The sequence below is a fragment of the Wolffia australiana genome, chromosome 5, assembly GCF_029677425.1.
Source record: "Wolffia australiana isolate 7733 chromosome 5, ASM2967742v1".
NCBI lineage: Eukaryota > Viridiplantae > Streptophyta > Magnoliopsida > Alismatales > Araceae > Wolffia > Wolffia australiana.
Window position 1 is genome coordinate 14,619,320 of NC_135839.1, and position 69,321 is coordinate 14,688,640.

The 69,321-nt window shown below is 41.2% G+C and overlaps 8 protein-coding genes across 20 annotated transcripts; 4 read left to right on the forward strand and 4 right to left on the reverse strand.

Annotated features, from left to right (window-relative positions):
- The first annotated feature begins 13,644 nt into the window (after window positions 1–13,644).
- Window positions 13,645–17,771, forward strand: LOC144703350 (putative inactive receptor kinase At4g23740). 3 transcript variants are annotated; one of them, XM_078575510.1, is made up of 4 exons: window positions 13,645–13,738; window positions 13,914–13,958; window positions 14,196–15,397; window positions 17,101–17,771. In XM_078575510.1, exons 3-4 carry the CDS (start codon window positions 14,218–14,220, stop codon window positions 17,631–17,633), a joined length of 1,713 nt encoding a protein of 570 aa, XP_078431636.1. In that variant the 5' UTR covers window positions 13,645–13,738; window positions 13,914–13,958; window positions 14,196–14,217; the 3' UTR covers window positions 17,634–17,771. The 3 variants fall into 3 exon arrangements, with proteins under 3 accessions (XP_078431636.1, XP_078431635.1, XP_078431637.1); XM_078575509.1 differs by having other exon boundaries at window positions 13,700–13,796; XM_078575511.1 differs by having other exon boundaries at window positions 13,722–13,796; window positions 14,096–15,397.
- LOC144703351 (ubiquitin-conjugating enzyme E2 10-like) lies at window positions 17,701–21,649 on the forward strand. The gene is made up of 4 exons (XM_078575512.1): window positions 17,701–17,921; window positions 20,935–21,062; window positions 21,154–21,258; window positions 21,327–21,649. Exons 1-4 carry the CDS (start codon window positions 17,852–17,854, stop codon window positions 21,468–21,470), a joined length of 447 nt encoding a protein of 148 aa, XP_078431638.1. The 5' UTR covers window positions 17,701–17,851; the 3' UTR covers window positions 21,471–21,649.
- Window positions 21,650–22,006: 357 nt separating this feature from the next.
- On the forward strand, window positions 22,007–23,332 carry LOC144703352 (ethylene-responsive transcription factor CRF2-like). 3 transcript variants are annotated; one of them, XM_078575514.1, is made up of 2 exons: window positions 22,007–22,190; window positions 22,326–23,332. In XM_078575514.1, exon 2 carries the CDS (start codon window positions 22,344–22,346, stop codon window positions 23,163–23,165), a length of 822 nt encoding a protein of 273 aa, XP_078431640.1. In that variant the 5' UTR covers window positions 22,007–22,190; window positions 22,326–22,343; the 3' UTR covers window positions 23,166–23,332. The 3 variants fall into 3 exon arrangements, with proteins under 3 accessions (XP_078431640.1, XP_078431641.1, XP_078431639.1); XM_078575515.1 differs by having other exon boundaries at window positions 22,007–22,170; window positions 22,333–23,332; XM_078575513.1 differs by having other exon boundaries at window positions 22,008–22,170.
- A 2,897-nt stretch (window positions 23,333–26,229) lies between these two features.
- On the reverse strand, window positions 26,230–29,430 carry LOC144703353 (plastid division protein PDV1-like). The gene is made up of 2 exons (XM_078575516.1): window positions 28,995–29,430; window positions 26,230–26,976 (listed from the first exon to the last, which is right to left on the reverse strand). The coding sequence occupies exons 1-2, from the start codon at window positions 29,301–29,303 to the stop codon at window positions 26,590–26,592; spliced, it is 696 nt and encodes a 231-aa protein (XP_078431642.1). The 5' UTR covers window positions 29,304–29,430; the 3' UTR covers window positions 26,230–26,589.
- Window positions 29,431–32,482: 3,052 nt separating this feature from the next.
- On the reverse strand, window positions 32,483–33,787 carry LOC144703170 (uncharacterized). The gene is made up of 2 exons (XM_078575281.1): window positions 33,225–33,787; window positions 32,483–32,986 (listed from the first exon to the last, which is right to left on the reverse strand). The coding sequence occupies exons 1-2, from the start codon at window positions 33,772–33,774 to the stop codon at window positions 32,604–32,606; spliced, it is 933 nt and encodes a 310-aa protein (XP_078431407.1). The 5' UTR covers window positions 33,775–33,787; the 3' UTR covers window positions 32,483–32,603.
- Window positions 33,788–49,348: 15,561 nt separating this feature from the next.
- LOC144703354 (hAT transposon superfamily) lies at window positions 49,349–51,959 on the forward strand. 4 transcript variants are annotated; one of them, XM_078575518.1, is made up of 5 exons: window positions 49,362–49,534; window positions 49,602–49,726; window positions 49,814–50,852; window positions 50,966–51,426; window positions 51,515–51,959. In XM_078575518.1, coding segments are annotated over exons 2-5 (1,887 nt in total). In that variant the 5' UTR covers window positions 49,362–49,534; window positions 49,602–49,725; the 3' UTR covers window positions 51,901–51,959. The 4 variants fall into 4 exon arrangements, with proteins under 4 accessions (XP_078431646.1, XP_078431647.1, XP_078431644.1 ...); XM_078575521.1 differs by having other exon boundaries at window positions 49,361–49,726; window positions 49,814–50,847; window positions 50,937–51,426; XM_078575520.1 differs by lacking the exon at window positions 51,515–51,959 and having other exon boundaries at window positions 49,349–49,726; window positions 50,966–51,471.
- On the reverse strand, window positions 51,924–53,695 carry LOC144703356 (Galactose mutarotase-like superfamily protein). 6 transcript variants are annotated; one of them, XM_078575526.1, is made up of 8 exons: window positions 53,548–53,695; window positions 53,392–53,461; window positions 53,277–53,333; window positions 53,018–53,181; window positions 52,798–52,932; window positions 52,518–52,620; window positions 52,275–52,374; window positions 51,924–52,192 (listed from the first exon to the last, which is right to left on the reverse strand). In XM_078575526.1, exons 1-8 carry the CDS (start codon window positions 53,562–53,564, stop codon window positions 51,969–51,971), a joined length of 870 nt encoding a protein of 289 aa, XP_078431652.1. In that variant the 5' UTR covers window positions 53,565–53,695; the 3' UTR covers window positions 51,924–51,968. The 6 variants fall into 6 exon arrangements, with proteins under 6 accessions (XP_078431652.1, XP_078431653.1, XP_078431654.1 ...); XM_078575527.1 differs by having other exon boundaries at window positions 53,277–53,322; window positions 53,392–53,466; XM_078575528.1 differs by having other exon boundaries at window positions 53,277–53,322; window positions 53,548–53,685.
- A 63-nt stretch (window positions 53,696–53,758) lies between these two features.
- Window positions 53,759–57,320, reverse strand: LOC144703355 (G-box-binding factor 3-like). The gene is made up of 13 exons (XM_078575522.1): window positions 57,164–57,320; window positions 57,008–57,064; window positions 56,085–56,197; window positions 55,941–55,985; window positions 55,773–55,874; window positions 55,572–55,652; window positions 55,267–55,424; window positions 55,144–55,192; window positions 55,030–55,066; window positions 54,733–54,884; window positions 54,583–54,660; window positions 54,368–54,493; window positions 53,759–54,267 (listed from the first exon to the last, which is right to left on the reverse strand). Exons 3-13 carry the CDS (start codon window positions 56,145–56,147, stop codon window positions 54,028–54,030), a joined length of 1,131 nt encoding a protein of 376 aa, XP_078431648.1. The 5' UTR covers window positions 56,148–56,197; window positions 57,008–57,064; window positions 57,164–57,320; the 3' UTR covers window positions 53,759–54,027.
- Window positions 57,321–69,321: the final 12,001 nt, after the last annotated feature.

The following is a 69,321-nucleotide window of genomic DNA, read 5'->3' on the forward strand; positions in this document are numbered from 1 at the left end:
TGTTTGGAACTCAACCTAAGATTAGGTTAAATAGAGCATAAAATTACATTTTATTTTTTCTATATAATTTATCAATTACTAATTAAATTAGTAGGGTGATGAAATTATAAGGGGGCACACAAAAGAATATGGGTACTGACACATGGACAATAATAGATCACACACTGGCTACACGGACAATGCCAACACACTTCAATGTAAGGAATAACCCAATGCCACCACTTGAGCTTGCTTGGGATGGCCTATAAGTAGTGTGGCAAATCCTAAGGATTATATTGGGTCCATTAGGTCTATCAGATCCTATATCTCTAAATATCTAGGTTTTTCCTTTATCGAGTATGGGATATTTCTGTGTCACGTTTGTTTTAGCCCTACTTTGTAACATTATCCAAACTATCATTGTGTTTACACATCTCTCGTGTCTTCTAGGGTTTCCCCATGGCATCTGATCTCTACTTTGTAACATTATTCAAACTATCCATGTTTTTACACATCTCTTGTGTCTTCTAGGGTTTCCCTATGGCATGTGATCTCTACTTTGTAACATTATCCAAACTATCATTGTGTTTACACATCTCTGGTGTCTTCTAGGGTTTCGTCATGGCATGTGATCTCTACTTTGTAACATTATCCAAAATATCATTGTGTTTACACATCTCTTTATGTCTTCTAGGGTTTGAAACTCAACCAATGATTGGGCTCCTCATGCTGCCTTACCTTCATCGATGTTCTTCATCTTTTGTGCTTCTCCATGTTTCTTCGAGCGGTACATGTCGAAGAAAAATAAATACATGCTTCATTGCTCAATACAACAAAAGGTATAGTTTTCCACTATTATTTATGTCCATTTATTATACATTAGACAAACTTTATTATTTCTTTAATATGGGGCTAAAACTCTTGCTTTACACAAATCATAGGTATCAGGAAAATGATAATATTTTTTGGGTTCTAAGGCCTTGAATGAGATGAAACTTAATATGTACCACACAGTGTAAGACAAAAATGAAAATCAAGTCACATGTACATGAAACAAATCTATGATTTATTAGTTCCTTAAGTGAGACAGGTTGGACTATTCGTGTGTCCAACCTCTTGACATATCCACCCAATTCTCAGCATGTTGAACCTCCTCCTTTATCTTGATGAGCCATGTCCTCACTCCTGCATCATCGTTATGCCATTTTAATAGCATTGAGAGCAAAGAGAAGAAAATGGATGAAGGGAGAAGAATGGTAGGGCCCTAAATAATTCTAACATGGGTGAATTTTTTTAAGGGCCTTCCTTGGTTATACCTCCTTGTGTTTTTCACATTATCATATCTTTATCTTCTTGCCGCCATTCCACTTGCATAAATTCTTATGTCTTGTTGTCATTCCACTTTTGACATTACTTGTCTCACACATTATTATAATCTATCTCGTATCATTGTCTCCTATCTACTATAATTTATAATAATCATATTAACTTTATCACCTCCTCGTCTCACATTTTTCTCACCTCTTTATCTAATGTTTCATATTAATATCTCTTTATGATGCAAGACAGCTAGTGAGAAGGGCGACTGAGGGGATGGATACGACAACGGTGGGAAAGGGTGCTAGACGGGTTTGTAAGGAGGGATAAAACAGACCACAGAAATCCACACGGTCGAATTCGGAGTTTAAAACCGATGAAATACTGGTGGTGCAGCTCTGATCCTCGTCGAGGGCGGGAGTATTGTCTTCACCCACCGCAATGATGCCAAGGCACCAAAATCAATACCCGAATTCACGTCACGAAAGAACTCTCGAAGAGAATTATAGGAAAATCCAAGCCAAATCAAATCTGACGGCGGTTGAGACTTCTCATGGAATACTAGACGGAGAACACTTCGATACCAAAGAGTTCAGGCGTACCTCGGCACCGTAGTGCATGAAGAGGCTGCGGGGAATTCTGATTGTGATGAGACTGGACGAATTCGGGCGTTGAATAGCCCACTGGACGAGAAGTCTGGGCGTTCCGGGCGTTGTACGGCCCTGGCGGAGAGTGAGACGGACAAACAAGCACGGACGGAGCAAGCGGGCGCGGGCACCAGTCCTGGGCGGTCTGGGGTGGCGGGCGTGGGCGCCCTTGGGCTGCGGCCCTGGGCGGACTGGGCGGCAGCCTTGGGCGGCCTAGGGCGGACTGCCTTGGGCGGCCTGGGGTATGAAATGTGACGGAATGCGACAGTCCTAGATGTGGTACGCGCAAGTGCCGACCTGCGGGGCGTGTCGTTCCCGGGATTCAATGGGGTCGCCTAGGGAAGGATAGTCCAGGCTTCTCGAACCTCGTCTGAGGGGTCGAGGACGACTATGCAGCAGAACGGGAATGTCCCGCTAAGATGCTCACACGCGACAGGCGAACCTGATTCGTACCAAACAGGTAAGACTCTCGAGTAATTCTTCGTCGTTTTCTCAATCTGTCCCTCTCACCTACGTCTAACCCGAGCGCGGTGGAGGCAATTCAAAAGTGAAAAGTGTACTGAAAAAGGAGCAGGTTGGGGGTACCTCTTGTCGCATCAGGCGACAGCTATTTCGGTAGCACCACTAAGGGCAGGATCAGAGGGCGGCAGCAGCACGTCGGCTTGGGCTGGCGTCGGTGAGGAGAGGATGAACACGGTTGGGTTAGTCGCGGCTGTGTGAGGGCGGTAGCACGGGCTCAGGGTCTTGAGCATGGTAACGCGGGATGCGGTGGCACGGGATGCGGTGGCACGGGATGCGACGACGCGGAGCAGAGCAGCGCGGGGGCGGCATCGGGGGAACGGTGGCGCGGCGGCGCGCGCAGACACACGGTGGGGCGCGCTGTGCGGCGACGAGAGTGCGGGGGCGGCGGCCCATGGGCGGACGACCGGTGCGGGTGCCGCGGACATGGACGGTGGCGGTATCGGGCACCGGCGTGCGGCGGCGGTGCTTGAGACAGCAGGCAGCGGCGGCGGTGCTCGCGACGATGGCAGGCTCGCGACGAGGTGCAGCGGCGGAAGCAGCGCTTGTGACGGTGAGCGGTGGCTGCGGCAGCTCCTTCTCTTTTTCCTCCTTCTTCCTCCTTCCTCTTCCTTTCTCAACGAGGGACTCTTCAACTTCTGAACGTTATAAATTTTTCAACAAAAATTCAAGAGTGAGTTTTGGAGGGCGCCCGCCCATTCCCTTTATAGGAGAGAGGTGGATGGGCCCCCTTTAAGCTACAAGACGAAAATAAGAGAGGGGGCGGGGAGAAGGTTGGACTCGATAACGGGAGGGGAGGGTATCCTCATATGGGAACTTCCCCTTGCTAAAACGCTATTACGAAGAAAAGGGAATACGAAAGGAAATGTAAATGTAGAAAAACAAAACGGTAATCGTGATCGAAGATGGCGCGTCGTCACCCCGGATATTTGAATCCAGGCACGCGCGCCGTCACTTTGGCGTGCCGTGCGGGCTGGACGCAAATCGGCAGTGGCGTCGATGATGATGCCGACTCCTTGAGTGGTGATCCTTCGGTCTCGGATGGTGTCGCGCCATCATATTATACCTAAGTGTCAATGAGGTTGATTCAAAACACATTAGTGTAAGTGGTCCATTGACCTAAGACACCAAGGACATCTTGTGTAATTGATGATCATGTTTTAACTAATATCTATGAATCTGTAACCATGGGTTGCAAACATGACTTAACTTATAAGATACACGAAGGTTATTTGGCAGTCAAGTCAACATCGTTTGTCCTCAGCATGGGATGAGGTCTTCTTGAGGAGGAAGATGCATCAAATTCTTGGCCAAGGTAGTAGGGATATTAGAGAAGATTTTATCCAATGATCTGCATTATGTATCATTACTGACTAAGTGACAGATTGGGGTTTGATGACTAACCATACTTAAAGTCATTTGGGAGTCTCACACAATACTTAATTAATATGTTGATATATTTATTTAATAAGTGTTATAGGGCCTTGAATGTTATTAACTAGATTAATATATGGTCTTAGAGGTTAGCACCAATAATATTAAAGGGCATTAGAACATATACTTTATTAGTAAGGTTTTTTTGTGAAAACATCTAATAACTATAAATGTGCCTCTCTCTCTCTCTACTCATTCCACAAGTGCATCTTGATGGTGAGGAGATCGACAAGGCCCTCAGAAAAGTTGAAGAAGAAGAAATCCAATAGTTTTTTAAACCCTTGTATATTTCTAGAGGTGGGGCAAGTGTGTTGGGTTCTGTCCCTTGGTTCAACCATGCAAAATATGGATTCCATGATGCGGAAGCGTGAATCAATTGTCAATCGATATATAAAATCAATACATCACATGTACCTTATGGGGAACTTGTTCCACCTTTGACCTCTCACTTTGAAATCATTTTGAAGCCGTTCACATGCCCAAACTCTAAACGTATCCATGAGATCATGTTGCACTTGGATCTCCACCTCTTCTTCTTCAACTCTCCTTGAAAATCTTGAAGATCTTCTCACCATAATGACACTCTCCTCGGTTGAGTAGAGAAGATACCAGAGTGGAGAAAGGGGGGCTCTCAATTCTGGCTAACCTAGGTGCTTGAAATGAGTGCCCCTTCCATATTTATATTTTACTTTAAGTTTTTTTCTCAAAAACCCCATAAAGTAAAATATATTCACCAATGCCCTTACGATCTTATGCTTGTGACCCTCTAGGCCCATATATCATTCTAATTAACAACTTTAGTGGCCCAATAACAATTATTCATCAACCTTATTAATTAACTATATGATGTAACACGATGGTCGGAATTGACACTTCGTTTTACATTCGAAAGGTAGATTCTAAATGTAATGATATGACATGAATTATTGTATATGATTTGAGAAAATATTAACGAGAAGTACGAGGATCGTCAAATGACCTAGAGACTTAAACCAGCTATACGACACATGACGGGTTTTATCACGATCATGCTCCCAATGATCTGTGTGAGCAGATCAAAATTTTGACGAGTGGGGAACGACCTTGTCCAAGAGCGTCCTCACCACCAACGTAATCGATAAGATCTGACAAAGTCAATAAGATTGCTAACACAAGTATGGTGGATATTCCTAAAATTCACATTTAAATTCACTCTAAGGCCATAAGCAATCTAGAGATCGGTACTGAAAGAGATAAAATAACATTGTAGATTAAAGGGGAGGGGAGATGAACCTGGATGGCTCAAATGGGTGATGAAGCGTCTCGCACGCCTTCCTAGTAGGGAGTAGAATTGACAAAATCATGTCTGATTGTGCTGAGTAGTCTCCAAACGCTGATAACAATTGATTTAATCTTAGTGAAATTGCTCTCAATGGAAGTTGTCTCAGCCAGTCGATGAGATGTTGAGAGCTTGGAGCTTCCGTACTGAGAGGGTGTCGTCAACGGTCAATCATGACAATTGGGGTTGAAATCCTGCGACAAAGATTATTTCATTCGTTGATGAGAACAGGGATGAGGGTATGGGTGTCGTCTGTCCTCTTTTGTTCTGATCAGGACAACCCAGATGTCTCCTAGATGAAGAATCAACTCCACAGACAGGCTCAAAAATAACCAAGTAAATTAGAGACCTAGAATTTCCAATCCTTCACTGTGGAGACAATTTCGTTGTTGTCAATGATCGAAGGTCGTCATAAAGAATAGAATCACCAGAAAGAAAATCAAGTGAGGATCGTTTGCGGTAGCAAATTGACAGTGTACGCACGACTTGAGATGCCTCTGCGCATGGATGGAATCTGCGGCGGATCTGACCGATAGGATCAAAGGGGGATCACAATCAGGCGAGAAAATCATCCTGACAACAAGATCGATTGAGAAATTAACTGAGACCCAAGGTGTTATGGGCAATCCACAACGGTCGAAATTCGGCCAAATAATATCTTTGGCTAACAGAGAATTGATTCTCGTTACTAGCTGAATGGGGGAATCATCTGAAAGAACAATCACTGACCAGGGGAGCAGGACCATTGTAGGGTGTCGATTCAGCAGTCACTTGAATCTCCAGGATGATTCATTTGCAGCAATCGTAAGGGAATGATGCTGATGCAATGAGAACAAGATCGGATTCACTTGCTACGATGTATTTTCTTCCTCTTTTCAATGTATCTTCTTCCTTCAGAAACAAGCACGATAAAGAAAATAACTGCTACAACTCAAAATCAGATCTGGAGTTCACACAATGATTATTTTTTTTAACTTCCACTTCTCCCTCTTCTTAAAAGGTGTGGGGGGGGGTGGCAATTATGGAAGCCGAATTGGGCCCCCTTTAAGGAGAAGGCCTTTTGGGCCTCCCCTTAAAAGGAATTCTTTAGGGGGAGAAGAAGCCCATTATGGATTTCCTCCCCCTAAAGATGACTATTAAACACTATTAAAATAAACACGAACAACAGGGGAGGCCTGTACTCACGCAGGAGGGGCCGCCAACAATTCAAAAAACGATGAAAAGGAAAAAGAACACGAAGACATCTCGGCACTCTCCAAGACGACGCGACTGTTGCTTCAAGCTTGTAGTGGAAGTGTTGGTTCTTCACGTCGGCTCTGGCTCTGCGTAAGGGCTGGTGACGAGTCTGAGCACGATCAGCTGGTTGGTCTTCCATCATTATATTAATATATATTAATTAATTAAAGATTGATTTCACCCAATTGATAGGTTAAGTTTCCAGCCCGTGAGGTGCCAAGCTACACCTCGTGCTCTAGAAGATACCAAGTAGTTTTTAAACCTTTACAGTCATCGGTTACCATATATGTATAATCCATCATCCGCGTGAGACTCTTAAACAACTTAGGGTATGGTCTATTGTCAAACCCTAATCCATCATTCAATTAGTACTGATGCATAACGGAATCATTAGAGAACTGCTCCAAAATCCTCACTACCCTGGTCAGGGATTTTTCTACATCGTCCTCCTTGAGTCAATCTCCTCTTATACTAATGGCGGATGATCCCATCTGGACCACTCAATCCCTCCATTAACTTCTTACTACATCCAAACTATAACTTGTTTGAATCCTATGATTAGAGGCTCATAAGTCGTAGTCAAAATGTAGTCATCCATCCACGAGATGTCCTTGGTGTCTTAGGTAAATGGATCACTTATGCAACCATAACATGAATCAACCTGATCAATTTTAGGTATAACACCATTCAGGGATTCGTGCGGATCAATTCAGTGAACTCTTTCTCCAAAGAGCACCCACTATTTGTCCTTAGTACAGCCAAACTAATAGCCATAGGATCAGCTATACTTATCATATAAGTAGGATCAACTAGTATATTCTATCTAGATAATTCAATGTCCGTCTCGACTATGAATCGAATATGAATATTTAGAATGCATGTTTAAAGACTAATGATCATTGTATTATGATCTCATCATAATTCACTATGTCATTGCACATATTCATGGACTTCACTATAAACATCACACTGGAATAATAATGAATATAAATATTTTATTTAATGAACTTAAATAAACATGGTGGTGTGATGGGCTTGGATAATACATAATATCCATCAGATATGAGATCTACAATGACTCAAACAAGCATGGGTAGGAGATCTGATCACTGCTTCTAACTTTGGTATGTGTTTGTGCTTGTCTTCCTCCATGCATGCACAGATCTTGATTTCCTAAGGCTCTCTCTATTGATGTGTTGGGCAACGCAGTGAGAGAAGTTCATGCTTCGCCCCATGCTCATCTTGTTACCAAAAGGATCTCCCACCACTACAATGGAACTTTGTTAGAAGATAAGAACATGGGGGTAAATGAGACCTTTTTAAGAACCCATGACAGACCTTTGATGGTAATAAATGGGATGGCCCAGGTATGGGGATCCTCCATAGGCCATTGGATTGTCTCTAGAGGTCCTCTGCAGTTAGAAATTATTGTTTGATAGACAGAGTTGATAGCCAGGGGCAGAGATGGATGAATATGCCCCTATAGTTCAATCTTAACACAAGGTTCAATGATTGTAATTAATTTCCAGTTGTAGATCTTTATTACTTCTTGTGCACCTTAAGCCATGTGAGAAGCCCCATAGTGCCTAGTCATTCCCCCTATTAGCATTCTGTGATTTTATTAACTATTTGTGTGTCCCTATTGTCCTCGTCCACATTCATTGGTAAATGAAAAAATGTAAACAAAGAAACTAAAAGGAAAATATAAGATATGCATCAACTGTGGGATCTTCATTTTGAAAATCAGGCAGTAAAGCTTTAACCATAACTTATGGTTTGGCCCACTATGACGTGGGCCAGCTCAAAACCCGATCGCTGCATGTTGGCCCGCGTTCCTTCTCCTCTATTGTCGACCTGACACATTAATTTGGCAATCCCATATTGGAAAAATCAGAAATAAATTATGCTCTATAAATGCATTCAAATAATGTTATTTGAATTAAGAACACTATCTTCCAGTGCGTGTGAGTGGGCTTTGTCCTCCTGACTTAGGTTATCTTATGTGGACCTTCTGCGGTGGCCTTGCTAATGGTTCACCTTGAATTGGGCCTCAACATGTGTGTGCATGTATGCGCCTATCTAGGCTACTGGCGCCTGCCTAATCCATTTTTTTTCTTTCTTTTTATTTATTTTCATTCATCCCTAAAACTTTTAGGATAACCAATATATAGAATAATTAAACCCACTAAATGTAATAATGTTATAACACATTTTTCATAAAAATAGTTAAATTTTTTAAATATGTAATAATCCTAAAAATGTGTAGTTTTGATATAATGGCCCACTTCATGCATGGATTGTAAATTCACTTGAAAATGAAGATAACATCAATCAGTGATGCAAAATTGCATTAATATTTGTATGTTTGCATGTATAAAAATGGATTCATCAAACAACCCCAAGTAAGCATTCCTACTTAAAAAATAACAAAATTATATTACTTATTGAAATACTAAATATTCTAAAATAAGAAAGTAAAGTTAAAGTCATTTTATCAATAATTTACCTCACATTTGACTCTTACTCATTGTGTGCTCATTGGAAAAATTCAAAATATTGTTGTATAAATCAAAATACTCAAAATACAAATTTCATCCCAGCTTCTATTTCAAAAGACATTGCATTTATTTAATGTCAACAATGGAGACAATGGTTAGTGATAATCACAACTAACATGCTACTTTTTATAGAAATTTCATGTGTTAACACATATTTTTATTAGAATGGTCATAAATATATGTTGTTTGGTCTTAACAATTTTTATTCAAAAATTTAATTAATGTGATATTTTTTCCCCTTCATGTATTTTTACGTAATTTGCTCACTTTGGATTCATAAAGAAAATAATTTTATAATTAGGAAATATGACATTTTAATTTATTTTAGGGTGATTATTTTTTAAAATGATAACATGGTTTTTGCCTATTATCTGGTATTTTCAGATTTTTCATATTCTTAGATTTTTTTCCTAGTTACGATCAATAGAGTGATTTATCATTCAAAATCTCATTTGGGTAACTTCCCGCATTGTGAGAGATTAGGATTGAAGGAGTGATGGTCTGATTAAGACTCATGAAGAGAAAACACCATTTGGGCATTTAGTGGGTTTTATATGAATAAATATATATTAGTTTAATTGAATTTTTTGCTATATTTATAAGAACTATATGATAATTATTAAGAGGAAGTATTCCAAACCACAACAATAATTATTTTGAAAATGTTTGATACACATTTTATTGAAGATTTTTGGTTAATTTTTTTGAGTTATTCTAATAATAGTCTTTGAGTAACATATTCGATAAATCTTTGGAATTTTATTAATACAGTTTTAGAACAATTACTAAATAAGACACACCAATAGATAATATTTTATTTTGAATAAAATTTCAATTGATTGAGTTAATTATTTCTTAGATCTATAGTCATTGTAATGCATAACTTTAATTTTCTGTCAAATGATCAATAAAATCGTACAAGGTATAGGGCCTGACAAAGTGGAAGTAACACTTTCACCATTTGTTAAATATTTTGGGGATAAAGGAACAAAATTATGACTATAATATTTTTTTGTTTTTTTTTATATAATCTGTAGTTGCAAATGACCAAGCATTTTTGGCTTCGGGCCTCAACATATTGGCATGGGATTAGATATGGCTTTAATTTAGGATATGCTCGATACAAAAAATAAAGTGTTAGTCATGATATTTGTAAAAATAATATGCTTTTCATTTATACACATAATTACATAGGATTAGTTCAAAGTAATATGGTAAATAATTATAATTAGTGTAAATTTATAATACACATTTCACTTTCCTATTAGATCAATCTCAAGTATCCCAGTATTCTATCTCATCAATTTTTAGAAGGCGGAAACCTTTGCAAAATATTGAAATAGGCGGTTAAATCTCTAAGATGCATTTTAAACCATTAAACCTTTAAATCATTGTTTAAGTGTCTTGGGAAGTCCTTATAACCAGGGTGCATACTTTTATAAATATTTTCATAATATCTTCATTGCATTCTTCTACTTGGAAATTAACTTGAGAATGATGAGGGATTTTAATGCTGCGAAATATTACATATCATATGAGGACACATATGATACTGGTAGAATAAGAACCTCCACAAATATTTGCTTTAGGCCATCAAAATCTAGAGACCGCGCTCAAATTCAGAGTTGAAGTACCCCTGAATGATTCATTTATTTGTGTAATCTTTTTCTGTAAATTGATGAGAATGTAATCCACTCTTATTAGACGGTATTCATAATGTTGAGAAGACGAAAATCATCTCCTAATATAATTTAAAATATAAAAAATATTATTCAATAATCATATGCAGCATTGTATGACATTTATTTGTCCGCTATGTATGATTTAAGCGCTTCAAACTTTGTTTCACAACTCAAATGCATCTATAAACTGTATAGGATAAGAAATAACTTTAAGTGATTTCATGTAAAAAAATGGCCACCCCAGATATATGAGCGAAATGTAATAACTTTTTTACTGCTTCTTACGTGATGTGTGTCTAAGAATATGATCAACCCTGAAACAAAATAATTGAGGTTATTCCCAAAGTAGCACTTGTTATATTTGAAGATTGATTTATAATTAAACTCTCGGTCCTCTGACCTTGACAAATGAAAAGGTTAATTTACTGTATTTGCATAAAACAATGTTTATCTATCTCTGATGCTATAATAAATCATTCAGGATAAATATATATAATGGATATAGGATACAATGTCATGTTTATAGACATCACCTATAGAGAGTAGTGTTTGTCCAACCGATATCCGTCCGATATTCGGTATCGGACAACCGATATCCGATATCCGAGAAAAAATGGAACGGTGTCTGATATCGGATATTGGACGATTGGACGATATCCGTCCTTTAAAAGTTGATGGATATGAAGACGGATATCGGACGGGTGAGGACGATTGGGATATCAGATACCAGATTTGGATTTCAATATCTGGATATCGGAACCAGTATTCGGATATTGACATTTGGTATACTCGGGAAAAATTGATATCGATCAACATTTTAGATGATCTACGTTTAGGAGACATGTTTTTTATCTATATTCTAAGTTTTTTAATACATACCTTTCAACCTTTTTGTTTTCTTCCATATGGGATATCAGGATGCAGAGTTTATTGAACTCCGAATCCTATTGTCCCATATGGAAGAAAACAAAAAGGTTGAAAGGTATATATAGAACGTGTTAAATAATTTAATAATACCTTATTTAATAATTTAATAATTACTATATTATTAATTTGATAAATTTGATATGTTACTACCTCATTTAATAAAATCACATACCTTATTTAATAAAAACAATTTAATACCTCATTTAATAAAAACAAAAAGGTAGGAAACATATTAAATAATTTAATAATACTTTATAAATAAAATCTACATTGTTACCTTATTTAGGACATAATAAATATATAAATTTGATATGTTACTACCTCGTTCAATAAATACCACTCAAGGTTTCTGTTTTCTTCCATATGGGACAATAGGATTCGGAATTTACACTCCAAATCCTGTTATCCCATATGGAAGGAAATAAAAAGATTGAGAGGTATATATTAAACGGGTTAATTTCTAAATCAAAAAGCCTAATGTTAAACAGCTGGCCCACGTATATCCTCTACATACTGTCGCACTATGGCAATAAAATTATATTTTTAATTTGGATATCGAAATCCGATATCAACGTCCGATATCTGATATCATCATCCTCCCCACGAGACGGAGGTGGATGATGACATTGAGACGGATACCAATATCATATATCGTTACTGTAGCAACCGATAGCCGATATCGATATCCGATATCTGGATACCAGAAAAAATGGATACCAAAAATTTGAATTTCGTTATCCAGTACAGCATCCGTCCCGATACCATAATCCGATACCAGTACCAGCTACAGGATTTCATCTCCAACCCTTATCATTTCTGTTACAATAAAATCTCTACATAAATAATTATTATGGCATAGGTTATACATAATTTTTAATAGTAAACAACCAAATATAAATATGAATAAACTAACTAAAAAATATTAGCAAGATTTTTAATCACATACACTGTTTTTTTAATGACACACATTGTCTCTATTTTTTCACTCGTGGACTAATATATAATTGAGCATGTATTGCCATCAAATAGTAGATGGCCACCAACTTATTTTTATCCTATTTGGCCTTACACTGCTCCTACTGAAGAATAGTGTATTACAAATTAGGTCAAAAGATACTATGAAGAAGGCCCTAAAAATCTTGGACGCCTTGATTTGAATGAAGGCACTCTTGGCCTCTAAACTATTTGCCTGTAATGGAAGGAATGCCTTCCATGCCATCATATGTGTCACCGGTTCATTTATTTAGAGAGGAAAAAGTCCAGATTTGCTTCATATTAGTTCTGGAAATTTTGAAATGATTTTTAGTTTTTACAAGTCTGCCTAGAAGGTTAGAGAAAGGCATCCAATGTGCAGAAACTGGTGAAGAAGATACTGATATCATTTGACTTCTCACTACATCCTTGAGAATTTGTTTTCCACTCATATGTCTCGTAGCTTGATACAGGGGAAATCTAGTTAAATATTGGAGCATCTCCCATGGGTTTCTATTCTGACTCCAGATTTGTAATAAGTGGGAGTAAGGTAGATACTGGATCATTTCCCCTTTTTATCATCACTTCATTTAAAGTGGTCCCACCTGATACTAAATAAAAGATAAATAAGGTGGAAAATCAGAATCGTAAAATATTAAGCCATCAGGTGAGCAATAAAGTTTTACCCAATACTAAAAATCATTTTTTTCCTGCAAACTAACAAAGTAACATCCTTAATTAATTATTTTTTATCCACTTTACTCACACTGATGATAAAAAGATTGGTGATAAGAGATGACTCCTCCTCTGACAGAACTCTCCACCAACGAGCGTATGCCACGTGTCCCACTGATACCGACCTCATTACCTCTCACCATTGGACGACACTGACAAATTCGCTGACGAGGAACGCGCTCACCGTTGTAGCTCAGTAGATGAACAACCAGGCAGCCGACAGACGAATCGAGCAAGGAGAGCCGTCGATGGCCCATCCGACGGTCAAGGACGAAGAGTTTGCCGTATAAATTGGGGAAATGGGTGCGAGGATTGGCCGAGCAACAGTGGCGAGATCGTCGTTTTCGCTGCGCGTCGCTGCCGGGGAAGAAGAGGACGAGATCGCAGTCTCACTGTTGTTTTTTCACGGCAGCGGTGAGAAATTTCTCTAGTTCGAGCGGTAATCAGTCGTCCGCTAGGGTTCTTCCAATTGGTATCTTCTCTCGCCTGGCATATAGCTACGACGCCGACTTGCTTGGACTGTGCTCAATCCGTTATCCTCTTCCGTCGTCTTTTCCGCATCTTCCTCAGATCTGGATTCTTCTCGCAGGTGAGAAATCGCGGTGGTGGCTGTTTCAGCGCAGAAGCTCGCCAGGTATGCTTCCATGAATCCTGCATTATCTTCATTTTTTAGCCGGAACGAACGCACACTCGTTTCACAAAGATCGATTCTATGGTTCATCGTCCCGCCAATCAATCGCATTTGATTTTCGGGGCAAACGATGATCGCAGATCCCGAGGAATCCTCTGATCGGTTTTCTTCTCCCCGTTTGTCCCGTTCCGTTCCGTCACCGAACCTCCGGAGCAACTAAAGTCCGCGCTACTTGTTCAGTGTGAAGCGAGAGAACGGAGAGATGGAGGTCGCCATAGCCTTCCTGCTCGCCGTCCTCCTCGGCGGCGCCGCCGTGCCTCCGGCGGCGGCGGAGCCGCGGCAGGACAGGCTCGCCCTCCTCGACTTCATCCGAGGGATTCGCCATAGCCGAGCTCTGAACTGGGACCCCTCCACCCCCGCCTGCAACAACTGGATCGGCGTCACCTGCGACGAAGACGAGAGCCGCGTCGTCGCCCTCCGCCTGCCCGCCGTGGGCCTAACCGGGCCGATCCCCCCCAACACTCTGAGCAGACTATCGGCCCTGAAGACGCTCAGCCTCCGTTCCAACAGCATCTCCGGCCCGTTCCCCCCCGACTTCTCCCTCCTCTCCTCCCTCACCGAACTTCACCTCCACCAGAACGCCCTCTCCGGCCCGCTTCCCCGCAACTTCTCCCAATGGCGCAACCTCACCGCCGTCAACCTCTCCTTCAATGCCTTCAACGGCACCATCCCGCCGTCCATCTCCGACTGCGCCGGGCTGGAGATCCTCAAGCTGTCCAACAACTCCCTCGCGGGCCAAATCCCCGACTTGCGCCTGCCCAGCCTCATAGTCCTCGACCTCTCCAACAACGCGCTTCAGGGGACGGTCCCGCCGTCCCTCCGGCGGTTCCCCGCGTCGTCCTTCCTCGGCAATTCGCTAACGTCGTCCGAGGGACCGTCATCGGCGCCGTCCGAGGCGAGCTCTGAGAAGCGGGGGGGGCTCTACCTGAGTCAGGCGGCGGTCATAGGCTTGATCTTGGGGGTTCTCGCGGTGTTGGTCCTGCTGGGGGTGTTCTTCTGTAGGAGGAAGGAGCCGGCGAAGACGGGGTCGCCGGAGAAGGCGGTGGCGATGGAGGAGGAGAAGAGTAACCGGCTGGCGTTCTTCGAGGGGGGGTCGGTGGGCTTCGACTTGGAGGACCTTCTGCGGGCCTCGGCGGAGGTGCTGGGGAAGGGGAGCTTGGGCAGCGCGTACAAGGCCAGCCTGGAGGACTCCACCACGGTGGTAGTGAAGCGGCTCAAGCAGATCACCGCTGGGAAGAAGGAGTTTGAGCAGCAGATGGACCTTCTGGGCCGCATCCGGCACGAGAACGTCGCGCCCCCGCGGGCCTACTTCTTCTCCAAGGACGAGAAACTCGTCATCTACGACTACTCGCCCGGGGGCAGCCTCTTCTCGCTTCTCCACGGTACGCAAAACAGTGGAGGTTTCGTTTTCGTCCGTCATCCACCGTCCGTCAACTTTATCCGTTATCCTTAATTCCTCATCCGTAATCTATCATCGATCGCCTTTATCCTTTGTGCTTTATTCGTCATCTGTCATCCATCATAAGTCACTTTTATCATTAATTAGTCATTAGTCATCCAGCATCGGTCACCTTTATTATTTATTTGTCTGTCTGTCATCCCTCATCTGTCACATTTATCCTTTATTCGTTATCCGTCATCTAACATAAGTCACACTGGTCCTTTATTCGTCATCCATTATCAGTCACCTTTGTCCTTTATTAGTCATCCATCATCAGTCACCTTTGTCCTTTATTCCTCATCCTTCATCTCTTTATTTTCATCCGTCATCTTAATCCTATATTCGTCATCCATCATCATATCCTTTATTCATTGTCTGTTATCTTAATCCTTTATCTTCATCCATCATCTTAATCCTATATTCGTCATCCGTCATCTTAATCTTATATTCGTCATCATATCCTTTACTCATTTTTCGTCATCTTTATCTTTAATTCGTCATCCGTCATCAATCATCAGTCACCTTTATCCTTATTCGTTATCTGTCAGCAATCATCATTCATCTTTATAGTTTCAGATCATCCCGGACGTGGACGATGGACAGGACGGGACAAATTTCGTCCCGTCCGACGTCCAGAGTAAGTTCAGGGATGAAGGGCAGGATGGTTTTTCGTCCAACGATAAAAAACCATCTCGTCCAATCACACCGGGACGGTTTTTAGTCCTGTCCAGTCCTCCCGGGACAAATTCGTCCTAGACGAAAAAAAACCCATTTTATATTTTAAAATATTAATATAGATTTTTCTAAGTTTTTTAAGGGAAATATGAAGGAGAGAGAATGCAAATAGACATATGAACAATTAATTCTGAGCAGCATCATTTTGCAAGCTCAAAAAAAAATATATGGACCTTGATGCAAATTGTCATAGCGAGGCCACATGGTGAGTTCTCAACCGTCCGATGTGAATCCAGTGATTATTTGTCCACGTTTTTCGTTCCACGGTAGGAGAACTGTCCCATCCAGTGGTCCCTGGGAGGAATTTTTGTCCCGAAATTCATCTGTATCCTTGGATGGGACATTTTTTTTGTCCCATCCAGTAGTCACCTTAATCCTTATCCGTCATCAATCATCTGTTACCTTTATCCTTATTCATCATCCATCATTAATCATCAGTCACATTTATCTTTATTAGTCATCCGGCATCAATCATCAGTCAACATTATCCCTTTTCGTCATTCGGCATCCATCATCAGTCAACTTTATCCCTCTTCGTCATCCGGCATAAATCATCTCTCACATTTATCCTTATTCGTCATGCGACATCACCTTTATCGTTTATTCGTCATCCGCATCCGTCACATTTATCCTCAATCCGTTGTCAATCATCCATCACCTTTATCCTTTAGCCTTTATCCGTCTTCAATCATCCGTCTCATTTTTCCTTTATTCTGTACTCCTCATCCGTCACCTTTTATCCATTACTCGTTCATCCGTCACCCATCATCACTCTCCCCTGATGGATCTTTCGTCATCCGCCATCATTCTCCTCGCGGGCGGCCATCCGTCATCCATTGTTCGTCATCATTCACCCGTGGTCCGTCATCCGTCTGAGTTTCGGAGGCGGTGGGGGGGGGGGTTTGGCAGGGGAGAAGGGGAGCGCGGCGGACTGGGAGACGAGGGTGAGGGTGGCGGCGGCGGCGGCCAAGGGGCTGGCGCACGTGCACGAGCACAACGGGGGGAAGATGGTGCACGGCAACGTCAAGTCCACCAACGTGCTGCTCGACGGCGCCGGCGCGCGGGTGGCGGACGCGGGGCTGGCCTGCCTGGGGAGCGCGCCGCGCGGCAGGGGCTACAGCGCGCCGGAGCTGGCCGAGCCGCGGCGCGCCACGCAGGCCTCCGACGTGTACAGCTTCGGGGTGCTCCTGCTGGAGCTGCTGACCGGGAAGAACCCCGGCTCGGCCGAGGGCGCGAACCTGGTGCGGTGGGTGCAGTCCGTGGTCCGGGAGGAGTGGACCGCGGAGGTCTTCGACGGGGAGCTGGTCCGGTGCGCGGACCGCGAGGGGGAGATGGTTGAGCTGCTGCGGATCGCCATGGCCTGCGTGGCGCGGTCCCCGGACAAGCGGCCCGCCATGGCCGAGCTCGTCGAGCACATCCACGGCCTCCGCCGGCCCGCCTGACGACAGGATGAGCCCATCCCCGTTCATCCACGAGCGGGTCCACCCTCTCCCAGAGTGATGGGACGGGAGAGGGAGCCTCAGCCTCATTCTACTGAAAAAAGGAAATTTTATAAGCCCACGCTGGTAGCTTCTTCGCCTTGTCGAATCTCTCTTTTCCCCTCCGATTCCGCCTGGCCGTGGCCGCTCGTTTAGGGTTCCCGTCGACGTCGGCCCGCGCCATGGCTTCCAAGCGCATTCTCAAGGAGCTCAAGGACCTCCAGAGGGATCCCCCCACGTCTTGTAGCGCTGGTATTTTCTCCGGATCTCGACTTTATCCTTGTTCGATATGAACTCTTGGGTGTAAATTTTGGTTGTTCTTCTTTCTTGATTTTTTTTTCTCCGTTGAAATTGCTTCGTCGTGTGACGATCCGTAAGAAGGATTCGAGTTGTTGTCACGGCACTTTATGGCGCATCTGGATTTTCCTGTGCTGTGATCCATATGATTTCATCGGTTCATCCAATTCTTCTTCTTATGGATGGAGCCCTCAGCTGAGTATTCGATTATTTCGATAGCGAATCGTTATCATGTCTTCTCGCTCGTCGTTCTTTTATCTACCGGGGGATCTTTTATCCGGACCGTAGAAATTTCTTTGTGTTGCTCTACCGCTTAAATTCTCGTGTTGATTCGTTTAACATGGCACAAATGAACTCGGGGTCGAGGAAAACGTGATTCGCCGGGCATTATATGTCTTTCCTTTGCCAAGTTTACGCTTTATTTTGTCGTTCCATATTGCATAGACTTGTTCGTGATCGCCATCGTAGTTTCTCTTGGCGCAGCCAATGCAGCTACCAACTTTTTGCTTGTTCTAAAAGGGTACAGGTCGAATCGATTTTTTTACCGGGAGGGTAGTTTTAAAGTGAAACTATATCTCATTTTGGTAATTCATCAAATACTCGAGGATTTAACTTCAATGATCTGTATCACCTCTTGCACATAAAACACTCTGAATCTGTCATGGCTCCCGTGACATATCAGTGGATGATCCTGGTCACCCTGGCTGAACTTGTGAAGCTGGGCCCGGCTAGTCAGACCAATGAGAGCCTGCGCCAAGAAATGATCTACATCTCCCCAACAAGAATTTAAGTAAAAATGTAATGTCAGAAAATGGGGCATTAGAGCAGGTAATCTCTTGCTGTTAGACCCACAAGGCATCTGGGGCGGGTTCAGTCTTCTTGATTTGAAATTATGTGGAGACATTTAGGAACTGTAAGCCTGAATCCCGAAGTTATCTCATAATCCAACCTGCACTTTGGTGGGAGATTGGCGATGGTCTCTTACAGCCCATGAAACAGAAATTGCCAGGCGGCAGACTGCAAATATTCCAGATATTTGATTGTGGTTGGGTATTCGTGTGGCAACTATTTGAAAAATAAATTGGCTGTATCATGAATTTCCAGACATTTGGAACTCGCTTATGACTCTGTCACATCACCGTGGGTCATATAGGTAAGAAAGAAGTGATATGATGTTAACATCCTTTCCCTTCCCTAAGTGCCTGATAGGATCCTCGATCTAGGCTCGTATCGGAGGAGAGTAGAGGGTGACACAAGGTAGAAGTTCCTGGGGTAGAGAGGCGAAATGGGAAGGATCCGAGAGGAGGCCGAGCAGAAGGGGTAGGGACCGGCCGAGGACGAGTTGCCTGTAGATGTGGTGCGGTAGAGACCATCACGAGGACGGGGATCGTGGAGGGAGACGGAGTGTGGATATAAGAAGAGAGGAGGGGAGGGAAACAAGCAATCACTTTAGACCAACTTCCAGTCTGCCCTCCTAAAGGGAGGGCTGTGCTATTTAAAGGAAAACATGGGAGGAGAGAGGAAGGGTAGAGACGAAACTGCCCCTTAGGATGGCTAGGGATCATATCAGAGCCATGCCAGGAGATTCAAACAAGAGGTCCATCTACCTTGGAAGGAATAATCATATTCCAATAATGGTATGTATCTTCTTTTGTACTTCCTTTTGCCATCACTCTGATTCTGCTCTATCCCGAATTTCTGGTATCTCTGTTTATGAGGCTCCGCTTGGGCCGCATTGACCAGATGCAACAGACTATCGTCAAGGTTGATTGGCTCAGGTAATTCAGTTGTCAAGATGCTAGTTTGTCAGATTAGATTCCACCCAGTGTCACAGCATTTGTACATCATGCCGCCGAAGCAATCAACCCAGTACTCCTATGTGCAGAGTGATATGATTTACCATCCAGCAAGAATGCAGCCTGTACCCCGTATCAGATGGGCAATATTTGCTTAAGGTTGGACTTGAATTGCAGAGGCCCAATGATGGAACTTTTCTCTATACAAGAAAGTTCATGGCTAGAAAGTTTTCTCTATACTGGATTTGCGACCCAGATTTATGTTAAAATCGTATGCAAGATTTATGTTAAAATCGAAACTGCAATGTGTGCTCACCCATGAACATTCCTTCGATAGTTTGTCCTAGTGTTCTTCCATGATTTATCAATCTTCTGTCAAACTGATGAAGGGCATGTTGAGCACTTCATGGAAACATTTTTGTTTATTCGCTCAGAGCTTAGATCAACTCAAAGCAATGTTCTATTTCAAAGGCACATTGAATATCTGGGCAAGTGGAAATCATCATCAAGAGTGATGATTGCTCGCCTTGGTGGCCAGAGAACATTCATGAGCTCAGAGACTTCCTCCGATTAACCAGTTATCATTGTTAATTTGTGGAGGACTATGCAGGTATTGTTCAAGACCTCACAGCAGTCCTGAATAGAGATGCATTCAAGTGAAACTGAGAGGCATGGGAGTCTTTTAATCATCTTAAATAAGCAATGGTTCCGGACTTGGCTCTTTAACGGACAGGATCAGACGATCAATGATTCCGACAGACCAGAAAACAGTAATATATCAGCAGATAATCCCACACACAAAATATTTCATATGAAAGTCTACTTCTTCCTATTTTCCTTCTGGTGGATTCGAGAGACGTACATGAGACAGCTTTATGATCAGTCTAGTCTACAAGGGTATGGCGGGTCTACAAGGTTATTTTGATGATGTGTCAATACCCAGTACGAATTTAGGTTCCGGAATTTTTTAGTATATCTCTGTTGTTCTTTTGCTGCACGAATTTCAAAAGTACTTTGGGACATCCGTTCAATCTGATTAGATTCAAGTTATAGCTGATAGCGAGTACGCCACTTTTCATCTTTTAGCAGGATGTTCTACTTCAAACAGGAATTAACTGGGAAAGAGAAAGGCTTAAAATTTTCATGAAATTTTGTTTATTCTTTCATGGCAGGGCCGGTGGCCGAGGACATGTTTCACTGGCAAGCGACGATCATGGGCCCGCCCGACAGTCCCTACGCCGCAGGTGTTTTCTTAGTCACCATTCATTTTCCTCCCGACTATCCCTTCAAGCCGCCAAAGGTACACTAATCACACCCTCTGGCACGTATAATCTCCGTCATAAACTATACGTCAGACGATTAATTTTGACAAAGAAAGCGATAATTGGCAGGTGGCGTTCAGGACGAAGGTCTTCCATCCGAACATCAACAGCAACGGCAGCATCTGCCTGGACATCCTCAAGGAACAGTGGAGCCCGGCGTTGACCATCTCTAAGGTTGACTTTCCGCGTCTCCTCGTTGACTAATAATCTGGTTGACCGGGGTCAACTTTGGCGTGTCTCAGGTGCTGCTGTCGATCTGCTCGCTGCTGACGGACCCGAACCCGGACGACCCGCTGGTGCCGGAGATTGCGCACATGTACAAGATCGACCGCAACAAGTACGACAACACGGCCCGGAGCTGGACCCAGAAGTACGCCATGGGCTGAGCGGCTCGGCCCGTCCCCACTCGCCCCCTTTGATTTGATTGGTTGTTCCCAACATTTGCGATGCTTAGGGAAGGACACGGTCCGGTCTCAGTCCGGCTTTTCCAAAAACCTAAACCTAGACCTGAAGTTCGGTCTCGGCCTGTGGATTCATGGATTATGATCTTATCTGTCTTATGATCCATGGATGTGTAGAGAGAGAGATGGCGAGTAAGAGAGAGAGATGCCCTACAATGGGCGGCTAGGCAGAGGGGCGGGCCCAACCGTACGCTTCTGTAATGAGCGGCGGCCCACCAAAGCCCATTAATAAATACGCGGCCGGCCTCGAAGTCCGCGACATGCTGGGGGCCGGTAAATATCGGGCGGTGAAAGGTCGCGGGGGGAGGGGTAGAACAGAGAATTCACCCGGCCGGGTGAAAGGGTGGAGGGAAATAAATATATATAAATAAATAAGGCCGCTGTCTTGCTGGCTTTCCAGTTTCGTCTGCTCCGGCGAGTCGACGAAGAGGCAACCCCGCTCCCACCCCCACACCCCCACCCCTATAATACCACGGGCGGTGCTTCTCACCACCATTACTCGACTCTCTCTCTCTCTCTCTCTCTAGACAAGCACTAATCTCGCTAGCTTCTTCAGCTTCTCCCTCCCCCTGTTTGAAAGATAGAGAAGAGTGTATCCGAAGAAGGACGGTGGTTCTCGTCGGCGGTGAGACCCTTGTCACCACAGTACAGTTCTTTTCCTGTTCTCTGGATAATTGTCTCTTTTTTTTCTCTAAGACTGTAGAGTTTTCCCATATTATCTTTCCCTGTTATTTTATCCAGCAATTCTCTCAAACTCTCTCTCTCTCGCTTGGGGTGAAGTTGACAGTCGATGCGCGCATGGAGGGAGGAAGGTTCGCGCCGCCCCCGGTGAAGTTCTCCGAGCACCGGCGTAAGCTGAGCAAGCCGTGCAAGCCCCGGTCGGAGGGCCCGCGCGTGGTCCGAATCTCGGTCACCGATCCCGACGCCACCGATTCCTCGGACGACGACGAGTCCGCCGCCCACCGAGTCAAGCGCTACGTCTCGGAGATCACCCTCGGCGCCTGCTCCGCCGCCAAGGCCGCCGCCCGCCGCCGCCCCGCCGCCGCCGCGGCCCCGGCGGGGAGGCGGTTCCGCGGCGTGCGGCAGCGGCCGTGGGGCAAGTACGCGGCGGAGATTCGAGACCCGGCGCGCGGGGTTCGGATATGGCTCGGCACGTACAGCACCGCCGAAGAGGCCGCCAAGGTCTACGACAGCGCCGCTCTCCAGCTCCGCGGCCCCGACGCGATGACGAACTTCGTCTCGACCGCTTCGCCGTCAACGGAGTACGAGTCCAGCGAGGAGTCCCGCCATCTCCCCTCCCCCACCTCCGTCCTCCGCTACGCCGCCAAGGACGACGTCCCCAAGCGAGCCGACGACGACGACGGTGGCGCCGTCGTCTTCCCCTCTTCCGAAGACCTCGGCGCGCTGCTCGAGTTCGAGAGCTCGTCCTTCTTCGACGACTGCTTCCGCTTCGAGGACGCCGCGCAGGACAATGGCGGGCTGTTCTTGGACGAGAGTCATGGCGGGGAGCTTCTGTCCACGTCGTTAATGGCGTCGCCGTGGAGCCTCGACGATTGTTTTCAAGATATCGGCGACTTCGGCGATATGTTCGGCGCTGACGGCGCTGTGGCGGTGCTCTGAGTGGAGTGAGCGGCAGCCAGCGACGGTGCTTCACCCATTTTCCCGTCGTCTGCCGGCCGATTCGTCGGCAAATTTTGTCTCGGCCTCCCCACTATACCGGGGAATGGTTTTTGCCTACCCAACCCCCCCACCCTTCTAATTTTTTTTTCTATTCTTTTTCTTTTTTTGAATAAGAGCGGCGTACATCTAATCAAATCTCCGAACCCCATCTTCTCCGCACGTCTCGTTTTGACTTCCCCCCACTCTAAAACGGATGAAAGACGTCCGAGTATCAAATCCATGAAAGACTTCCGGGTTCCGTTGCACTTTCCAAGGAATGTCGGCGAAAGAGCGACTTGAACCCGTCTCAAAAATCCCGTCTTTCTTTGAACCCATCTCGGCAAAGCTGTTATTCGGAAGAAGAGATTCATGTTTGGGATGCCTACCCTTTTGAGGGAATCGTGCGAAAGCCGAGAGCGGGTCTTTCTGCGTTGACCTGCCGGAATTGCGAGGGGAGAAGATATTCTCTGTCGGCGATCTAACACCCGTCCTCTCGCCTTTCCTTTTTATGGAAAATAGAGGATAATTCTTAACTCAGGGGGACCGCAGAATCTACGTCGAATCCGGCGGGCAGCTACAAATCAGCTAGTCGGCAGAAAATATCTCATACTGCACCAAAAATGGAGGCTACTGAGGAGCGAGCTCATCATATAATAAGACGAAGAAGAAGAAGAAGAAGAAGAAGAATAAAAGAAGACGAAGAGGGCTTCTGCTTCTCTGCAAGGAGCTCGCGGCGGAGCTGCGGCCACGACGCTTCAAAGAAACCCCGTCGCTGTCCGGGAGCTCTGCAGAGAAGACGTGAAATATCGCCGTCTCGGGCGAATGGGGTCGCCTTAAACGCCTGCGGCTGCATTCATGGCGACCCACATAGAGATCAGATAAAAATGTTATCTTTGCGCCTGGTGTCTGGCAGCCGGCGCTCATCAGTCGGCCTCTGCGCCTATACCGAGGAGGCGCCGCCAGGTGGCGCCGGGCGTTTCCAAAGGCTCCTCGCCGCCCTCCCCAGGAAGCGGACAAAGTGGACCCTCTCTCCCGTAGAGTCCAAGAACATTCGCCGAGGCGGCTCCTCGGGACGGAAGAGCTACTCCTACGCCCCGCAGCGACTTTCCCGCAGCAGGTGTCGCCGTTTCGCCGCGCGCAGCCCCCTCTCTGATACACCTTTCAACTTGCTCGCGATTTGACGAAGTGGGTCGCCCAGAGAGCGCCCCAGGAGAATTTGGCGCTAATCGCTGTCCTTGCACGGCGCCGGGTTCGCTCTCCCATACAACGAACGCTCCCCTAGAGAAAGATTGCTTTGCTCTGCCCCCCCCCCCCGCGCAGAGTCTAGATTGATAGGTAGACAGACCGAGAAGAGTAGGTACTTCTTCGCCATCTACTTAGATTGGAGAGAAATGCGTGGATAGGTCCATCAGAACGTACACGGGTGGATAGATTACACATAAATTCCTCTAAGTACATATTATTTATGTACTCATTTCTCTCTGCTTTCTGAGGTTTACATAGACAAATGGCGAGAGATGGATGGAGTAGATATTTCGATGTTTGATTGGATAGATAACTCGTGAATTCTTATAAAATACGTAGGATCGTCAATCTCTAAATTCTGAGGTTTGTCCTGTTGGGACCTGACAAGCAGAAGTGGAGTCGGCGGAGCTAACGCCGCGGATAAGACACATTTCCCACGCCGGAAACGTCGGATAAGATTGTTTATCAGGCTCTAATGTTGGGCGTTCTCCTCGTTGCCTCTCGCCCCCTTTTCTGTCTCCAATAAACAAAGCACGAAATGATAGAGATACATCGGCGATAACCTCGGATTTTTCCTTGAAATGATTATGGTTCGGGAAAAACGTGCGTAAAGATTCATTTAAAGAACTCCCTGACGCATTGAATGCCTCTCTCCACGGGGGAGACAATGCACCGACGTCTGGCTCAGTCGCGCAGTGAAGACTCCATCCTTCGCCTTCTTCACCATCTTACCTCCATCTGAATTCTTTGAAAGACTGACACATAGAGAGAAATAAATCGATAGAGAGAGAGAGAGAAATCAGATAGACAGATCATTCCGCTTCCTGCTTCCATTACCGATTCTTTGAAGCGTTAATGGTGGCTCTGTACATGAATCTCTCGGAAAAGAACGAAGGGAGAGAGAGTTGGTGGCGCATCAAAAGACATGGCGGGGATCCTCATGTTTTCGTACAAGTCCAATATCTCTGTTTATAATAAAGAACACATCTCCGAGAGAGAGAGACGCGTGAAATGGTAATTCCTGTCGGCACGTGGAGAGCGATCTCAGAGAGAGAATTGACTGAGAGGAAATCCACAGAAAGAAATCGATCGAGCAGAAGCGTCGTCGGATCCCGTCAGACAACACCAGTCCTCTATTGGCCATTACCCCCCCTCGAGCTCAATGTTCCCTGGTTTCGCTATGGAGTTACTGTTCCATTTCCCCCCAGAAATTAACACCTGTTTCGAACAGGGAGGTCCCAAAGGTGTAATCTTTTCAATTTTCCACTGAACTTCAATCCATACTCGCCTCTGGGTCGACCTCCAATTTGAAAAAAATAAATTATTTTTTTCTACTTCCAGGGCTTCCGCAGAAGACTTGTTACTTCACAACCAAGCCGTCCGGTATTACAATAAACCAATCTGTAAAAAGGCCAAGATTTTGCTGTACTTCCAGAGTGAAAGCAGAGTTGTTACTTCACAAGAATCACAACCATGCCCTCCGGTATTATAATAAACCAATACTTTTTCCTGGGTCGGACTCCAATCTGCAAAAGACCCAATGATTTTTTCTAATTCCAGAGCGTAAGCAGAAGACGGGTTATCTCACAAGAATCACAGCCATACCCTCAGGTATAAAAAAAACCAACAATCTCTCCTGGGTCGGCCTCCAATCTGCAAAAGTCCCAATTATTTTTCTACTTCCAGAGCGAAAGCAGAAAACTGGTTACCTCACAAGAATCACAACCATGCACTCGCTCCAATCTGGAAAAGACCCAATTATTTTTTCTGCTTCCAGAGGGAAAAACCAGAAGACTTGTTACTTCACGAGAACCACAACCATGGCCTCGGGTAGTATAATCTCCTACCGTCTAGTCAAGATAGATAGAGCGAGAGAGGGAGAGTTAGACAGAGAGCGACAGACTGAGACAGTGGCGCAGAGACAGCGACACAGACAGTGAAAAGAGGAGACATGTGGAGATTATTATGATACGTCGAGACCACCTGGCCGGTAGTTCAGACGCACAGTCAAGTGGAGGAGGAGGCTCCGTTTTCTATGGGCAGGTAGTAGTAATACCCAGACGCGACTATTCCCACGGACTGTGCAGCCTCACATGGCCATGGAAGGTCTCTTAATGGGCCGAGATCGGCCCATTAAAGCTCATCCTCTGGCGGCCCACACGTCCAGCTTGGCCCCCTCCTCCCTTCCACAGTAGACTCTCTGCTGCTCGCTTGGCGCTGCACTGTTGATCTGCACCAGCAGCAGCGCGCTGACGGCGAACACGGCGGCGTTCGTCAGCAGATCTTTGACTTTGATTCTGACCGTTGGATTCCTCCCTCTGTTCGTCTCCTGATCATCACTGGGTTGACTCGGGGGCCTCGTGAACCAGGCGCCGTCCGATGCTTTGTGAATGAATGACAGGGCTTCTTCTATAACGCTGAACTTCTTTCCCCGGTGACAGGATAGCCTCATGGCGAGAACTTTGCGACTCTGCTCTAGCCTTGCAATGGCCGCATCTCGTTCCGTTTGCTGTTGCGCTTGCACCGTCTGAATTAAGAAAAAGGAAGTATCTTTCATGAGTCTTGAAAATTTTCCGAAAGAAAAATGACTGAGGATTATATTTTTTGTGAAATGAAGATTAATACTCAAAATGGTTCGCTGACACAAGAGCGATTAAGAACTTAAATACTCATAAAGTGTGATCGAAGCCCTCGACTTTTAGGAAATCCTAAACAACGAGACCACGACTGTCTATGATGGGATTTGAAATGCACGCATAATTCATCGCATATAAGTATGCTCCTTTCTAAAAATTGTACATTAGAGTTATCGAAGCTTTATGTAAAGAGAAGATGTGGGTACATGAAACAATTTTTTTATCAATCGCTTATCCCTCTTTTCTCCAAAATAACTAGCAAAAATTATAAATTACAAATTCGCGCATGTCACCCTTGATAACCATTATTGAGTAATCACATTACACTTCAATGAAACGCTGACCTGAGTTAGGTGCTGCGCCGTGGAAAACATAAAGATAAGAGAATCTTATCCAGGTTCAACCAGCGATTATTGCCAGGGGTTAATCATCCACATAAATTATTGATGGGAAACGCTGCTTCAGATAGACGTGATAGAAAACATTGCGACAAATTATTCAAATAGATATTACTGACAGGAAGTTCTATGGAGCAGAAAGAGCAACATCCAGATTAAAGACGCATTTTCTTGCCCTTTCTGCTCCATAGAACTTCTCAAAGCTACTCCATGGCTGCCTCATTAGAGGTCCATTCTCTCAAGCTCCTAAACAGAGCATCACCATCTCTGTCTCATGTCTATGTGAAGCAACGTTTCCCTTCATGGTATCAGAGATCAAGGTGGCAGGTTCAATTATAGTGCACAGACTTGGACGGGACAGTAATTCCGTCCATGGACGACAAATCGTCCCGTCCCAGAGTTCGGACGATTGACGGGACAAAGAATCGTCCGCCGGTCCCCAGACGGCACGATTGTTTCTTCCATGGATGGAATAACGGTCCTGTCCCGGGCCTTGGACGTCGGACAGGAGGGACTCCACGTCCTGTGAGAGTCATGTATCGGCCTGAGAGCTCCAGCTGGTATTTGACTGTGCCACGAGTCAAATTCGGAGTGGCTTAATGCACTGCTTCGTCCCGGACGTGAGACAGGCCGAGAATATCTTGAACGGGACGATTCGGACGATCTTCGTCTGGTCCCGTCCTTTGTCTCTGTCCTGGACGATCTTGCACTATAGGTTCAATCCCATAAGCAATTTACTGCACAGTCTGGCCATAAACAGGCCAGCGGCTAGTGTTTGGGATGAGTGTTGAAGTATAACATCCTGCTTAAAGATGAAAAGTAGGGCCCTTACTATCAGCTATAGCTTTTAACACAGTTGGTAAGAGCTTAAATTCAACAATTACTTTTTATTCCTAGCTGACTAAATGGTAATAGCCCTTGAAATCCACCAAACATGAATGTCAATCAAGTCCTTGAAATTCGCCACACATGAATGTTAATCATCCCCGATATAAGGTGCGTAGAGTTCTATGAGCTATTAATAAGTACTTTATCACTTTCTTTACGTTGGTTCAGTTAACCCAGCGTCTATTATGCTTAGTGGAGAACGAGCTGGTGGGAAAAAATGGAAATCGAGAACCAAAATTCTCATATTGCAGACATTAAATTAATGTCAATCATAGCATGACTACGACGTTATGTTCTTGGGTGATGTCTCCGCCAGATTTCTGGTGCATGATGGATTACGTTCCCGGGCTGTACAGGTAAATCAATAATGCAACGAAATAGCCTAAGACATACAAATTTTGGGACCTCAGCCAAGAACACAGATGAGGGCAGTAATTGCTTGACTAGAGAAAATAACTACATAATCAGCCATTTGCTTTATATTGTTGAATGACACAATTTTTTCTACTGATTACGCCCCAATTGGCATAGAAGAAAGAAAACACAAAAAGCTAAACAACGACACTGAAAATATAAGACAGAGCAGCAATCATGAATTCAAGAAATTGGAAAGATGGGTTTACGTGGAAAAATTCGAGCCGGTCCTCGAGATCTTCAAGAGCAGTTCTGATGCCATCGAGGCTCCTCACATCTGAAATGGCCGCCGCGTCCTCATCTTGCTCGAAGCCTTTCACGAACACAAATCCGTCTTTCCCCTCTCCACCGCCGCCACCGCCAGACCAAAAATTAGGGTCTTTCTTACCGTCCGAGTACCGGGTGGAATTCAAGAACTGCGATCTGGAAACGGCGTGGATGGCGTCGCTGATTCGGTCGTGGAGTTCCCATATCTTCTCGAGGGTCACCTCCTCTTCAACGCCCATCTTCCACGTCATTCTGGGAAATGGGTTGACGGGTTGCGAAGAGAATCGCTCGGGTTGACGGGTTGGATCGGGCAAGGAGCATTCGAGCACGCCCTCGACAGGGAAGAACTGTGAACTCCGAAGGCGGCGGGAAACCTTAACCTTCAAAATCAAAAGGCGTACTCTATTATATATATTAAAGGGATAACATGGTCCGGACCGGACAAAGACACGCATTTTTTCCCCAAGTTATAATTTATTAATTATTGATAATCTTACCTACTCCCTTGGGGAAAAGGAATAACTTATCAGGGGTATTTTGGGGAATTCGCTCTCTCTCTCTCTCTCTCTCTTCACTCTTCACTCTTCAGAGGAAACTAGAAACAATTATGGAACATCAGCTACATACTTCTAATTCTTTGATGTTACCAAAACTTATTATTCTGCATTGACTTCGTTTTCTTTCTAGGCACTACATAATGAGCATATTTTGTCTTCGTCTCATTGGACGCTGACTAGAACAATTTTATTACATGACTAGATGCAGAAACTTTATAGCTTGCTAATTTTACATGTGAAATATCATGGTAGATAGAAGTGATTTCAATTAATTGAATATCATTGGCTCTAAAAAGAATGGTCTATCCACTTCTTACCCACATAGATACTGCTCAAATATTTGTACTTTATTTGATCATGTCCGAGCAGAGTGGGTTGGAAGTATGATCTACATTATTGAATCCGAGAGAATTTGAAATTTAGTTGAACATAGGAAGTTTAAGGTTGGTGCATATTGACTTGGGTAGACAATGAGAGTGATATAGAGAAACTGAGTCATGATGGAAAATAAGAGAAATGGAAAGTCATATTCACTATATTCATTAACATTGGGAACAGTGAGTCCTGGATATGACGGGATGGATGATGATGGAGACGGATGAAATTGTGACGTACGGTTGATTGTCATATTCCATCACTCACCACTATGTGTTCAAAAAATCCGTCACACTTGCATCACAGGTCAGGGGCCCTCTTTCTCTCTCTCATCTTTTGTTCTATCTTTCTCTCCTCTTTCTCCCGGACATTCTCTCCTCTCTCTCTCTTGGTCTCTCTTTCTCTCCTCTTTCTCTGTCTTCCTCTTATTTTTGGGTCTCTCTTTCTCTCATCTTTCTCCGTCTTCCTCTTATTTATGGGCCTCTCGGTCGCTCTTCTCTCTTAGCATGTCTTTCTCTCGGCTCTCTCTCGCTCTCCGTCTCTTTCTCTCCCTATTTTCGCTCTCATTCTCTCTTTCTCTCCCTCTTTTTCTCTCTCATTATCTCATTCTCTCCTTCTTTTCCCCCTCAGTCTACCTCTATCTCCTTCTTTCCTCTTCTCTCTCTATCTCTATTCCTCTTCTCTCTCTGTCTCTGTGACTCTCTTTTTCTTTCTTTGTATTCTCTTTCTATCTCTCTCTATCTCTCTTTATATCTCTTCCTCTTCTCTCTCGGTCTCTCTTTCTCCTCTTCCCCTCCTCTCTTGCTTAATCTCTATTTCTCTCTCTTCCTTTTCTCTCTCTGTATCTCTCTTTTTCTCTCACTCTTTCATTATTTAAATATCAATACCATCATCCGCGACATCAGTCCCATCAGATCACCCATCCAAGACCCTCCCTTACTGTCACGTCACCTGTCACCAATATTTTGTCACATCATCTGTCACTCTCTCTGTTACCATGATGAATGTTGTGATGGATTATGTTTGTCTCTCCATAAAATGGATGGATGCTTATATTTTTAAAATATTGAAAGATGAATCATTTGAATAACCATGCGATTAGGCAAAAAATGTTTCTATAAAAAATAAATATAACAGCCGATTCTACGCGATCGATCTTAATTGTAAAGATGACATTGGAAGACGAGTGAGTGAGAGAAATGGATTGGGGAAATATGAGGTAATGAGTGAGTGAGAGATATGAGGAGAGGGGGAGGGAGACGGTTTTGAAAAATAAGGAAAAATGATTGAGTAATGGAAAGATAGATTTGAAAAATAAGAAAAAATGGTTGAGTAATGGAAAGGAGTTTTCATGGATTGGATTGGTAAATGAATGAAGAGGAGAGATATATTTTAAAAATGGATGAGAGAGATTGATTTTAACTATAAGAGGAAAGGAGGAGAAATGGTTGAGATATAAATAACAGATGTTGGCACAAAAGAATATGAAAGGGAGAGGCACATGTTGTTGCAACAGAAGAGAGAAAAAGAGAGAGCAGGAGAGATCGAGTTATGAAAAGAAAGAACGAGAGATAGAGAGCTTCACAATTGAATTTCTGAAATTAAGAGCTAGAAGTTAGTCTCAAAGGAGCTTTCATGGATTGGATTGTGTTCGATGATGCCTTCATATTGAGAGTAAACACTTCCAGAAGCGCAAATGGATGTGAATGAATCCAGATTATTAATAGCTCAGTGCAAGTGGAGTACCGAGACTTGGTCGTCAGCCTCGTCATATCCTCCTGTCGTCAGTCGTCAGCATCAAGAGAACACATTTTGGAGATCTCTCTCTCTCTCTCTCTCTCTCTCTCTCTCTCTCTCTCTCTCTATATATATATATATATATATATATATATATATATATATATATATAGAGAGAGAGAGAGAGAGAGAGAGAGATCCTTGTTCTAAGAAGAACCTTCAAAGAAATCTCTGATAAGAGGGATGACTAAACAACGAGAACCGATGCCTTTAAAAAGGCACACAAAACCAAGGCCTTACTGACCGCAAGATCACGGATCCTATTCTCTAGGATCTGCAACAGTGGTTGCCATTGTTTGGTCAAACCCCCACTCACATAATACTGGCTGGGGGGATTTGACACACGACAACATGTCATGGAAAACAGTTGTCCCCTGAATATGCTACACGAAATTTACATCTGTACTCATTATTCTAATCTTTCGTCTAGTTTTTTACTTTTACTTTGACAAGGATTTTGTCTCTCTCTCTCTCTCTCTCTCTCTCTCTCTCTCTCTCTCTCTCTCTCTCTCTATCTATCTATCTATCTATCTATCTATCTATCTATCTATCTATCTATTTATCTTATCTATCTATCTTATCTATCTATCTATCTATCTATCTATCTATATATCTACCTATCTATCTATATATAAATATCTATCTATCGATCTATCTATCTCTCTATCCATCTCTCTTATTTTAAATGAGAAAAACTTGACAAATTAAAACGATCTTTCGCAGCAAAAGAAGCGTTTACACCATACCGAGAAGAGTCTATGGAGAGCATTTCTACTTGCCTGGGCACAAGAGCTCGTGTCATTGAGGCAGTCCCTCAACCGCTTATACAAACAAACCCAGGGTCAGCAGCGGTATCAAGACCGAGGGAAGAAGAGCCATGACGAGACGAGATCCCCCCGAGCCGGTCGGCCCGACCTGGCCATTGCCGGGCTCCAGCAGCGGCGCGCTGGCGTTGCCCTCCGCCGCGGGCAGCCCGTCGCGGGCAGGGTCCGGCACGGGCTTAGCGGAGACGTCGATGCTGAGCTTCTGCCCGTCCTCGCAGTGAGTCCCCACGCCGCAGTAGTAGTAATGCGGCCCCGGCTTCGTTATCTCCAGCACTGTCGGTCCCTTATAGTGCATATCTATCACTTCCTTCTGCGTACAGTCCTCAAAGTCCTTTTTAGACACCTCTATCACGTTCTGTAGCGCCGGTGTGTACATGAAAACTGCACATTTATGGCATTATCAGATACAACTTCACAAAGAAATCAACTTGGTGGCGCAGAGAGAAAGAGAACGCGAGATAGATTAAAAAAAAGATAGACGCGCAGAAAAGTAAATTGAATTGAAAGACAGGTCGATCGACAGTTAGATAGGTATATGGATACATGGAAGGTAGATAGATAGATGGATACATAGAAAGGTATGTATATAGATAGGTGCGTAGATAGAGAGGGAGAGGACCCAGTTTGTCGCCGACGACGAAGGTCTTGTTCTGGGCCCATTCGCTGTAGAAGGTGGCGTTGGGAGGGATCCTCCATCCGAAGCTTCCTCCTACAATGTGGTCCAACGAAACGCCCGACACCGTCTGAAGAAAGCAACCAGCCGAAGCGAGCAGGATGATTAAGAGGATATGGTACTTAGCCATTCTACGGTCCTTTCCTTCTTCTTCGTGGTTTTTGACGGCAACAAGCCTTGGCGATTCTCTAATGAAGGATATATTCCTTCGCCGCTGGGGTCGCACAAGCTTTCCTCGTCGTGACAAACAGGGTCGTAAGGACTTGCTAAAACAAGCTCGTCGCCAACCTCCAGCTTCCCGCAAAAACAGACCTACCGGTCGTAGACTTCCGGTAATAAAGATGAGAGATCTCATCAAACCCGGCCTCGGGCTATTTTTGATTCCGTCATTCCGTAGCATTTGGACGTCGAGTTTATGAAGTTGGGCCGGTGCTCCTACAAATCCTACCAATGTCCAGACTCTTTCAAATATAATATTACTAGTAACGATTTTCATCAAATGGAGAAGTCCTTTTTGGAAGCTTGGTTATGTATCTCTACTTTCTTAGGAGGCAGACAATGATTCCAACTCTTTCTTCGATGCAAATAATTATACTTATTGAATTTACAGCAAGGACATAACAGGTGATCAATAAATTAATGTCTTGCCCTGGCCCAACTAGCCTAGTTGAACCATACATAACTTCACATGAAAAAGAATTAAGTTTCCTGCAGTCTTACGAGATATGGAACGCCATTACAAATTCACGACACCTCTTGCTGCTGCAAAGGATTAGAATATCTGTGATCCCTTCAAACTATAGCTCCATTGTGCCCAATAATTCCCCCAGACCTTACTGTTATATCACATTACAAACCACTCTTATACTATAACTATGGCAACCATTTACTTTGGAAAGATATCAGGAAATATTTAAACATAATAGAAAAGAGCTCAGGTCTGGAGATACTTGAATGGTTTGGAGAAATCAGCAGACTATATAAAAATATTATAATATTTACTTATATATTTATTGGATTGTAATCCCAAGAAAGAACAGTAATGATTTATCACAAGATCAGTAACAAGTTCAACTGAATTTAAAGCCGAACTCACACCAAACACCTGAAGCAGCCTTCAGGTAAAGTGAGATGTATTATTTAGGAACGAGAATACTACAGTATAGTATTTTACATGATATAATTAGGTAATTAACAATATTACTCTAAAATTTTTTAGTATTTTATCATGATGAACTTAAATTTTGTTAATAATTTATTGTTGTTATTTGGGTAAATAAACGAAAAAATTATAAACCTTAACTCATCAATGTTATGAACTAATTAGTCATTTACAAGGGTCCTCTCCACAGAGAACCAATAGTAGGAATCTAAAGCATTTTTAGATGGTAATAAGGGAATTGCAATAAGATGTCTTATAAATTAAGATTATGGTGCAATGAGAAGTATGATGAATAAGATATAATAATATTATAAATAAATGGTTATAAAATTAAAATAAGTGAGCATGATGAATGATGATAATGGGTTAATGGATGGATCATGTGTATAATAGATGTGAATGGATGTGGAGTGTTGGAGGTGGATGAATAGATGTCAAGAAGTTTATGATGAAGTAGGCTCAAGAAGGCTCATCACAGATACTTCTATTCTACCATGATTATAGAATTTTACACCTTGGTCAAAACACAGACGTCATTGTACAAGATGTTCTTGTTGTCTTAGGTCAGCAGACCACTTATACCACCATGACTTGAATAAATGTTATTGATGTTTAGGTATAATACGATCCAATGATTCATATATATCAATTTAATGATTTTTTTCTCTAAAGTGAACCCACCATTTTTTACCTAGTATCTCCACACTAATTGTATGAGTAAGACCATTTTTTGTTATTCTATCTGGATAGCTCGATGTCCATCTTGAGTATACATTGAATAAGACTATTTATATTACACAATTATATACTAGTAGTCATTATATTATGATCGCATTGTAGATTCACTAAGTCATTACGTGCATTTAGGGACTTCATTATCAACATCACACGAGAACAATAAGGAATGAATATTTTCAATGAAATTAAATAAAACATGAAAGTGTATGACCCTCTTCATGACTATATAAAATATGTCACTGAATTCTGAAAAAATCCCTCTACTTTTAATTGTGCAGGGATACATGGATCAATGGAAAAAAACTATTTAGATCACAATCAATGTAATTTAGGTCACAAAAAAGGAGGAAACGTGGAAAAATGGAAAGAAAGTCGAGAGTAATATTGGAATAAATGTGATTTTGCCGACTCCAAGAAATTATGAACACACTGTGTTTTTTGACTCGAGAGAAAGAATAATGGATATTAGAAGTACATTATTTTCTCTCAAAGAGAGAATTACAAAGTTTACATTGTCGTGTATCCGTAGAAGTGCAGACATGCATCACTTAAGAAAAACCACAAAGAGTTTAAGGGTGAATTATTTGGGGTAGTCTTTGTCTCTTTCCTATTTCCATTCGTATGGTTGGATCCATAGAACCTTTATTCATGTATAAATCATCTTGGAATTACTCCCTACTTTAGTGTACGAGTGAAAGAAGTGATTTTGAGATCCATAAAGTTTTCTTGGTGTCCATCAATGATAAACGTTAGAAGATGAAAAACAAGTGGATGGGCTCTCTTGTTGTCACAAATTGCCATGACCCTAACTGAATATAAGGGTCCACAACGAGTCTTTATACACTTACATCATTGCCATGTTCTCAACATCCATATATCGATCCATTCATATTCATCAGTCCAGATCCATCCATTTTCATCCATTGATCCATCTCAGCCATCTGTTATCATTGTGCATGTATCCATCTTATTCCATATATTATCATATACCCTTATCGTCTTCATATCTCATAATATTCGAATATTATACATATCTCCTCTCGTCCTCTAATCACCATATAAAGGCTTCATAAACCAATTTTTCTCTTGTGGAGATGACTCTTTCTCATCACTTACTAGTTAGAGTTTCTTACAAGTTAAGGTTTGGAGAGTTTGTTTTCTTAACTCAATTAAACAATGATAATTAAATATCCAAAAACTGATTTCACCAATAGATCGCTTTAAAATTTTTATTTATCTTGTATTTCCCGACATGGACTGCCAGAGCTAAATACTACCCCAAGTTTCTGATAAATCCAATAGCATTGACTTCGATATTGGATGTGGCACTTATAAAAATGAATAGGTAGCTCTTAATGGAGAGGATTTCTTATAAATGGGCGAAAATATGACATATTATCTCACTGCGTTAAATCTTCATTTCAGCAAACTACTCTCTTATTTTATAATGTGATAAACTCAAATTTATGGTGTTAATTTGTCATTGATATTTGAGTTAATCAATAAAAATTTATAAACCTTCACTCATAAAATAATTTGAGTAGTTAGTAATGAGTAAGTGTCATCTCTATATGGAACATGTTTTAGGATTTAAATATGTTTTATATGATGATTCAAGAGAAACGAGAGGAGATACATATAAATATGAGATTGTGATGTGATGAATATGAGGTGGTGAGAGTGTGATAATATCTAGTTAATAAGGATTATATGAATAATAAGATTATGAATGGGTAGGATGACATGGATATATCTAATGGAAATGAGAGTATGAGACAGACGAAGACGTGAAGTGATGATGGATGTAGAAGATGAGTAACAAGATAGGATGATGAGATGAGTGAATGGATGTGAGAGGATGTCGATGGATGATGGTGAAAATAATGATTTTAAAAGAAATGATAATGACCTAATGGATGTATATGATGGAAGAATGGATAGGTGGTTGTGAGATGGAGAAGTGGATGTGGATCTAGAAGCGATGTGACGAAGAGAAACCAATGTAAGGCAAGAGACTAACCTTAGATCCCTATGTTTTGCTAGGATAAAGATGCTTTTAGGATGTTGATCATCCTCTCCACTTCTCCTTTTATCTTTCCCATGTTGGGTTCTAGAGGCTTAGATCTGGATGAAGAAATTAAAACGACACGTAACAGAAGACTTTTGTGAAATCGAACGACATCAACAAAAACATTGAATCAATGTACCTTTCCACGAATCACATCCATGATTTCTTGGATCCTGGAGTGAAATGAGTTGGGCTGCTCACGTGTGCAGACTCTAGATATATCTACGCCATCCTCAGCATGTCGAATCTCCTCCTTCTCCTTAACAGGTCACGTTCTACCTCCACTATCGTCGTAATGTCATTCCGATCGCATCGGGCATGGAGAGGGGTGTGGGGAGAGTGGAAAAGAAGGGGAAGGCCCCCTGTACAATTCTGGCCTGGGTGAATTTTTTTCAGGGCCTTCCCCTATTTATACTAAGTGGGTATTTTCATAAAAGCCCCCCAAACTTAAGTATATCTTCCAACATCTAAAAGACCGTTTGCGTGTGACCCTCTAGGCCCATGTATTAGTCTAGTTAATGACTCCAGCGGCCCAATGACCTTTATTGGCCTCCTGAATTAATTAAATATACTATCATATAGATTAATTAAAGTCGGATTGATTTAACCCAATCGATAGGTCGAGTCTCCAACACGTGGGTTGCTAAGCTACACCTCGTGTTCTAGAAGATACGACAGAGTGTGTATCGACTCACTCGTAGTACTTGTTCGTCATCGGTTACCGTGTATGTATAATCCCTCATCCACTTGATGCTCCTTGGGCGACTTAGGTCATGGTCAACTATCAAACCCTAATCGATCATCTGAGTCAGTAGTGATGCATTCGAAAATCATCGGAGAACTCTTCTCCGATATTTCACTGCCTTGGCCAAGGACTTCATTGCATCATCTTCCCTGAGCTGTCACCTCTTATACTGAGGGTGGACGATCCCATCTTGACCACTCAATCGTCTTCGTGAACTTCTTGATGTATCTGAACTAAGACTATTTAGAATCCCATGATTAGAGCCTCGTTGGTCACAGCCAAAGTATAACCGTCCGTCGAAAATACGTCTTTGGTGTCTCAGGTCTAAGGACCACTTAGACAACCGTGACGTGAATCAACCTGATTAACAGTTCGGTATAATAACATTTAGGAATTCGTACGGATCAATTCAGTGAACTCTTTACACTAAAGAGCACCCACTATTTATCCTTTGCGTATCCACACTAATGGCTACGGGAATGGCCATACTCATCATATGAGTGAGGCTACATAGTGTTATTCTATCCGGATACTTCGATGTCGTTCTCGCATATCCTTCGAATAGGAATGTTGAGAACACATGCTTAAATACTAGTGATCTCCATATTATGATCTCATCATAATTCACCAAGTCTGATAATGTATTCATGGACTTCATTATAAGCATCACACGTGCACTATAATGAATATGTTCTATAATGAACATGGAACGAGATGTGGAATGTGTGATTGGCTTGCTGGCCACATATATTTCCATCACTCCGAGCACTTAAGACACCAAGAAGACCTTGATTGACCTTCAAAACTCTCACTCTCTTTCAATAAGCCTCTCTAGGAGGAAGTGAGTTCAAATATATTTTTTACAAAGATCAGGAGTCAACTTATTGATCCAACTCTATGTATAGATAGATAACATACTTAGAATTTCACCTCAATATGACTTCTAGATCATCAAATATCCAGCCTAGAAGATGTATGATTCCTTCCCTTTAATTTAATCCAAATATTTCCCTCTCCTCATCCTCGTTAGCGCTGCCATGTCATTTTCTTAGGGTTTGGTCGTCACATTTAATGTGATCATTGGCCTAGATTCGTCTTCATCATTCCTGATTAAAGGATCACATTGTGCCATGTGTTGCATGTCCCTTTTATTTTATTGGGCCATGTCATCCCTGTGATTAGAGTAATTGGAGACAAGGTCATCAACATTAAATACAATTATGGTGTTGCCAATCACAATGCCATAACAGTTTAGGTTAAATGATTGGCTGAACCCAATCATTAACCATAATTTCTGGTTGGTCTCATTTGACAAATCGAATGACGACACATTGCATGGCTAAAATAAAGACCAAAATTTTTTTATAAATAAAAACCAAAATATAAATAAATATGTATGTTGACTTAGAAAAACTATATCTTTACAAATATATTGTCAAAAAATTCAGAAAACAATCATATAGTGGCTCAAAAAGCTATTTTATTTCAGAATATGTTGTCATAAAAATCCCAAAAAATATGTATAAATACACAAATTTCAAAATATCATTCGAAAAATAGATTTAATTATTTTAGGCTTAATAACATGCATATTTAACCAATTAATATATGCAAGCATTATCATATAAACCTATTAATATATGTAAGCATTCAAAATATTTCATGTTATCAAAATGATATGTGAAAATTTGAACTTGCATTCAACCGTCATACTTTGATTCTTTTGTCATTTAACTACCAAGCCAATGTAAGTCATTCTTCATATTAATTTTTTTTAGGGTCTTCTAATGAACTTTAGTCTTCTAAAATTGGGTCCTGTATTATTTTGAAGCTTCACTAATGCCATCTAATTTATTGTATTTTTACCAGTTAAGAGGTTGTTGATCTCTCAATTGACTATATAATTTATATCACTAGTTAAGGGTAATCCAAAAAAATTGTCATACTTAATTACCAGCGAAATAATAATATTAAATTTTGGACCGCAATGATAAATATATATAGATAATTACAAAAGTAAAAATATTTCCTTGAATTAATCCAATCCCTCAACTGCATTATATATATAATAATTTTTTTTTGAAAACCAGAATCAACACTTTATACCATGTGATGCTTGTCACAACAACTTGGAAATTGTAAGCTTCTTATACATGCTTCATTGTCGCTCTCAAATGTGTATACTTCTGAAAACAAAAATATTCATCATACAGTGATATTCAAACAAAGACCTTACATTTTTGAGTTCATCATACCATGATATTCCTAGATTCTGAATTTTTAAATTTCTGATTTTCATGAATTTCAATAAAAATACAAGCCATTACTTTATGATTAATCATACAATAATAACTTGAATGAGAGAATTGCTATTTATCTTTAGTTTTTAGGATTATGTGTGAAAAATATTTGGTAAATTTATTATTATAATTTGAATCCATTGAAATTAATTCGACATCAAATTAGACATCATTTCATCCCCTTGGGACCAATCACCAATTAGTTGTTTAAAAGCTCAAAGGAATAAAAACAAGTAGGGATTGGTTGATGCTAATGGAAATGGCTTCTAATCACCACACATACACTAAATAACTCTGTAATTGGAAGTATTCATCTCTGACAAGGAAGGAATTCCATACCACATTAAGAAATATATGAATTTTATGAGATGTAAATGAGTTAGCTAGCTCAGTGGCGTGAGGCTTTCACCGATTGATAAGGGAAGGCCCCTAAATAAAAGAGCAAGCAAGTCTTGGGTGTGAGGCTTCGCTGATTGAGAACACCTCTGTACTTTCAACCAAAAGCAGCTTGTCTTGTTGGGAGTTTCAGGACTGTTGAGGAATCGGGCACTCAAGTTCGGTTAGAGAGGAAACCTTCCCCTTTTAGGAGTTGTGGTTTGTGAATTTCCTTTTCAAGGTGAATGCATTTTGGGTTTCCCCTTTTTTATGAGACGGGAGGAGCTAGTTGGCTTTTAAACAAGATCCGTAAAGTGAGGTCTTTCTTGTTTGGATAACTTGAGGAAGGTTTATTGAACTGTAACCTAGGAATAAGGAATCCTTTATAGAGCAATGCAATATGGAGTTTTGGTCATAGTTGCTTTTGAGGAAAGCTGTAAGTTTCGTTAATAGGTTTAGGCAGAGGGCTTTTAAAAGCAGTGGAGAGGAAAATTTTGGGTAGGACTGAAGTTTTTAACTTTCTTGAATGCTAAATCTTTATAAATTTTAAACCTAGGGTTTTCAAAATTTATATAGTTGTTAGAATTTTATACCCCATAAGAGTATTCCCAATAATTAATATTAGGTTTCTTCATTTCTGATTCTTTTCTTAAGGTTATTAGGTTTCTTCAAATTTTTGTTATTCGAAATTCCTCATTCTCTCTCCATATAGGTATGACTCATCAACCATAGTTTTTGCCTTCATCTTTTCTCTCCTTTCGTTCATTAATTTTTTTTGTTTTCTTCTCTCAGCTATATTAGATCAACAAGTAAATATTACTTGCCACAGAAGAAGACATTCCCTTGCCTTATTCTTGGATTCATTAAAGTTTTATTGGAGTCTCCTAATCTAATGACACCCTTCATTCCAAAATTGGATTTACTAAACTTAAATTAAAGTTCTTTAATGTAACTTTAAATGAGTAATTTAAATAGTTGTAATAATATAAAATTTCATAAAGTAAGGCAATATCACTTTAAAAAAATATATTATAAATTAGATGTCTCCATTTCAATATACCTTTATTTCCCTTTGGATAGGATATCAAATTTCATTTATTTTGTGGATTTAATTCCATATTATTCTAAATTTTATAAAATTATGTGTATTGTACGTTTTATGAACAAGGGTATCTCTGAAGTTTATTTTGAATTGTATCATTTAGTCTCGTAATAGAAAAATATTCAAGTCCAATGTGGATTGCATATCAATCAATTCGACCTTACCAATATTCAAGAAAACAAGAAGAACACCAAGATACTTCTCATCAGACTTGGGGTTATATTCATAACTAGAAAAAAATTGATCTTATGATTAATTTTTGGAAAGTGGGTTTCATGCATTATTTGTCATTCATGGCTATTAAATTTTTGAGTATGTATGATCTTTTGATGACCTCAGACGTGTGTGAATCTTTGATTATATTATCAATCTAGCTCTTGTTTACGCCTTCTCTATTGAGGAATTCATATAATGTTCCCTTTGGTAGATTGTCCAGATCTTATATTTCCAACAAGTGACTTAATAAGCATTGATGAGGTATAGAATTTTCTCAAGGTCTGATATATTTTAAGTCTATCCCCATGAAAGAATAAAAAACGGGGGTACTGTGAAAATATTTGTTATATCACTTGAGTTATTGAGTAACCATTGAGAAATGGGCTTGTTATTGATAAAAAACACTCATTATTTCAAAAAAATTGTTGATTTTACTTATTTAGTTCCATTATTGTCATTGATTTTAATTATTTATTTTTGTGATGTATAGTCCCTCATCCGCTTGATGCTCCTAGGATGACTTAAATTATTGTCAACTGTCAATCCCTAATTCAAGCATCCGAGTTATTATTGATGCGTTGAGAAATCATCAGAGAACTCTTCTCTAATATTCCACTTCCTTGGCTAAGGACTTCATCTCATTGTGTTTCTTGACTTGTATTATCTTAAACCAAGAGCATACAATCCAATCTTGATGACGAAATCATCTTCATGCATTTATTTATGCATTTTAACTGAAAATTTTTAAGATTCCATAATTTTGGAAAAGAAGTCGTAGGCCATAGTCCAAGTAAAACCATCCATCTAAAAGACATCTTGGTGTCTAAGATCTAAGAATTACTTATACAAGTATGAGATAAATCAACTTGTTTGAAATTTGGGTTTAATACCATTCCGGCATTCTAACATATCAATTAGTGAACCCTTTGTATTAAAGAGTACCCACTATCTATCCGTAGTGTCTCCACTCTAATGGTTACATGACCAGCCCTTGTCATCATATGAGTGAGATTAGATAGTGTTATTTTTTCTTCATTCTTTGATGTCCTTCTCCCGTATCATTTGAATAAGAGAGCTTACAACACATACCTGAAGACAAGTGATATCTGTATTATGATATCATCATAATTCACTAATTCAGGTCATATATTCATGGACTTCATCATAAGAATCACATGTAAACTATAATGAATACACAATAGTAATAAACAATAAACAAGATGTGGAATGCTTGATGGCTTCCGAGTAGGGAAGGACACGGTCTGTACCGAACCGAACTGTCGGTCAGCTTTTTTAGGGCTGACCGAACCTTCCGGTCCGGGTCTGGCTCGCACATCGAACCAGACCGAAGATCGCTACTCTCTCTCTCACCTGCTCCCTCTCCCCCTCTCTCCCTCCTTTCTTTCTCTCGTTCTCTCTCCCTCTCTCTCTTTCGTCCGCTGTCCCTCTCGCCCGCTCGTTCTTTCTCTCTCTCTCTCTCTCTATTGTCCCTCTCGCCTGCGTGTTCTTTCTCTCTCCTTCTCTCGTTGTCTCTCCCTCTCTCCTGCTCGTTCTCTCTCACTCTCCTGTTCTTTCTCTCTCCTGCACGTTCTCTCTCCCTCTGTTCTGGTCTCACTCTCCCTCTCATTCGCTCTCTATTCCCTCTCTCCTTCCCTTCACCCTCCACACTGTTCTCACTCTCTCCCTCTCGTTTTCTTTTCCTCTATCCGTCTCCCTATCGTGTTCTCTCCCTCTCTTTCTCTCTCTCTCTCTCTTCTGATCTCCCTCCTCTCTTCTCTCTCTCTCTCTCTTTCTCTCTTCCCCCTGTTCCGGTCTTACTCTCTCTCTCAATCGTTCTCTATTCCTCGCTCCCTCTTTCCGCTGCTCCCGTTCTCACTCTCTCCCACTCATTTTCTTTCCTTTTATCCCTCTCTCTCTCACCTTCTCTCCCGATCTCCCTCTCCTCCTCTCTCTCTCTCTTTCTCTTCCTCTCTCTCTCCTCTCTCTCTCACTCTCCCACCCGCTCTCCATCTCCTCCTATCTCCCTCTCTCTCTCACCCTCTCTCCCGCTCTCCCTGTCCTCCTCTCTTCCTCTCTCTCCCTCCCTCTCTCCCTCTCCCCCTCTCTCTCAAATTCTCTCCTGCTCTCCCTCTCCTCCTCCCTCACTCTCTCTCAAATTCTCTCCTGCTCTCCCTCTCCCCCTCTCCCCCTCTCTCCCTCTCTCTCAAGCCCTCTCATTCTCTCTCCCGCTCTCTGTCACCCCCTCTCTCTGTCACCCTATCTCCTGCTCTCAGTCTCCGCCTCTCTCCCTCTATTCCTCTCTTTTGCTCTCCATCTCTCCCTCTCTCATTCTCTCATACACACTCTCTCCCTCTCACAATCTCTCTCTATTGAACTCCCTCCCTCTCGCCTGCTCCCTCTCCTTCTTTCCCCTCACTTCCCTCTCTGCTGTCCCCCTCTCGTTCCCCTTCTGTCCATCTCTCAATCTCTCCCTCTCTCCCTCTGTCACTCTCTCCCACTCCCACTTTCGCTCTTAGTCTCGCCCAATCACTCTCTCACTCTCTCCCTATGTATTCTCTCTGCCTTTGCACTCTCTTAGTGTCATTCTATCGTTCTCATTCTCATTCTCATTCAACACTGCTTCAGCACTAGAAGTGACATTAGATGCAGTGAGAAGACCAAGTCAACTTAACGTTGACTAGTCAACATGACCAACCAAAAACCAGACCGGACCTAGCCCGGACTGAGACCGAGACCGGACCGAACTTCAGGTCTAGGTTTAGGTTATTGGTAAAATCGGACCGAGACCGGACCGTGTCCTTCCCTACTTCCGAGCCGCATATATTTTTATTGTTATGAGGGGCTAAAATCGATATGAAATTTTTAGTGCATCATCTGATAAGTGAAAATATGTGCATGCGGTATCTTTTGACTTTCAAAGAAAAATAATGAAGCAGATTATGGATCCTTTTATTTGGAGAATAAAGGACATACGACAGTTGAGGATTTAAAATAACGTATGAAAATGAAATATGTAAATTCCATTTCATGATGGCAATTTGACACTTGGGGGAGAAACCTAGCCACAAAGAATGATTCCACTTGTAAATAAGATACTGGACGATATAAATGGAGTTTTGGGCTGAAATTTTGAGGGCTGTGTATGTCTCTCTCTCTCTCTGTCTCTGTCTCTGTCTCTATCTGTTTGTTTGTCTGTCTATCTCTCTCTCTCTCTCTCCATCTATATGGTTTGATCTATAAATAAATCACTCTATCCATGCATAACCCATCTTAATTGTATTGCTACCTTAGTAGGCCGAGTGAAAGAAGTGATGTTGAGATCCATTAACCTTTCTTGGTTCCCCTTGCTGATCAAAGTTCAAATATTGAAAAAAAATGTATGGGATCCACTTTTGTCACAAATACTAGGGTCTATGCTGGAAGAATATAATGCTCTACAGTAATCCTTCATTTACGTTTGTTGTTTTCATCTTCTCGACATCCATCCATCAATCCAGTCATAATCACCATCCATTTTCATCCACGAATCCCTATCCTTACTTCCATTATCATTATACTTGCACCCACCTTATTCCATTTATTATCATATTCCCTAGTCATTTTCCTCATTTAAAAATACTATTATATTATACATATATCATCTCGTCTCCTAGTCACCACATAAAAAGCATTCTCAGCCCTCATTATTGTTCCCAATAGAGACTAGTATATCCCATCACTCACCAGTTAGGCTTCTACAAAATATTAGAGTTTTTAAATTAACTCACTTTATAAATGATAGTAAGATACCCTAATTTGAGTTCATCAATAGACCATTTTCCAAAATGGTCAGTCTGAGCGAAATACTACCTCAAGTTTTTAGTAAATCTAAGGGCATAGCTCTTGATCTTGGGTGTAGGACTGTAAAAACTAAATAAATACCTCTTGGGACAGAGGAATTCATTTGGGGAAATGCAATATATCATGTCATCCGGTTAACTCCGGATTTCAAACTACTCTCAAATCTGTGCGAAGTTGACCTTGCATTTGACCCATGTACTTAGATTCTTTGGTCATTTACCCAAAGGCCAATATATATGAATATATTTAAATTAAATTTTAACTAGGATATTCTAAAGAAATTTAATTTTCTAAAATTAGACCATCCTACATTATTATGAGGCTTTACGTAATCTCTCAACTTTATTATAATTTTACCAATTAAATGGGTTTTCATCTATCACTTGACTCTACTCCTTCCATCACTAGTTAAAGGTAATTTTAAAAATATATCACAATTGATTTACTGGTGAAATAATAATATTTCAAGTTTGGAACACGATGATGCAATGTATAGATGATTAAAAAATAAAAAACTCCTTATTTTAACTAATTATAAGACCTCAACCACTCTTTGTTTTTGAAGACCCGAATCAGCCCTTTATACCATGTGATACTTCCTGTCACAAAAATGTGTGAATTTATGCTTCTTATAAATTATCATGATCACATCCAGATTATGGAATTGGGAAAACAAATATATTCATTATACAGTGTTCTTAAAATGTGCCAGTGAAATAATAATATTTTCGTTATGTTGTTGCAGATTCAAAACATTTGACTAATTTTGTATAATTTAGCTATTAATTTTATTTTTTGACTTTTTATGAATTTTATTTAAAAAATATTGTATTACTTTATGATTCATCATACAGTGATGACTTTAGTACAACTGTTTCTATTTTCTCTTGAATTTTTAGGACTTTGTGTGATTTTTTTTGCAAAATTAGTATTATTGTGATTTGGATCCATTTGTACCGATTAGATGATAAATGAGACACGACTTTATTCTGTTTGTAAAATTGAAATTATTCAACCTAACAATGAAGGTTTTCCAGACCACGTTAAGAAAGATATAAAATTTAAAAGAAATAATTACAAATGGAAACTTTTTAAAATATCAATGTTTTTTAATTTATTGAATGTTAAATATTTGGAAATTTAATCTCAACATTTATATAGTTGTGGGGATTTTATACCACTTAAGAATATTCCCATGAATTACTATTCATTGTTGAGAATTGTTTCTTAACATTATTAACATTTGAAAAATATTCCTGCTCACGATTCCTCAATATCTCTCCATCTAGGTACGATTCATCAACAATAGTTTGTCTTATCCTCTTTTCTCTTCCATTGATTAGCATTTTATTTCCTTCTACTTTTGCATATCAGATAAAAAATTAAAGAACTACTTGTCACAGGAGAAGACCCTTCCTTGCCTTATTTTCAAGATACAGTAATTAGGTATATTTTATATTGATATTCTTAATGGACTCTGTGAATCTAGTTGTATTCTTAAGGTAAAAAATTGGATTTATACAACTCAAAGTCAAATGATGTAATTTTTCAAATTCTCAAAGTTATTTAATGAAACTTTAAATCAAATATTTATAAATAATTTAATATTTTACAAAATCCAATTAAAATAAGCTAAATATTACTAAAAATATATAATATGAAACTGATATAAATCACATCCTTCCAATAACATAAAATTAATTTTGTTTGGGATAGGATATCATATTTCATTACTTCATGAATTTAATTCAATATTATTGTTAACTATCATTTCATTTGTATCACTTAGTTTCCCAATAAAAAATATGCAAGTCTAATGTGGGTCTTAGTCTATGGATTGCATATATGTTAATTTGACCTCACCAAGATTCAAGAAAACAAGAGGAATACCAAAATCCTTACCTTCAGACTTGGGGGTATATTTATAACTAGAAAAAACTTGTTCATATGAATAATTTAATGGAAGTTTGATCCGTTCATTGTTGGTCATTCATGGCTATTTTAGTGTCTGAGTTATATTTTAAAAACTAGAGATGATCCCTTGATAGCCCTAGACTTCTGTGGATATTTGATTTTTAGTCCCAGTCATATTATATCATGATTAGGCTACATCATATGCATTGTAAAATTTGTGATGTGATACATTTATTTAACTTTATTGCTTAAAAAAGGGAATTAATAATAAATATCTTATTGCTTTTTTGGATAAACCAAACCATCCATTATATTTTATATCACAAATTTAACTAGAAAATCAGAATTTTTGGTATTGGTGACTCAAGTTGATTCCACGTTTTTGGCTGGTTATAATTTTTTTAGGTGAAAAATATCCTGGATAAATTAAAATTAAAATTGATAGCTTGACGTTTTTTACCACCCATATGTTTACAAGGTAAATCAGCGAAGATATAGGGTAGTGGGGATTACTAAAATATTTTAGTTGATTTTAATTTAAGTTTTGGGTGCAAATTGATCCCCATAACATTAGGAATTGAACACTAATCTGGTTGTTTGAAAAGTTGATGGCGTTTCACCAAGTATTTACTTCTTGTTGATTCATCTCCATGTCAGAGCCCTTGATTCTAGCTATTGTTTACACCTTGTCTCTTGAGGAATTCACATAATGTTGCCTTTTGTAGGTCGTCTAGATCTTAGATTTCCATCAAGTGACCTAACAAGCATTGATGAAGTATGGAATTTCTCAAGGTCTGATATATTAGAAAGGGAAAAAATAGGGATAATGTTTAAATGTACAGGAGGGCCAGTCATTCTATTTCATATCATATAGATAAGATCATTTGAGTTTTTGATCAACCATAAAAAAATCAGTGTTTCAAGCTCACGATCCTATGTTTTAGCTTATTAGAGAAGTTTTCTCAATATTTTGAGTCATCCTTTCATTGATATTGTCATTATGGACGACGCTGCACTTGTTGAGGCCTATATAAGGCCCCCATGCACCCTTGAAGGATCATTATTGAATCTCATTTTTGGTTAAAACTTATGTTCCTCCCCTCTAAGTGATCTCTTTGCTAGAGAGGGCTTCAATGCTTGTGGAGTCAAGCACACCCCTTGTGGATTCAAGGGTAGGAGAAGCTAGTCATGCGGATTAAGGACATTTGCTTCAAATAGATTAAGGATTGTGGATTCAAGTTGTGTACTAAGGCTGCGTCATGAAATTTCAGTGATCTTGACATAATATAAAGGTTTAAGGTTAGTCCCTTGTACTTAAGGTCCTTGCAAAAAATGCAACAATTTGACTAGGGTTAGATTGTGATGTTCTTGCCATCCCTTCATCTAATCTTATACTGTATATGTGGTTAATTTCAAACTATATTACAGATGTTGGTGGACTAACTACACTTAATCTTAACTTGGTTAAACACTTGGGCTGATTTTTCCTTCAAATTTTGATGACTTCAGCTGTAAAACTTATAGCTAGACTTCCATTTTAGTTTAATTTTGGGGCCGCGTCTCATTTGGGAATATTCATCTTGCGTTAAGAATAGTTTACTTTAAAACCTGTATCCAATTAACGGACTTTGTACCCGTCCGAGACATTTGATATATGGGCGAGTTCTCGTGATTCCTTCGGCCCGACAACTTAAAAAAAGCGGACAATCAACCCCCGCGAAGAACCCTAAAACGTCGATATCTCGCGATATCCAGGGCCATCGGCGAGGAGAAACTCGAAAGCCAGCAACTTCTAGGTAGTCGAAGTTCTTACGTTTTTTTTTCTGGTTTCTCATTGATCGCCACTTGAAAGGGCACGGACAGATTCCTCAGCTAACGAAAGGAAAGAGGACCCGATCATGGGTTTCATCCGGAGACCGCGTTTTCCAAGTTTTCCAGCCTAAACTCCTCCACGATAAGTTCAATTCCGGCATTGATCAAACGAAGCAGTGAGCCCCTCCTCCTCCCCTTCAGTTTCCCCGCTTAAACGCAGAAAACCCATTTCGAGAAGAAGGATAATTTTCCTTTCCGGGCAGTGGTGAGAGAGAAGGACGCGTGCTGGGAGTTCTGCGAGAAGCTGGACGGGAACAAAGTGCGGTGCAACTTCTGCGACAAAATCCTCAACGGCGGGATCAGCCGTCTGAAGCACCACCTCTCCCGAGCGCCCAGCAAAGGCGTCAACCCCTGCGCCCACGTCCCCGACGACGTCTCCGACGTCGTCCGATCTATGGTCCTCTCCAAAGAACAGCGCAAAGAAGCCGCCTTTCCCAAGCGACATCGCCCCTTATCGTCTCCCACCCATCAGCCCGTCGACGTGGGAAGAACCATCGCCGAGTTCTTCTTCGAGAACAGACTAGACTTCCGCGCGGCGAACTCCGCCTCCTACCGGCGGCTAGCGGCGGCGCTCGGCGGCGCCGCCTTCAGAGCGCCGTCACCAGCGGCGCTGAAGTCCTCCTGGCTGGAGACGCTCAAATCCGAGGTGAAAGCCAAGATCGCAGAGACCGAGTGCGAGTGGGCTTCCACCGGTTGCACCATTATCGCCGATACCTGCACTGATAACAAGTCCCGAGCTTGGATCAACTTCTTCGTCTCCTCCCCGTCGGGCACCTTCTTCCACAAGTCCGTCGACGCCTCCCCGAGCTTCAAGAACTCCAAGCGCGTCTCCGAACTCTTCGACTCCGTCATCCTCTCCGTCGGCCCCGAGAACGTCGTCCAGATTATCGTCGACGACGCCGCCGGGTACTTAGCCGTCGGCGGCCTCGTCTCCCACAAGCACCCATCCATCTTCTGGTCTTCTTGCGCGTCTCGGAGCCTCAGCTCGATCTTGGAGGACTTCGCGAAGGTGGAGTGGGTCGGGAGATGTATCCAGCGGGCGCAGACCGCGACTCGATTCATCTACAATAATCGCTGGGCGATGGAGTTGGCGAAGAGGTTCACGGGGGGAGAGGAGATCGTCAAAACCAGCTTCGCCAAGTCGGTCTCGAGCTTTCTCTCGCTGCAGTCCATGGTTAAGCAGATGGCGAGGCTGAAGCAGATGGCCGCGTCTCAGGAGTTCTCGTCTTCTCCTTCGGCGAGGTGCGAGCGATAATCTTATTTCTTATCGTTCCGAATAAGTAGGATTAAGAGAAGGGGATAATCTTATTTCTTATCGTCCCGAAGAGCGATAATCTTATTTCTTATCGGTGCAGGGAGGTTCTCGAGGACGGGCTGTTCTGGGGGGCGGCGGAGGAGGCGTCGGCGGTGGCCGCGCCGCTGCTGAGGGTGATGAGGGAGGTTTCGGGGAGTAAGCCGGCGACGGGGATGATATACGAGTACATGGCGAAGGCCAAGGAGGCGATTCGAGCTTGTTATATCATGGAAGAGGCGAAGCGTGAGGTGTTTCTGGAGATTGTGGAGGAGAGGTGGCGGAGGCAGCTTCACTCGCCGCTGCACGCGGCGGCGGCGTACTTGAACCCGAGTTTACAGTTCAATCCCGAGTCGGCGACGTTGCTGAGCAGCGTTAAGGAAGAGTTCCACGCCGTGGTCGATAAGCTCCTGCCCTCGGCGGATCTCCGGCAGGACATCACCTCGCAAATCTTCAAGTTTCGGAAGGCGCAGGGCATGTTCGGGTGCAATCTCGCCAGAGAGACTCGCTCCACTGCCTCCCCAGGCGAGCTCTCTTCCCTTGTTCTTCGCTAATTGTTCTCAAAGTAAGAAACCCAGTTCGAAAAATGAAATCTTGGGATGGGTTTGGGCAGGGACGTGGTGGGAGCAGTACGGGGACTCGGCGCCGGGGCTGCAACGGGTGGCGAGCCGGGTGCTGAGCCAGGTCTGCAGCGCCAACGTCCTCGACCGAGCCTGCTGCGGCTCGCACCCGGCGCAGCCCGAGAAGCGCAACAGGCTCGACCGGGAGACCTTCGAAGACCTTCTCTACGTTCACTACAATCTCAAGGCCCAGTCCAGGGCGCGGCCGCCGGACTCGGACCCGCTCGTGCTGGAAGAGTTAGACATGGGCTCGGAGTGGGTCGAAGACGCCGAGCCGGGAAACTCGGCCCAGTGGCTCGACCACTTCATTTTCGTCAGCTCCCGGCAGTCCACCTCCAACTTCATCGGACCCAACGACCTCCTCCCCTTCAATCTGTGAGCTCGAGCGCTGCCAAAAATGGATTTTGATGTATTTTTATGACGACCCTTCTCGTTAGATATTCGTCTTCATGATCTAATGGTTCGAGAGGAGCCGTTGTTCTTCGGCTGATGAACTACGCTTAAGCTGGACGGAACGGAGGAGAGCTCCAGTCGGCCCGTCCATTCCTCTCCGGGTCTTAGCGTGATCGGCTGATCTACCGCCGCGCCATCGACGCAGACCATCTGCTTGTACTCTTCGTCTCCAAAGTCTGGTATCAGTTTGGACTTCTTCTCCCAGGGATTCCACACAACTAAAAGATGAACAATGAAGGTAAGATGATTCTTTTTGTTTTCTCTCTCGCAAGTAACGAAATTTAGATTAGGATTCGATACCTGTGTCTGGGAGTCCTTCCTTTTTAATGATGAACGTTTTCTTCTTTCCGTGGTCAAGCACGGCCAGAACGTCGGGGGACTCGAGATACACCCGGTCGACCTGTTCGTGTCGAGTGATGGGTTAGTCTTTTAATTCCGATTTATGTTTGCAGAACATGGTTTTAGATTTAAATGCAGAAGTTGCTCTTTCCAGATATTTCTTGGCTTCTTTTCGCGTCGGAAATCACAAACATGGGTCAGTACCTCCGATTCAAAGGTGACGGCGTCTTCTTGTTCCGTAAATCTCTCTCGGTTGCGTAGGTTGTCCAGATAATGAAGGGTCTCCAGACCTTCGATTCTGACCTCACTGCGTTCAGAAAGCGCATATCTTAAGAAGGTAATCATAGACCGGTAACTTTGGGCGTTGGAAATTCAAAGTATTTACCCAGGAGGGAAAGAGTAGAACCATAAAGCATTTATTTCCGCATTAAAACCACAAAGCATTTCTCGTTGATAATCTCTCAACAGTGAAAGGTTTCCTCACCTGATGTCCGAAACCGGGAGATAAGTGTGGTAAGCAAAAGAAAAGGTAAATTTCTTCCCATCAACGTTCCGAATCCTGGAAACCATGGAGAGGTCCCCATTATCCCTTAGAGACACTCTGAGCCGAAATTCAAACCTGAAAAATAAGATTATCCCATGAATTCAGGTTAATACCTCTCTGATTCAACTCCAAAATTTTCTCTTTTTCTTTGCGCAGTTACCAGTGCGGCCACCACTTCAAGTCCTCCTCAGAGGGCCTTAGAAGCAAGTCAACAGAGGCGCGGTTTTTGGGTTCCCCGCCGCGGAGTGGGGGAGGGTCACGCTCGACAACCCATCTTCTGTTTCTTGCAAATCCATGCCTTTCAAGTGACCCGCAATTTCCAAACTGGGAAAAAAGATAGAAAGAACGCAGCCCAACTTGAAAAAAATAAAAATAAGAAACAATCATTTCCTACTTCTACTGATCCCCCGTTCAAGTACCTGCGGAAAGCACAGAGGTATCCCTCCCCGAATGGCCTCTGGTGGCCTAAAGATTGCCTGGACTTGATCATAAGTCAAAGAAGAAAAAGATGATGAAGATGATTTTGTCACTGACCTTACTGCTCGTGAACAGAAGCTCCTCCTCTCGGCTGTTGGTCCAGGAAATGACCTGCCCTCCATGCGAACTGATCTGAGTCACTCGTAAGAATCAAGTCAGAAAACGCAGAGGTTCCCTGGAATTATTAATGGGGTTCTTAGACCAAGTTCTAACCCGGGCAGAAGCCCCATTGGGAGCTCGGAGCACCACTTGCCCAATCCCCTCCCAGTACTTAGTCTCCTCAATCCCTGTGATATCCATGATTCACAACTCTCCAACTTCGTCTTCTTCTTTTAAACTACAATCCTGACCCTTTAGAAAAACTTTCTTGTGACCGCTGCTCCTGGGTCCCGTGAGCCAAATCCCAACCCCCAACCACACCCAATTAAAAATGCAATCCATATGCTCGAATTAAGTTAAGACTTTGTTACAAAAGCCTAGTTTCGACTATCATCAAGCTCAGGAGGAAGAGGGTAGAAGAGAAAGTCAACTTGTAAGAGTCAACGAGCGCCTCCCACTCACTAATATTTGGCAACGGGGGAGGCCCCTCTGAGTTAACTTAAAATTTTTCTTCTCCGGGTCAACGCCTTATCCGGGGGCAGCTGTTAGTGGGGCGGTCCTCAGACTTGCCAGTAGAGGTGGTGGGCAATTCGGTCAGCCGGCGATGGCCGCCTCCGCTTGGGGCTCCGCCGAGTCGAGAAGCTGCTGAAGTTTTCCCCCACTTTCTCGTGTCTCTCGTGCCGGCTGCTCTTTTTCTCTGCAAGCAGAGTTCGCGTCATTTATCTTCGTGATCAGGTTCTCCGTTTCACCCTGAGGCGACCCAGGCGCTTCTGGCTGGCCCTTTGCAGGCCCAGAGTCCAGCTTCTGCCCTGCTTGCGTGTGGCTTAGCTTGTCCTACAGAGAGGAGAAAGAAAGCCGCAGGGTTGAGGAGAGATAAACCCTAAACCCAAAACCCTGAACCCTGAAGAAAGAAAGACAGATCAAGTAAACTCACAAGGAGGACGGCATTTTCCTGCCTCAGCTTGGCTGAGTTCTCTGAAAGGCGGCTGATTTCAGTTCGGAGTGCGAGGTTTTCGGCCTTTAGAGCTTCAACTTTTTCGGCCAATTCTTCGGTTTCAGCCTTGAGGAAGGAAGAAAATCAGATTAAAAGAAGAAAATACCAAAAAACAAAAAGAAGAGGAACCAAAAAGTTGTTTTCTCAATGCGAACCTGCTTCCTTAGCCTAGACCTCCTTGCGGACTCTCTGTTAGATTGCTTCCTCCTCTCCCGCTTCAGCTCCCTCTCATCCTACGATAATTAAATTAATAGTATTAGTAAATGGAAAATTGGGCAATTTGGAAATTAAAAAAAGTTACGCACTTGCACCCAGAGTTCAGAATGCATGCCATTGAGGCCAGGCGGCACCGCGTTGTTGGATAGTGCGACCGGCCCTGCCATCTTTACCTTTGCACTGGCCGATACTGGCGCTGGCAAGGCCCTGATAGCTGTTGTTGTGACGCCCGCCGCGTTCACTGAAACAGCTCAACGTTCATTAACAAGGAAAAATAAATTTAGCAAACAGCTCAACGTTCATTTTTCTCCGACCAAAAATAAAACACCAACTTTATTTTCTTAAAATAACAAAAGTGGTCAAGTTAAGGTGGCGTGTTGATGTACCTGCGGCCGAGTCCTCCAAGAACAACTTCCTACGGGACTGCTTCTCCAAACGAGAGGATTGCTGTCAGTTGACATTAAAAAACACAGCTAAATTAAACAACTGTGCTTACTAACATTATTTCCGTCGCTTCCATCACTCGAGCCGTCTGTCCCATCGTCGGTGCTGCAACATCAAATGAAGAGAGAGCATTAGAAACTAAATTTAAAGATAGACAATTTACACGAAGGAAAACAAACCTCTGTGATCTTGTATGTGACGCGCCCCCTAGTTCGTTCTTGTCTCTGCCGTTAGATGCTGAGACAGCAAGGCCATCAGGACCCTTCAGTTTCTTCGTCTGGACATTATCTTTATTATTGTTTGTCGTCTTAGTCGCCTTTTCTTGGGTTGGCGCAGTCTGCATAAAAAAGCTTTGCAATCAAGAAGGAACCGGGTACTACTGGAAGAGATCTTTTGTTACGATAATTAATAAAAAATAAAGACGATAAAGGGAGGCAAACTTAAACTAGGTAAATTTTAGAATAATCAATTAAAATAAACTTACAAGAGGGGAAGAAGGATGAGGATAAACTCCGCCATGGGGATAGATTGCAGGGTAAGGCGTCCCAAATGGCGGCATCATTGGCTGTTAAAGACAGATCACGAAGAAAAGACGAAGAAAATGAACTCAAGAGTACATAATATACATCGCTGGCTGTTAAAAATGATTTTTTTTTGTAAAAGAGGTTTTAAAGGGATTCACTACCTGTGGGCTCCACATGTATGGATGATGAGGTGCATGGCCAGATGCCACCGTCGTGGTGCCAAAGTAATGGGGTGGCATGGCGATTCCAGGACCATAGTAAGCCTGAAAATAAAATATATTTTAGACGACGATCATCACATGGTCGAAACAGATTCGAGGAATTTAGACCTGCATGGCAGCCCAATCAGGAAATTGTTGGACACCACTCTGTTCCTGGTAAAATAATTATATTAAACCAAAATTCTTATTATAGGAGAAACTACTGGTAAAGAAATCAAACATTGTTCATAGATTCTACAAAGAACAAAATACCTGCACAGCAGAAGACGCCTTCTCAGCCTTGGAAGATGTCGTTGCACCTTCAGCGCCTCCCATCGTTAGAGTGGGAAAAGACTAAGAGGCGGCTTAATTTTCCACCGCGACCCCTACAGCAATGATCAGTAAGCTAATTCTTAGCGCCTCCCATCAGTTACTAATTATCATGCGAGAAACTATGCGATACTACTAAGTTAGAGCCAAAGTACCAAACAAATAATGTAATAGCTAAAAGATAAGGCACAAAATTTTAGAGATTATCAGTGCACGACTGTCTCATAATCGGAAAGGGAAGGAAAGAGAGCAAGTTCGAATCTTTGTTCTTGGTCGAGGGCGAATCAGTAAATTTCCAGAACCACCATATGAGTAAGGCCAAGAGAAAAGTGAAGACCGCTCGTTGGTGCCTCCGACGGGAAACCTTTTCAAATATCAAAGGTTTCGAAAGTGGGATTGGCCGAGTAAAATCCTCCGAATTTACTATGAAAAAAAAAAACAAAAAAGACGGTAGGCACAGTAAAGAAAACGTACAACGAATGCATAGAAGCGAGATTTTCTAATTCCGTGTGGTAGCTAACAGAGTTCCCCGATTTCCCGCTAGATATCCAGTAGAAAAATAATCAGTTTTCTGTAACCCCGCCTAATTTCTTGTCCTTCGCCCGTCTTAAATTTTCTACCATAAATTAAATCAAAAATCCCCCAATCTCCTTTCCCTCTCCAGCATTAAGAACGGGCTAAAAAAAAGCAAACTTTTCAATCCTCAGAAGAAAGAACAAAAACAGAGACACAACCCGGCTAAGAACAGGCGCAGGATCCAACTCAGAAACTCACTTTTCAATTCCAATACCTCACAAACCCGCGCAAACACAATTAATTCCAAGGCAAGCACCATTACCAAAAAAATCAAATTCGGGTATAAGCACCTGAATTCAGGAAGTCAGGAGGAGACCCCAAATCTCCGCTCCAAACGAAATCCAACTCTGCGCAAAAAAAAAAAAAAACCGAAGAACAAGACATGAGCATTCGAAGAAGCAACTTCCAAAACCCCTTCCAATCACAGCCAACGCGAGTTTCCCGACCTCGGAAGAAGCAAGCCAGAGGCGGCGCAGGGAGAAGGCGCAGAACGACCCCGCCGCGAGCTCCAAGCCGAGGTCCACGTCACGCGAAACGTGTCTCCGCTCTACGACAGAAGGGCCCCTCTCTCTCTCTAGGATATTGCAGACAAGGATGGGCGCCTGAGTTGGCCTCCGCCCTTTAATCCCCGTCACCTCCACCGTACACGTGTCCATCTACCAGGCCTCACGCGTCATCAATCCGATTGGACTCCGCTTTCGCGTCCACCCGACTCAACTCGCCCGAGTCCCCCCCCGACTCGGTCACGTGGCCTCATCCCCCCCCCGTTCATGCAATCAGACGCCGGATCCCGCCTACGTGTCAACCGCTGAGCCCTCGACAGCTGGCACTCTATAAATGATCTGCCGCGTGGAGGACCACCGATTAAAATAATTCCTGGAAATTCTGCCCCGCGGTCAAAAAATATAATTAATAATTAGTCGCGTCGATAAGTCGCCACGCGGAGATGACGTGTCGAGATCGCAACGGCCGGATGGGGAGACATGTGCGACGGCTTTTAAGTTAAAGCTGGCGTGTCAGACGGCACGAGAAGGACGTCACACGTGGATGGGACGTCCGATGGCGGCCTAATGGACGGTCGGATGTGGCCGACATGTTGCCGTGGACGCGGCCCACCGGATGACGACGTGGATGCCAGGGCTGCGAGCGGTGGATTTTTTTTTTTTTGGGCGATAATATTGTGTTTCTGCAAAAATGTGATGCATGCCTTTTTTTTTGCATTAAAATACGCGTCTCCGTTGTCTGCTAGTGGATTGATCCATCTGTCAGCGACTTTGCCCTGGGTTGACCCTCAAATCAACAACCGCGAACTCTCTCTGGATCTTTTTCTCTCTCTACCTCTCACCCTCTCTCTCTCTCTCTCTCTCTCTCTCTCTCTCTCTCTCTCTCTCTCTCTCTCTCTCTCTCTCTCTCTCTCTCTCTCTCTCTCTCTCTCTCTCTCTCTCTCTCTCTCTCTCTATCCATCCATCTCCCTCTCCCTATCTCTCTCGCTCTCTATTTCTCCATCCCTCTCTCTCTCTCTCTCTCTCTCTCTCTCTCTCTATCCATCCATCTCCCTCTCCCTATCTCTCTCGCTCTCTATTTCTCCATCCCTCTCTCTCTCTCTCTCTCTCTCTCTCTCTCCCTCCCTCTCCCTCTCTCTCTCTCTCTCGCTCTCTCTCTCTCCCTCTCTCTCTCTCTCTCTATCCATCCATCTCCCTCTCCCTATCTCTCTCGCTCTCTATTTCTCCATCCCTCTCTCTCTCTCTCTATCCATCCATCTCCCTCTCCCTATCTCTCTCGCTCTCTATTTCTCCATCCCTATCTCTCTCTCTCTCTCTCTCTAGCTCTCCATCTCTTTCCCTCTCACTAGTAGGCATGGGGGATCGGATTGGATCGGATCGTTCGAATCTTGATCAACAGATTCGAACGAACAGAAGCCGATTCGGACGATTTGTTCGAATCTTTTGATCGAACAGACCCTTTGTTCGTGTTCGATCGAAAGTTTCGATCGTTCGAATGCCCGATCCGATCGAACATTCGAACGATCTGTCCGAATCCCCGAAGCCTACTCTCTAGCTCTCCATCTCATTCCCGCTCTCTGTATATCGCTCTTTCTACCTCTCTCTCTCTCTAGCTCTCCATCTCATTCCCGCTCTCTGTATATCGCTCTTTCTACCTCTCTCTCTCTCTATCTCTAGCTCTCCATCTCATTCCCTCTCTGTACATCGCTCTTTCTATCTCTCTCTCTCTCTCTCTCTCTCTCTCTCTCTCTCTCTAGCTCTCCATCTCATTCCCTCTCTCTGTATATCGCTGTTTCTACGGCTATCTCTCTCTCTCGCTTTAGCTCTCCATCTCTTTCCCTCTCTCTGTCTATCGCGCTTTATACCGCTATCTTGCTCTCTTTCTCTCGCTTTCTCTCTTTTTCTCTGGCTCTGGCTCTCCATCTCTTTCCCTTTCTCTGTCTGTAGCTCTTTTACCTCTATCTCTCTCTTTCTCTCTTATTCTCTCTCTTTCTCTCGCTCTGGCTCTCCATCTCTTTCTCCCTCTTAATCTATCTCTCTTTCTACCTCTCTCTCTAGCTCTCCATCTATTTCCCTCTCTCTGTCTCTCTTTCTTCCTCTCTCTCTCTAGCTCTACATCTATTCCCCTCTATCTGCCTATCTCTCTTTCTACCTCTATCTCTCTAGCTCCACATCTATCTCTCTAGCTCCACATCTATTTCCCTCTCTCTGTCTATCACTCTTTCTACCTCCCTCTCTCTATCTCTCCATCTCTTTCCCTCTCTCTGTCTATCACTCTTTCTACCTCTCTCTCTCTCTAGATCTTCATCTCTTTCCCTCTCTCTGTCTATCACTCTTTCTACCTCTCTCTAGCTCTCCATCTCTTTCCCTCTCTCTATCTATCTCTCTTTCTACCTCTCTCTCTAGCTCTCCATCTCTTTCCCTCTCTCTAACTATCTCTCTTTCTACCTCTCTCTCTCTCTAGCTCTCCATCTCTTTCCCTCTCTCTAACTATCTCTCTTTCTACCTCTCTCTCTCTAGCTCTCCATCTCTTTCCCTCTCTCTGTCTATCACTCTTTCTACCTCTCTCTCTAGCTCTCCATCTCTTTCCCTCTCTCTATCTATCTCTCTTTCTACCTCTCCTTATCTATCTCTCTTTCTATCTCCCTCTCTCTCTAGCTCTACATCTACTTCCCTCTCTCTGTCTATCACTCTTTCTACTTCTCTCTCTTGCTCTACATCTACTTCCCTCTCTCTTTCTATCACTCTTTCTACCTCTCTCTCTTGCTCTACATCTCTTTCCCTCTCTCTTTCTCTCTAGCTCTCCTATTTCCCGCTCTGTCTATCACTCTTTCTACCTCTTTCTCTCTAGCTCTCCATCTCTTTCCCTCTCTCTATCTATCTCTCTTTGTACTTCTCTCTCTTTCTCCCTCTCTCTGTCTTTCTTCCCCTGTCCCTCTCACTCTGTCTATCTCTCTTTCTACCTCTCTCTCCCTGTCCCTCTCTCTCTGTCTATCTCTCTTTCTACCTCTCTCTCCCTGATCCTCTCTCTATATATCTCCCTCTCTATATCTCTTGCTTCCTCTCTCTCCCTGTCCCTCTTTCTCCTTGTCTCCCTCTATCTCTCTTTCTTCCTCTCTCTCCCTGTCCCTCTCTCTGCTCGTCTCTCTTTTTCTCTCCACTCTAAATATATGTTTTGATAGAAATATATGTAGCCAAAAAGCATATCACACATATCATATTGTGTTCAATGTTCGATAATTAAGTATATATTTATTGGAATGGAGTCAACCAATAAATGTAGTGACTAAGTGAATTAAAATGATATCATAAAACTAATAACTTGGTATTTTAACACGTGTTCTAAATATTCCTTTTTCAAATGATACTCTTGAAGGACATCTGAATATTTAAATGTAGATTCACCCATGTGATGAATAAAGTTGATCCCAAACCCATTAGCATATAGACATTGATGACATATATTATGTGCTATACATGAAATAGTTCATTGAATCGATCCGTATAAATCAATGAATTGTTTTACACCAAATTGTCAAAGAGGTTGATTCATGTCAGGATTGTGCAAATGATCTTTAGACCTAAGACACCAGATATGTCTTATGGATATATCACCATCTATTCATAAACATCATGTTGTTTTTAGAATTAGTTTCTTCTATTTGTGTGCTTATTTCATTAACATTATAATAAATTCATCCTATTAAAGCTTAAAATGATTTACTTTGATTTTACATTCAATTTACGTTTTTTATTTGATTTATGATATTTTAAGATTATCTTTTGTATATTAAATTTATAAGTAAATTAATTTTTAATTCAGAAAATATTTATTTGGATTTATTTAAATATATTTAAGACTTTGTTACATTTTTAGAATGATATTTGGAATTTTTTATAGACTTTTTGGTATTTTAATGAAATCCCAATGCAAATTTCACAAAGAAAATAATGTTATATTTCATAAAATGTAATTTGGAATTTATTTAAAAATTTTTAATTTATTTATTTTATTTTCCACATCCTCTTATAATTTCTTACCACATTGGCAATTTGATGAGCGGATCGGAGGCGAGAGAAAATAGTATGGCTCGTATTGTTCAAAATTCAAATGGTGATGTCTAATTCTGCAGAATGAGATTCATGCTAGGATTTTAAGGGTAGTGAAACCTTTACCTCTTATATCCATAAACAATCTCAGATCTATAAATACGACCCCCATTCTTAAAAAAGGCACCCTTGGATTTTGTTCATAATTAGAAATAACATAATAATTTGCCATTCAAATCTTGTTTGGTCCATTCTAGTATTCAAAGAATAAAATTTGGAATGATTGGCATTCAGATCAAGACATGGGAAGAAAAGGTACCACTCATCCCATTGGGCATGTGATGACGTGATTACTGTCATATTCGTCTTATTTGGATCATGTCTTCAACCTCTTTCTTAAGTAATCAGCGATGATAGCTTAGGTTTTTATCATCCTGCACGCCTCCACCAAATTTTGTTACTCACTAGTGCGTATCCACCTCATATGTGTAGCCACCAGAGATAGCATATCCACATCAGTTCTCCCCTCTTTGTTGCTTGCTTCCACATATCTACCACCATCTCCTTTGCAATCACAGGTGATATTTCAATTTTATGATCTACTCCACTCGTGCCAACTCTATCAACCATCACGTGTTGTTGCTGCCAAAGTGATGGCTATTTGTATTTTACTTATAATTTTAAGTAGTTCCACTTATAAACTTCCCAAAATTATTCTATAACTTTTGAATAAATTAGGTTAATTATAATTAATATTCTGTGACCTTCTTAGAATTATTTTAATTAGTTTTCACTAGTTTGATTTTATAAAATTATGAAATAAATATCAAATTAAAAATTTATAAATTAAAGTTAAATTTTACGTATTTAATACTTTCTCCCGATCAATTCGACCTTTCTCACCTTATGCTCGTATGGAAAAATTTAACGACATAATTAATACCAATTTTTTATTCAACAAAGGTTTTTTATGTTTTAACTATGAATTACAGGTTGTTATTCATAAAATCATAAAGAAAACGTCTCAGTTAGGATTTAGTAAAAAGTTCACGAAGATGATTAGGCGGTAAAGATGAGTTTCTTCACCCTTGTCATAAGAGGAGACAACGTAGGAAAGATAATTAAATGAGGTACTTGGCCAAGGTAGTTATTTGATGATTTACTAACATATTAGTACTAACTAGGATGATCAATTAGGGTTTGACGTTTGCCCTTACATTAGGCTATCCTATAAGTGCCAAGTTGATGAGGATCTAGAAGTCCATGGTAATCTGTGATAGTAGGGTTTTGTTTAATGATTAATATATGCATTTGTATCTTATAAAGCACAAGGTGTAGCTTGTTAGCCCATTAGTTGGAAACTTGAACTATGAACTGGGTTAAAGCAATCCTTGATCAATTCATATATATATATGTATGTTGATATCAATAATTAATAAGGTTAGGTTTTAAAGATTACTTGGCGATTGGGTGTAAAGGGTAACAAACAAGTTACCTTTTTGGCATTAAAATATGTACTTAAAATTTTAGAATACGGATAAAAATGTTTTAAAAGTACAAATAGGAGAGATCCTTGACTAATTTTAACAAGACCACAATTCTTCAATTGCCAATCCGTCTTCCTTCCAAAGGCCCCCTTCCCCTCTTGATATGATTGGGAAGATGGTAGATTAATAACGGATATCATAGATGGAACTGATTTTATCTGCCTATAATCATTTGCCTGTGTTAAAAGACTGCAAACCTAAGTATCACAACAAGTCTCACTTAAGGAATTGATAAATTGTTGGTTTCCGCTGTGCCATGATAATCAAATAATTAAGTTTTAAAGGTCTTTTAGATTTATGCTATGTCTTCTGCTTTGTGAATCATTAAATTTGCATGTTGATCGTGGCCATAAAACCTAACATCTCTCTCTCTCTCTCTCCCCCTCTCTTTTCATCCTTCCTCTCTATCTTCCATTTATCTCCCCTACCCCTCAATGTATGTCTCTAATATATTGATCATAAGTTACATACCAATATTCAAATTATGCATCTTTCAATCAAGTCAATCATTCTCCAAATGTAACCGTAAAATCACCGTATAAATGTAAACCCAAATTCTAAAACTAAAGTTCTAGTTCATCCTGCACTCTCAAATCAATCAAACTATTTATCTTATTATGATAAAAAATCATTAAGCTAAATCCCTTATGTACTTTCTCAAACTACTCAATGTCTTTCAAGATCCTCTCTATTTTTTTTTTTATGATACAACTATAAAGCTAGCTCAAATTTGTATTCAAAGACATTACTTTGTGTAATTTAATTTACTTCAAACAACTTGTAACTATTCTTCATGCTTTCGTCATTCTTCTCTTATTTCTCTTCAACTTGTATTTCATTCTTTGTATTCATGAAACATAAAAATAGCCTTCTTTTTTATCATCTTTAAATATTGTTGGCACTATTTATTTTCACTTAAGATTAATCTCACAATAATATGCATGTTATAAACTTCAGGAAACTCAATAAATATTTTTTAAAACGTATTTTCATCTCATAAAAATCAAATGAACAATATAAATGAGGAGGAAGATAAGTTTTTATTCTCTTCAAATATGTGGAAAACCTGCCCAAAGAAATGTTCTGTGTAACTGTAAACACTTTGCATCTATTTCTGTTATTCTTGATTCAAATTTGCGAATAACTATACTATTCTGAAAGATAAATGGAATAATGGTCTCTCAATTAGGAAACCTGCTCCAAATTAGATGTAATGTAGCAATTAGTAAAAAATCACATTTTGCAGCTCAAGTAGTAACTGCTTTATAGGAACACAGAGCAATGGAATGCACTATTGTGGTAGGGGAAATGACTTATTCACCTGCTACATTCTAAAACCATTCTTCGTAAACATGAGCTGCTTTGGCCAAATATTTTATGTACAAAAAACAACATCATTTAATAATTTATGATGATTCCTCAAAAGAGGCACAAGCATATCACCAAATGTCCATTCTATTAAGAATACCTTTGGGTCAGAAAGCTTATATATGAGATGTTTTTTCTTTGCATTCCCCCCTTTTGGAAACATCCACTTAATTAAGCAATGATTTGGTTGAAAGAAGATATTCTTTAAAGGAGAGGGAAACAAGATGGACGCGAATCTTTGTAAAAGGGCTAGAACTCTGTGATAATATTTTGCAGTTGAAGGTTGAATTGTTGTCCCTAAGCACCTTGTTTATAGGGATGCTGGTTTTATGACCAAACCAGTTTATAGGAAAATTAGGAACAAAGTTATAGGAAATAGTAAATATGTGACAGGAATGTGGGATACAGAGCATATATATAACTGCTACCTCACAGTCTTTTACTATTCATTAGATGGAATACTAATGAAATCACTCATAATACACTCACAGATGTAATTATTTTTGGACCTAATCCTTGACCCCATAGTTTTTTGTATGATTAGAAAAACAACACAATAAATTTCATTAATAAAACAAAATTTAAGTTTGCGTGGGAAAAGAGGAAGAGGTTTTGGATGAACTAGCTGCTTGGTTTACAAAGGGACTTTGAGCTGAATCCAAAAATATTTTCAAAACAGTTTTAGAAGATATCTAGATACAATGCCATAATTTATCCAAACGTGAAAACTATAATAAATCTAAAATCAAATCTGAATTGCCAAAATGTTGAATAACTATAATCATACATAATTATATTTCTTTAAACTATACTCAAAATACACATACCAACGTTACCCGTACGCTTACATATTTTAACCCTTCATATATGAATAAAAAATTTCTAAAGGCTTCTTTCATAAAAAATCCAATTCCACAAATATATTTGTGATAAAAATAAACCAAAAAGTTACTCTATGTCTAAGATAACTGTAAGAAAAAATTAAAACTTTAAATAGGCTGATATAAATACCAAAATTAATAACATGTCACTTGAATTTAATTTTTATGTTATTATGCAAAGGTATTCATGAGACATAAATAAAATTCAATGTTTAAATAATAATAAATTATTATTATTCAATATAAAATCATGAGCGATAGATCTTAAGTCATGAATACCCATGAATTACAAGCATTAATAGTCAGAAATTATCACTATATTCAATCAATCATCATTGTTTCTAATCAATCACCATGGTTTTTATCAAATAATCATAAATTAAACTTAAATTTCCTTTCATTATACTTATTAGGTCAAGAAATAGTGCCACGTGTAAATACATCAAATCATAAATGTATTAATATTTATTAAAATTAATTGCCCACAACGTCATTCTAAAACCCTCATGCTGAATCTTGAGTGTTCTCGCGTGACATGGAAATATTCATACATACAGGTGCACTTGATATCGGACAACAGATATCAAATATCTGGTATCGGACAACAGATATCAAATATCTGGAAAAAAACAGGGATGGTGTCTGATATCGGATATTGGATATTGGACAATATTCGTCTGTTAGGTGTAGACGGATATTGATGACGGATATCAGAGGGCTAAGGACGATCCATATATCAGATTTCGATATCCGGATATCGAAACCGGTATCTGGATATCGATATCCGGTATCCACTGTAAAAAATAATATTAATTATCACCTTCAATGATTTATATACATCCAACACCATATGCTTTTGATATGTTTTCAACTTTGGTTAATATATACAGTGCAAATTTTTGTTTTCTTCCATATGGGATAACAGGATTCATAGTTTACATCATATTCGAATCCTGTTATCCCATATGGAAGAAATTAGAAATCGTGCGCTGTATATATTAAACAACGTATAATATTTATTAAATGATATAGTAATATTATAATATTCAGTATATTTTAAGTCAGTTATTTATGTAATATATTTAAGATATTATTACCTCGTCCAATAAATACAGTCCAAAATTTCTATTTTCTTCCATATGGGATAAAGGATTCGGAATCCTAATGTTATCCCATATGGAAGGAAAAAAATAAATTTCGACATGTATATATTAAATGTGCCACTTATATAATATATATAAGCTTCCAACTACCTTCTTCCGCAAGTTGACTCATCTAACCTCTCAGTAATAATGATTAAATTATATTTTTATACAACCCCTCTAAGTTGGATATTGGAAATCTAATATCCAACACCAATATCCGATATCGTCATCTTCCCCATGAGACGGAGGCGGATGACGACATTGGGATGGATACTGATATCAGATATCGTGGTCTCCTTTGTCATCAACGTTTGCGCCTGCCCAAAGCATTCGGGCCCCGGGCCGCAGGTCACACAACCCTTCCGCTCTATTTTCAGTATTATTATCTTCATCAGTGCTGGTCTTGTCTGCTCTGCTTCCAGAATTCTCGAATCATCGAATTAGCCTCTGAGCTCGAGTTTGGGGATTTATTCTTTGGTGTCAGATTTGTATCGCTCTCGGTGATGGTCATGGATGCTCATGGACAGTGTTTGTTCCCCTCTCGTCAGCCTTTGAGCTGTTTCCTCAGGTCATTGGGAGACTGCCGCTGCCCTAGACCCCTCGTGTCGTTACTCTAGTCTTACCCCCTAGATTTGCGACATCTTTCGTATATTTTCATTGATTTTACTTTGCTTGCATCACGTCTGCATTGCTGCTTATCTGATCGTACTCTCCTCCCTATGGTGTAATGCGAGCCATTTGATCCAGGCATGTAGTGCAACGGTTCCACTAAGACACCACAAATAATGATGTCATGATGGCTAATGAGTTGGTGATACCTTTTATAATATTTAATTTGTAGGTTACATGGACCCATAAAAAAGAAAAAATGATAAAAATCGTAAAAAAATGTGCGCACAGAGACCAAGAATAAATAATTTTTATGCATTATTTGAAATAGAAAAAGAGAAAGAGGACCTGGCAATGTAATGCCTCTCGATTTGCATTAAAAAATGGGAAAAATGTGTTGGCGTGGCAGGTCATCCATGTTGACATGTCACAAAATTATTTTGTTTTATATTCTAAAAACAATAACATGTGTAAGTGTATCATTTAAGGAAAGAAAAAAAGGTGTTGGCATGTCATGCGGTGACATTACTAGGTCATTCAATGGTTAATTAACTATAATGACTGTTTTTTTTTCCTTTTCATGTAGGACACAAACCACTCTTATAACTGTTGATTGCAATAATTAAAAATAAAATTCAGTGTGATTCTAACACCATTACCATGAAAAGACACGATTAAAATATTGTCTCAATAGTAAGGAGAGAGGATATCTAGTTAAATGGACGACTATGATTTATCCAACTTCAGGTTTTGATATTTTACAATATTGAAGACTGATTGAGCTGAAATTTTGAAGGTATCTTCATCTTTATCTTCTCATTTTATCTCAGATATATAAGTCCAGACACATATTTTTTAAAAATAATCAGTCAAATAGATTCCTACATTTGTGGGAATTTTGAAAGAAAGTTAGTTTCTAAGATCCGTCAAGCTTGTTCTTCGTGTCTTGGAAAATAGAGAAGAGGAAACGGAAAAGAGTGGGAGCTTATCTGCTCTCACAAATCCCTTTTTTCTCACATCGTTATCTCCTACTTAATATAATTTATATTAATCATTTTAATCTTATCACCTCCTTGCCTCACATTTTCAGCAGTTTTCTATTTTGTATTTTATGTTTATATCATATCATATTGTTCATCACTATCTAAAAAGTTATTTACTCTTCACTAGCTATATTTTATTGATTAATATATATTTTGATTAAGACCAATATTTTAATGTGTAATTGTGAGTACAAGTTTACATTTTCATTGATTAGAACCAAAAATACCAACGTCAAATTAAGACCATAATTTTGAGTTTATCAACATAGTCTCATTGTCTTCTATTCAATAAGTTCTATAAATCTGGAATGATCTTCTCATAACTTGGGTTACTCCTGGAGGGGATGGCACCTGATGAGAGGGGGAGACAACAAGATGCCCGAAGAAAGATTGAGATGTACATATTTTCTTTTGGGATTTCTTCCTTTTATAGTTGTGGGGATTCTATTGTAAGCACATGGATCTATAGTATATCCTTTGATGTCTAGAATATCTTATGTGGGACCCTCTAGGCCCATGTACTAGTGTAATAAATATCTCCATAAGCCTAACAACTCTTTCTATATATTAATTCAATTTAAATTAATTTAACCATCAATAGGCAGATTCACACACTAATAAACTCAAAATTATGGTAAATTATGTCATTGGACTTTAGTTTAATCAATAAATTTTATAAATATTTACTCATAAAATAATTTTGACTTGTTTGTGATGAACACGGATCGTATCCATAGGGAAAAAATCTTAGTTATTTATTAGTTAGGAAAATAGCTTTCTCAATATGGTGAATTTGAGAGGACAAGAAGAAATACATATAGCGTAAGAGGTAATGATAAGAAGAGGATGGTGGTTAGAGATATTAATAATGACTATTTAATGAGAATAAGACAAGTATTACACCAGTGTTAGATAGTTGATCAAGAATGAAGCTTGTGAAAACAAGAGAGTATGATTGAGAAAGTTATTGTGAATGTGATATTGTTAATTAATAATGTCATCCCAATAAAAGTTACCAGTCCATTGAAGTTATTAACTAGACTAATACGTGGGCCTAGAGAATTACACACAATGCGTTTGGAGGTTGGAGAATATGCTATAAGTTCACTGACTTTCTTAAATGTTCCTAGAGATTGATAATTTTTTTTTAAATTCTCTAGGAATATTATGAAAATTTTCCTGAAAAATATAAATAAAAGAAGTCACCCCTCATATGATATCCATGAGAGTCAATGTAAGTGCCCAAATATATAAAAAATTTCCTCTTATCTGAGTGTTGCTTCAAGGGTACCAAATGGAGAGGAAATCAGAATTTTCGCAACACAGTTCATAAAAATAAGAGGAGATCAAATTCTCAAAAGATTACATAGATCAGTATAGAGGCCAAACATGTGAATGCCATCAAAATGCGCACTCAAGGAACCAATAAATCACAGATTTGGTCAGTGAAATTGTGAT

Coding starts and splice junctions, on each gene's coding strand:
- LOC144703352 (XM_078575514.1), top strand. CDS start 22,344: ATGGAGGGAGGAAGGTTCGCGCCGCCCCCGGTGAAGTTCTCCGAGCAC.
- LOC144703350 (XM_078575510.1), top strand. CDS start 14,218: ATGGAGGTCGCCATAGCCTTCCTGCTCGCCGTCCTCCTCGGCGGCGCC. Junction 15,398..17,100: donor CCTCTTCTCGCTTCTCCACG/GTACGCAAAACA, acceptor GGGGTTTGGCAG/GGGAGAAGGGGAGCGCGGCG.
- LOC144703353 (XM_078575516.1), bottom strand. CDS start 29,303: ATGACGTGGAAGATGGGCGTTGAAGAGGAGGTGACCCTCGAGAAGATA. Junction 26,977..28,994: donor ACCGGCTCGAATTTTTCCAC/GTAAACCCATCT, acceptor TTCTTAATTCAG/ACGGTGCAAGCGCAACAGCA.
- LOC144703355 (XM_078575522.1), bottom strand. CDS start 56,147: ATGGGAGGCGCTGAAGGTGCAACGACATCTTCCAAGGCTGAGAAGGCG. Junction 55,986..56,084: donor AGGCGTCTTCTGCTGTGCAG/GTATTTTGTTCT, acceptor TTATTTTACCAG/GAACAGAGTGGTGTCCAACA. Junction 54,494..54,582: donor GGTCTAGGCTAAGGAAGCAG/GTTCGCATTGAG, acceptor TCCTTCCTCAAG/GCTGAAACCGAAGAATTGGC.
- LOC144703356 (XM_078575523.1), bottom strand. CDS start 53,634: ATGGATATCACAGGGATTGAGGAGACTAAGTACTGGGAGGGGATTGGG. Junction 52,375..52,517: donor CCGTCACCTTTGAATCGGAG/GTACTGACCCAT, acceptor CGACACGAACAG/GTCGACCGGGTGTATCTCGA. Junction 52,193..52,274: donor GGAAGGACTCCCAGACACAG/GTATCGAATCCT, acceptor TTCATCTTTTAG/TTGTGTGGAATCCCTGGGAG.
- LOC144703351 (XM_078575512.1), top strand. CDS start 17,852: ATGGCTTCCAAGCGCATTCTCAAGGAGCTCAAGGACCTCCAGAGGGAT. Junction 17,922..20,934: donor CCCCACGTCTTGTAGCGCTG/GTATTTTCTCCG, acceptor CTTTCATGGCAG/GGCCGGTGGCCGAGGACATG. Junction 21,259..21,326: donor CGGCGTTGACCATCTCTAAG/GTTGACTTTCCG, acceptor GGCGTGTCTCAG/GTGCTGCTGTCGATCTGCTC.
- LOC144703170 (XM_078575281.1), bottom strand. CDS start 33,774: ATGAAAATCGTTACTAGTAATATTATATTTGAAAGAGTCTGGACATTG. Junction 32,987..33,224: donor CGTCGTCGGCGACAAACTGG/GTCCTCTCCCTC, acceptor ATAAATGTGCAG/TTTTCATGTACACACCGGCG.
- LOC144703354 (XM_078575521.1), top strand. Junction 50,848..50,936: donor AGTTCTCGTCTTCTCCTTCG/GCGAGGTGCGAG, acceptor ATCGTCCCGAAG/AGCGATAATCTTATTTCTTA. Junction 51,427..51,514: donor TCGCTCCACTGCCTCCCCAG/GCGAGCTCTCTT, acceptor GGGTTTGGGCAG/GGACGTGGTGGGAGCAGTAC.